At 31.9% G+C, this 72,089-nt stretch overlaps 1 protein-coding gene and 1 long non-coding RNA gene across 3 annotated transcripts; one reads left to right on the top strand and one right to left on the bottom strand.

Annotated features, from left to right (window-relative positions):
* Positions 1 to 12,761: 12,761 nt before the first annotated feature.
* Positions 12,762 to 64,807, bottom strand: LOC126749558 (uncharacterized). Of its 2 annotated transcripts, XM_050459277.1 has the most exons (4): positions 64,000 to 64,807; positions 26,828 to 26,987; positions 26,518 to 26,649; positions 12,762 to 22,358 (listed from the first exon to the last, which is right to left on the bottom strand). In XM_050459277.1, the coding sequence occupies exon 4, from the start codon at positions 22,356 to 22,358 to the stop codon at positions 15,825 to 15,827; it is 6,534 nt and encodes a 2,177-aa protein (XP_050315234.1). In that variant the 5' UTR covers positions 26,518 to 26,649; positions 26,828 to 26,987; positions 64,000 to 64,807; the 3' UTR covers positions 12,762 to 15,824. The 2 variants fall into 2 exon arrangements, with proteins under 2 accessions (XP_050315234.1, XP_050315233.1); XM_050459276.1 differs by lacking the exon at positions 64,000 to 64,807 and having other exon boundaries at positions 26,828 to 27,041.
* Positions 59,996 to 60,948, top strand: LOC126749561 (uncharacterized). Its single transcript, XR_007665137.1, has 3 exons — positions 59,996 to 60,279; positions 60,339 to 60,649; positions 60,783 to 60,948. It is a non-coding gene; the product is annotated as an uncharacterized LOC126749561 (long non-coding RNA).
* Positions 64,808 to 72,089: the final 7,282 nt, after the last annotated feature.

Below are 72,089 nucleotides of genomic sequence, written 5' to 3'. Positions count from 1 at the left end.
CGTGACTTTAAAATATAATTTGTCAATTATCTGTCAAAATTTATTAATTGTGTCCTAAATAAAGCATAAATACCAAATTTGAACCCAATCGGACTCATAGCAAAAAAGTTACAATAGTCACGTGACCCGGAAGTCAAATGTCAAATATCTGTGAAAAATTAATAATTGCATCCTAACTAAACCCCAAATACCAAATTTCAATCAAATCAGACCAATAGTTAAAAAGTTACGGTAGTCACGTGACCTTAAAACATAGTCATGTCAAATATCTGTAAAAATTTATTAATCTTATCCGAAATAGGTACTAGGTACCAAATTTCAACCAAATCGCACCAATACCAAAAAAGTTATGATACTCGACTAACCTTAAAAATAAATAATTTCAAAAAATTTTTATTTATATCCCAAAAGCAATGTTTAAGAATTGTTAACATTTATTAATAATAAACTAAATAGTAAAAACTCACCAAATATCTAAATTTTTATTTTAAATTAAATAGATCATTACGACTGACCCGTGTATATATTCGAATAATTTTAATAAAATAATCGGGCAAATTTCATTTCGTCTCACCCCGGTATAAAGACACTGACATTTCAAAAAAACGGCATTTTTCGAAGACGTCAAAATGTTTGCCGAATTTTCCTGGCCGCAATACACAATTTCCCCAATTGATATGCACAGATTCGGAAAGCCCATTCATTTTCTGATTCGGTGCTTCCTTTCCCTGATCGTTTCCGGTTCATTTTCATTCATAATTTTACAAAAAACCCAACCAAGTCCCGGCCACCTGTCACGAGCAAAAAATTTGTATCCACCATGCGTCAAAGTATTGTTCCCACCAGCCATTTCATCAGAGTTTAGGTTGACACCTCCAATTACCTGCAAAAACGCAAAAAAATGGACTTTTTTCATAAAATCGCATTTTTCGGGTACTTGTACTATCGCTGGAACCTTGAAATTTTAGTATGTATTGTAAAACAAAATTTCGGATCCGTTAGATGTTGTTTGATCTCTTCATCATATACAGGGATGCGGCAAATGAATTAAACGCGAAAATTCGAATTGCTCAGAACCTATTAAAGTTAGAAGATTGTAATTTTACACACATAATGAGGTTATTAAAGTATTTAATCCCTGAGAATATAAATGGTCCAGGTGCAACCACTAAAAAGTTATTAAATAAAATGTGATTTTTGGGTCGGACCTTCATGGGTAAAGTTCATTATTGCTCGCCCTGTATGGTTCCCAAAAATTTCGGTTTTATGGCATATGAAAGGTAAAGGATGAAGTTATTTTTTGAAAAAAAAAAATTTCCCAAAATAGGTATCGTTTGGCGGGAAATCCCAAAAAACTGAAAATGCCAGAACTCGTAAAATAAATTTTTTACAAAAAAAAGCTCCAAGTATGTCAAATCTCTTATAAAATGAAGTCTTTTCGCCGAAACACTTTTTTTATAAAAATTTTTTTTTAGCCTCTGGAGAAGTTTGAATTTTTTTTTTAGTCACTTTTGTTCGCTTATAACAACTCACCCTGTATACCGATCGGGCCCAAAAAGTATACAGACACGTAAGCCCCAAGAGCCCATATATCCTGAAAATTTCAACTCGATTGAACGCTTTAAAATTGAGATCTCGTGAGCAACTCGATTTTTACCAATTTTTTTACGAATTTTTGACTTTGAGACAGTACCGCTCCGTTTGGTGGTACCGGAAAAAAAATTCGTTTACGGATCCATCATTCCCAATGTATTGAGAGACCCTATGCCAAATTTCATCGTTTCGCTAGCCATACAGCCAAAGATATGAATTTTTATTTCCAAAAAAACACGATTTTTCGGGCCCGAGGTGGCGTGCATAATATAGTCGCAGACGCTCCTATATAACAAGTATAGTCGCTTCGCTCCTATACTTTTGGTCCGTGGGGACCAGTTTGGAACCTTTAGGTCTTGTTTGTGAAGAGCCATATAGGAATTCTTAAAAAAAATCCAAAAATATTAGGTGTACTTAAGTCTGGTCAGTCACTGGGCCAACGTTTATTTGCCAAGGAAAAAGAGGACCAGTTGTTGGGGTATCATGCTTCAAAGAACCATAATGTGTTATATAGTCGCGTTGTATGTCAATATAATGTGTTATATGTGAAATATCTGTCAACGTATATTAATTGCATCCTTAATAAACTCTAAATAGCAAATTTCAACCCAATCGGGTCAATAGCAAAAGAGTTACGGTGTCACGTGACCTGAACCTCAATTTTTAATTATCTGTCAAAATTTTTTATTTGCATCCTAAATAAACTCCAAATACCAAATTTCATCCCAATCGGACCAATAGCAAAAAAGTTGTTAATTACATAACAAAGTTTCATTAGATCCTTTGAACATGCCAAGTCCCTGCTGTGTTCCCGGATGTAAATCTAATTACAAAAGTAGTTTAAAAGCAGGGGAGGCAAGTATTTCTGTTTTTGGCTTCCACAAAGATGAACAACTTAAAATTAAAAGACTAAAAGCCATACCTAGAGATAATTGGGCTCCTACTCAATATTCTGTGGTTTGTGCCAAGCATTTTGATCAGAATGATATTATCCGTGAAGATGATTATCTTTTACCTGATGGCACACTCACTAAGATTAGAGTTAAACCAAGATTAGTTTGCTCAGCAGCAGCTCAATAGCAGTGCCTCAAATTTTTCCAAATTTACCTGCATATTTAACACAAAAAGTGCCACTTCCTAGAGAAAGTCCAGACGAAAGAAATAGTGAATAACAAAAAAGTAATGAACTTGCCAATGAAGCCTTTGGGCAACTTGATTTCATAACAAATTTTGAAGAGCTTCTGAGCTACTATTCCTAAAAAATTCTAATATCTGACCTGTAGAATGTAAAATTTTTGGGGATACAAAACCATATTTCTATACTTTAAACTTGAATGATGCTTGTATAAATATCATTAATCAAATATCAATAGATAGCGACCTACATGTTAAAATATTTTTAAAAAACAATGAGATGACCTAAATTGGATTTTACCTTTCAAATTGAAATTAAGTAGGTGGTCTCAACTCGAAAATCTAATAACTAGGTATAGGTCTTCTGATTATTGTGAGCTTAGTAAACCATAACCTTCATCTCTAGAGAAGTTTCATCACTTCATTGACTAAAATTCAGATTTCTTAAAACAGGCGTTAAATTTATTGACGAGTTCTGATTCACACAACTTAGAGGATGAAAAAGATAGTGCAATTAGTAATCGAGTAATACTTTTAATAGATCAAATAACTTTACTTATTTTAAAGCAAAAACGTTATGGCCCATCAACTATAGTAATGTCTTTTATGTTATATATTATATCACCTTGCGCACATGAATTGCTTAGAGATTATTTTAATCTACCCACCAAGAAGTACCTACAGTACCTTTCTTCTAGCTTTGAAGTCACCAAATTCTGACTTAAAACCGACCAAAAACTAACGACACCACTTATTATTTAAACATTGGATCCACTTCTTTAGCACCGACTGAGAAAGTTGTTGATTTTTCAATTGATTAAATTTATATAAATAAAAGACTACACTATAGGGGAAAAAAGACTAATAATGCATTATTAACGGCGTCTATACATATTTGGAACAATAAATCAATTAAATAAATAAAATATTCTCATGTGTAAATAAAACAAAATCAAAATCGAACGTCCATCTCGACAGAGCCACGCTTTCAAAGCGTAAACGGATCCGAATCTCTCGCGTTGCGCGACGTTGCAACTGTTATTACGCAGCTTGAGTAAAGGCGGCTGTAGACATTATATTGACAGGGAGCACGGACTATTATTGTGGTTGCTGCCAACCGACATATACTGCGTTCTCGATTTGGTTTGCTGAAATGATTGGACGTAGCCTATATGTATTTTATCAGTTTTATATAAATATGTAACTTATATTGTGCAAATATGTATGAGAAAAAACAATAACTTTGCTAAATAAGACTGATAAAAATCTCATAACTTCATTCAAGTTTACATATATCTTGCCTGTGTGAACTTTTGTGTACCGAGAATGATTACACAGTGTGATTTGTTTTCATCCTGGTCAACAATTCAAGGGCTGTGGGACCCATTAGTTGTAAACTAGGAGGAATTGCATGTTTTAACTGCTGATTAGTATACCACACAACCAGGAATAAATAAGCTAAATGAAGTATGTTCGGATTCTGCAGAGTTCATGAAATGTGTTTGATGGGGCTCAGACCATGTACTTAAGGACATCCATCAAGAAATCATTGAGATTCTACCATATTGATAAAATTGGGAAACCAGGATGAACTGCCTGTCTTTACTGTTGATTAGACTACACAACCAGAAATAAATAAGTTACATGAAGTATGTTAGGATTCCCCAGAGATCATGAAATGTGTTTGATGGAGTAGGTGCAATCATATGAGGAAGGAAATAAAAATTAAAAGTAAACAGGAATATAACAACTAAACTGTGACACAAACTGTAGACAATTAACTTTTTTGTTGTCGAACGGAGCAATATTTCAATGAAGTTTCACTTAATACTGGATTTTTTCACCAGAAGTTGGATGCATTTATAATTTATATACTTAATGTTATTTGAATGAAATATACATATGTAATTATATATACTTTATTTGTTTCAAATCTTGAATAGGCAAAAAGGCACGAGAATTTTTCAACTGGACCTAAAAACCCTATTGTTGGGTAGAAAATAAAACTTATTTCATGTTTATATTCCATAACCTGTTTATTGTTTTATCAACTTTTGTCATACAGTTATTTACTTTTAATAATTAAAGATAAAATGATCTATAATAAAGGTTGAGTTTTATTCAAGATTCCATTCCTTAAGGCATAAACCAAATTTGCTCTATATTACTTTGCAGTCATTAGCATACAGTTATTATCCATTTTATACATATCTTTAATTTTCATCAAAATGTCTATAATAAATAGTTTACATTTCAAAACATACAATTAAAATTTACACTTTTTAGGCAAACAATCTTTACTCTCATATAAAGCAGATATTATTGGAACAGTTTTCTAAGAGCTACTGTTTATATGTGGCGATCAGTTTAAATTTGTACACTTAATCCAAAATATTTCATAGACAGTATTTATAATACATCTTTTATAATTAAGCAAAAGAATAAGGCAGTTCTTAAGTGTGTAAGAATATTCAGGTATAAATACTGTCTATGAAATATTTTGCATTAAGTGTACAAATTTAAACTGATCTCCACTTATAAACAGTAGCTCTTAGAAAACTGTCTCAATAATATCTGTTAAATCAATGTTTTTAATTTATTTAGAAAGTCTTTTAAGATATGTACTTAGGTCAATAATAAGTTACAATGTCTTGAAGAACAGCAAACATATCTGGTTGTCAAATTGGTATGCTAGCTGAAAAAGAGGACAACAAAAATCCGAGGACTAACCCTTGAAGCACACTTACAATTATCTTTTAGTTTCTCATAATGCTCTCGGTCAAATAAATATGTTAAATCATTTATAATATTTTTGTTAGATTAGCTATTTTACAATTTTATTTTCCAGTAGAAAAAGAACATGAATACTTACCCAATTCTCTTAAATATTCCTAGTTTATGTGTTTCGATGAGATCACTCATCATTATCAGACTCTAACCCCACATAGCTGTAATGTTTACATGAAAACCCAGTAAGTTTATAGGTTTTTCTGCCCTTCTAACCCAACCCAACCCGCTATATTATTTCAATCTTTTAGGTAGGAAAAATAAACACAGTTAAATAATTAAGTAAAATCATCTTTATTTCATAAACTTATGTTACACTTACACATCACTTTATGTGATAGAAAAGAGAGATTTAACAAAAACAGCTGTTCTTACACCTAATTTAAACATAAACATAATTTGTTAATGCCATATACACAAAGGTGCTCACATATGTCGCAGAGAAAATCTTTACACTTCTTAATATTCTTATTAATCAAAGGATTTAAAGCCTAAAAGTTTTATATTATAATTACATATATGAGAAATCATCATTTAGAAATTCTTGTATTGAGAAAAAACATTTTTTCAAAAGATATTGTTTTATAGTAAATTTATATTGCAGTAAAAAACTTGGTAGGTAACAGTTTAATGGTAGCAGGGAGAGCATTATAGAGTTTGGGAGCAAAGAAGGAAACCCCACACTTAACCTTGTGTATCCTATAAAAATTTGTATATATATGTTCTCTATTTCTCGTAAAATGAAAATTGTACAATTTTGTGTGTGGAGTAATCACTAATATGATGTTTAATATGTACTAAACTATATGATATATAAATACTTCTCTGTAAGGGAACTATCTTTGGTATCTAAATAATATAGAATATAGAACAACAACAATAAGATAAAAAAAAGTCTCTCCAGTTTTGGACTGGCTTTTTCTGCTTCTTTTCACCACCATCTTCCACCTTATCATCAACTCAACACTTGAAACATCTAGCTGCCAGAATCTGCATTCCTCCCCTTCGATAGTGCCACAACTGGATGCTATCTACTGCTTCGATTATCCTCTTAGATGTTTTAAAGCCTGGCATCTCGCTGACCTGAGCATTCAGACTAAGTGGCCTGCTGCCAGTCATGAGCAAAACCATTAAGATACCCTTGCATGGATGCTAATTGTTAGACCATACAGATATCTATTTGTTATTCATATTTGACTAGGGACACATAACTGTAGTTGAATTTCCTTACTCTTTTAAGGTTACACACCTCTTGGGTGAAAACTGATTATATGCTTATATGCAAGGTGTAATATAACATTTACAGCGTTTAGTTAAGCGGAAATTTGCCAATCTTTCACATTTTGGGCCTTATTCTAACTAATAAGTTCAATATTTTCTCCTTTTTGGTCTTGTTATTTATTTACATAATACATGTAGAGGTTAGGTTGTCATTGAAGCTCCTCATATTACATTAAGGCCTACCTTTAACGCTTGCGTTTTCTTCACAATTCAAATAATAACACTGATCCACAGTCCACAGTTAGATTTTGTGTTAAAATAAATAAATAGTAATTAAACTTTCACTCCCGCACCCAAAATGCCATGTATGAGTCCTTCCGTCGCATGAAAACACGGTAAATTCTAAAACTTTACAACTTTGTCGAATGATCACAGGTAAAGGAAGGCGACTTGGTAAAAGATATGCACATAATCGGATTCTCCAGAGTCTCTAGAATTATTCCATACCGATTTCGGGAAATTCTGAGCTAAATTAAGTATTTTATCAACGAAAATAAGAAGCAAGACCGAGACGATTCATTCACGTTGACGTCATGTCACTGATGTCATCAAAACTGCGGTAAAAGTCTGCATTAAAATCGCCCGTAAACGTCAAAATCGACCATTTTCAGACGATGTTTTAGGGTATAAAAAAAGGTTTTTACCTTATGATTTGTACATGGAAAAATAGTATAAAGCCTTAGGAACAGTTTAACATCAATTCTGGACCGATTCCAATTGGTTTTAGTAGTTAAATTTCGATTATAAAAAGGGTCTCATTTTAAGCGGACACGGGCGAACAGCGCAGGTTTCATTGCCTGGGTGACGTGCTTGTTGGGTGCTAGACCACCCGAATTATTGTACCTTGAGAGCCGGTACCGGGGGGGTACCAATATTCAGCTGACCGATTTTTTGGACTTTTTATGGAAAATTGCATTTTCTTGAAAAATGGTGATATTTGAAACAAAACGGTATTTAGTGCATTATAGCCAGATAAATTCCGCGTGTCTGAAGGCATAAATGGTCTTTCTACGTTGCATAGGTATTCCAGTATTAACCGTCAAAGTTAAAAAAAGGTGTAGAGCAAAAACTACTCTACGTAGATGACTGTAGAGTATATAAAAAAAAAGCTCTTAAAAAGTATTATAAATGTTGAAAGTTTCAAATCTCCAAGTGCTACCCTTAAAAAGTTATTAAATAAAATGTGATTTTTTTTTGTCAATTTTTCGGACCTTCATGGAGAAAATTTATTATTGCTCGCCCTGTATGGTTCACAAAAATTTTGTTTATATGGCATTTGAAAGACAAAAGATGAAGCTTTTTTTTGGTATTTTTTTTTTTTTTTTAATAAGTTTCGTTTGGCGGCAAATTCAAAAAAACTGAAAATGCCAGAACTCGTTAAAAAAATTTTTTTGAAAAAAAAGCTCTAAATATGTTATTTCTCTCATAAAACTAAGTCTTTTCGCCGAAAAACTTTTTTTATAAAAATTATCTTTTAGCCTCTGGACCGTTTTGAATTTTTTTTTTACTCAATTTTGATCGCTTATAATAAATCACCCTGTATACGGATCTCGCCCAAAAAGTATACAGATAAGAATCACCCAAGAACCCTTATATCCTGAAAATTTCAGCTCGATTGAAAGCTTTAAACTTGAGATCTCGTGAGCAACTCGATTTGTACCCATTTTTTTACGAATTTTTGACTTCAACTCGGTACCGCTCTCTTTGTGGGTACCGAAAAAAAAAACTGTTTACGGATCCATCATTCTCAATGTATTGGGAGGCCACATGCCAAATTTCATCGTTTCACTAGCCATACAGCCAAAGATATGAATTTTTATTTCCCAAAAAACACGCTTTTTCGGGCCCGGGCTCGCGTGCATAATATAGTCGCTGACGCTCCTATATAACAAGTATAGTCGCTTCGCTCCTATACTTTTGGTCCGTGGGGACCAGTTTGGAACCTTTAGGTCTTGTCTGTGAATGGCTATAAAGGAATTCTTAAAAAAAAACAAAAATTATCAAGTGTATTTAGGTCTGGTCAGCCGGGGGGCCAACGTTTATATGCCAAGGAAAGAGAGGACCAGTTGTTGGGGTATCATGCTTCAAAGAACCATAATTTGTTATATAGTCGCGTTGTATGTCAATATAATGTGTTATATGTCAAATATCTGTCAACGTTTATTATTTGCATCCTAAATTAACTCTTAATACCAAATTTCAACCCAATCGGATCAATAGCAAAAAAGTTACGGTGTCACGTGACCTGGACCTCAAATGTCAAAAATCTACCAACATTTATTAATTGCATCCTAAATCAACCCCAAATACCAAATTTCAACCCAATGGGATCAATAGCAAAAGAGTTACGGTGTCACGTGACCTGGACCTCAAAAGTCAAAAATCTATCAAAGTTTATTAATTGCATCCTAAATCAACCCCAAATACCAAATTTCAATCCAATCGGATCAATAGCAAAAAAGTTACGGTGTCACGTGACCTGGACCTCAAAAGTCAAAAATCTATCAAAGTTTATTAATTGCATCCTAAATCAACCCCAAATACCAAATTTCAATCCAATCGGATCAATAGCAAAAAAGTTACGGTGTCACGTGACCTGGACCTCAAAAGTCAAAAATCTATCAAAATTTATTAATTGCATCCTAAATCAACCCCAAATGCCAAATTTCGACCCAATCGGATCAATAGCAAAAGAGTTATAAAAGTCACGTGACTTTAAAATTCACAATTTTGGAAATTAATCAATTTTATCTTAGAAAATATGAAAATGAATTTATTTAAAAATGCCCTTAAACTTTAAAACACCCTATATAATAATTTTACCATTATTATACATAATTTTTTTCTTATAAATGCCCTAAAACCTTAAAACACCCTGTATATTATTACAACTATTATTATTATTATAATTATTGTATTCCTTACAAATGCCCTAAACCTTAAAACCCCCAGTATAATTCTATTACTATACTTTTATTATCCTCATAAATGTCCCTAAACATCAAGGCCCTCTGTATATTAACAACATTAATAATTTATAACATCAAGAATTAATTAGTAAAATATCGCCAAAATATCAAGAATGAATTATTATTAAAATAGTCCGTGACGTCACGAGACGAACACGATGAAGTTTTAATCATTGCCAGACTCGCCATCCTTCTCCCACGGAACAAACTACTTCAACTCATTACTTTGTGCAGAAACGAACTAGGTTCGATTCATATTCAGCGTCACCTCTTTATCCTTATTCCACCCATGGCCCTTGAAAGTGTAAATTTATGTAAACAACAGAACGCGGCGAATTTTCCTGACTTAATAAAGACGATTCGATAAAAAATATGCCCATATTCAAAAAATTTAAAGTTTCAGCATATCGACACTACCAATTCCTGATCATTTCGACCCATTTTTAGCCTCTAATTTTCAAATTTAAAAAGTCGGTCCCGGCCAAATTTAGCAGCGGCCGCCATTTACTCGACAACGTTATCCGATCAGATGATCGATGCAGAACGCGTCCGTACGCTTTAACGACGGGTGCTAGACCACCCGAATTATTGTACCTTGTGAGCCACGCCCGGGGGGGTACCAATATTCAGCTGACCGATTATTTGGACTTTTTATGGAAAATTGCATTTTCTCAAAAAATGGTGATATTTGAAACAAAACGGTATTTAGTGGATTATAGCCAGATAAATTCCGCGTGTCTGAAGGCAAAAATGGTCTTCGTACGTTACATAGGTATGCCAGTATTAAGCGTCAAAGTTAAAAAAAGGTGTAGAGCAAAAACTACTCTACGTAGATGACTGTAGATTACATCAGAAAAAAGCCCTTAAAAAGTATTATAAATGTTGAAAGTTTGAAATTTCCAAGTGCCACCCTTAAAAAGTTATTAAATAAAATGTGATTTTTTTTTGTCAATTTTTCGGACCTTCATGGAGAAAATTTATTATTGCTCGCCCTGTATGGTTCACAAAAATTTTGTTTATATGGCATTTGAAAGATAAAAGATGAACCTATTTTTTGAAATTTTTTTTTTTTCGGAAATAAGTTTCGTTTGGTAGTAAATTCAAAAAAACTAAAAATTCCAGAACTCGTTAAAAAAATTTTTTTGAAAAAAAAGCTCTAAATATGTTATTTCTCTCATGAAACTAAGTCTTTTCGCCAAAAAACTTATTTCATAAAAATTTTCTTTTAGCCTCTGGATCATTTTGAACTTTTTTTTTACTCAACTTTGATCGCTTATAATAAATCACCCTGTATACGGATCTGGCTCAAAAAGTATACAGATATGAACCACCAAAGACCCCTTATGTCCTAAAAATTTCAGGTCGATTAAAGGCTTTAAATTTGAGTTATCGCGTCTGACTCGATTTTGATCCGATTTTTTACCATTTTTTGACTTCAACTCGCAACTGTTTCCGTCGCGGGTGTCGGAAAAAAAAATTGTTTACGGATCCATCATTCCCAATGTATTGAGAGGCCACATGCCAAATTTCATCGTTTCACTAGCCATACAGCCAAAGTTATGAATTTTTTTATCCCAAAAAACGCGGTCGCGCGAGGTCTAGGTGACGTGCATAATATAGTCGCTGACGCTCCTATATAACAAGTATAGTCGCTTCGCTCCTATACTTTTGGTCCGTGGGGACCAGTTTGGAACCTTTAGGTCTTGTCTGTGAATGGCTATAAAGGAATTCTTAAAAAAAATCAAAAATGATCATGTGTACTCAAGTCTGGTCAGTTGGGGGGGGCCAACGTTTATATGCTAAAGAAAGAGAGGACCAGTTGTTGGGGTATCATGCTTCAAAGAACCATAATGTGTTATATAGTCGCGTTGTATGTCAATATAGTGTGTTATATGTCAAATATAATAAACAATAATTAAGTTACTTAGTAAAAAAAGTTTTGCAGAAATAACCATATTTTTTACTTGAATAAAAGTGTCAATATTGCAGAGTGACCGAATTTATGGATACATATAAAGAGACATGCGCATAATTAAAAAAATAAACAATATGTTTAGACCAAAAAAGTTATAAGAAATGAAAATGTTCAGAAAAGTAGCTTTTATATTTCAAGAATTAAATCTTAGGTCTGACTGATAGAATAAATAACGATACTTTTATTATAATAGTTGAATAATTTTTTGCAACTTTCTTAAAATTATTTTTTAATTTAGTTCTAAAAAGTTGTCTGACCAAAAAACATTTTTTGAGTAAAAACTTACTTAATTGTCCTCGGATTTCAGTCAAAGTTTTCGGCTAGTGACAGGTGTTTTAACCGGTCACTGGCACTTAAGAAGCCATCTCCATACTATCGGTATTGCGGACAACCCGGAATGCCGATGGTGCTGTGAGGAGGATGAAACCGTTGACCATGTAGTCGGGGAGTGCCCAGCACTCACGCGCGCCAGGTTCAAATACTTGGGTAACACTTTCAGTGTACCGAGCGACTTTAAGTCCTTCAAACCTTATCGGTTTCTCTAAGGCCGTTGGGCTCTGGTAACCCCCGGTGGGGCATGACGGGTCCCTCAGGAGACCTATATGCACAACTGCCTTGGCAGCCCACTGTTTCGTCAATTCATTCAATTCATTCCAGTAGAAGTTTTGCAGCTTTGGATTATACCATAAAACTTCTTGTTTTTTTTTTTTATAGACCTAGAATGAAAAAATGTAATAAAATATTAACAACACGAAAAGTCCTCACCAATAATTAAATTTTAAGTCATCCAACTTCTTGCCATAAAAGGATGTATCCACTTGTCATTGTCAAGTCCGTTGAATGCGTTTTCTTCAAATTAAAGGCTGCTGATTGATCACGATTAAAATAGAATCTGGAATACAAATGGATCACTAGAAAAAGAAACCATATTATTAGCATCTTATGAGCAACATATTGTTTCGTCCTCATTATGAACTCATCAGTATTGCATATCCAAGAAATTATTCATTTCTCGAAAGCAATAGACAATTGTTGCTGCGGGGCCAACTAGTCAACAGTTGCCAAAATATATTTTTATTTGTTGAAATAAAAATATATTTTAATTCTTTTTTTAGAGAGATATTAAAAATAACAAAAGTATTCCTTTATCAATAGTTACGATTAAGTCTTGACTGTTTTGCATGTCTTGACTAATAATACTCAATTTGTTAATACTCTAGTGCCAAATATTTTCTAGTTTATCTCAATATTGTAAAATTGGTCAACTGGAAAAAAGTGCTACATAAATATGCACGTAATTGTATAAACAATAAAACCGGCAACTTCCAGTAATTTTTGTACTGTTTTGAGGCTTTTAGTACCTTTTATTTTAGCGTTTTTTTAGCTATTTAGGTAGGTACTCATTCATGTATTAGCCTTTGTACTATACTTGAATTCTGCCAATTATTATTGAAACTGTCTTGTAATTTGTTGACCATTATATGTATAATATTATTGTTTATTAAGTATTAACATTATGAGAATATTTTTTAAATTCTGTTTTTAAGTATTTGTTCTATTTTTTTTTGCCCCTTAGATAATACAATATAATATAAGAATAACAACATTTAAAATTAAACAGACTGCAAAATTATAAGATAATTATGCTCATATATTAGGCATGAATATCCTTAATAACATTGACCAACCGGCCAAAAATAAAATTAGTATTTGATGTACCTGATTGGATTATTGTTTTAGCGCAACATAACTTGAACATTGCTTAGCAGCTTATAGTGTGTTTGGGCTTTTTGTACTTTAGCATTTTTAGCTGTTTGAGTACTTTTGTTTAAGCCTTTTATTTACTTAAGTTGCTATTAATGTCAAGTGGTACTGCAGCTAAAGTTATAAGACAATCATAGTTTATCATTATCAAAGCAAATTATGATAACTTTAATTATGATGTTAAAAGTACTTGTTGGCCAGTCATGTATTTAAACGTAAATGTTATTACTATTTTAGAAACTAAAATAAGATTGAAAATCCCTATACTAATACTTTATACATTTATAAGATAATAAAAATGAGTTAAGACGTAATAAAATAGTAAAAAAAAAGAAATATTTTTCTACAATTTCTTGCTCTTGAAATAATGTAATTTGTTGTTTTCTTTAACATTTCAGATTAAATATATTGCAAAATTATAAAATCATTAAACTTGTCTATTCATATTAGACATTAAAATCTTTAATGACATTGACCAACCAGACAAAAATAAAATTAGTATTTGATGTACCTGATTGGATTATTATTTTAGCACAACATAACTTGGACATTTGTTAGCAGCTTATAGTGTGTTCGGGCTTTTGGTACTTTAGCATTTTTAGCTGTTTTAGTACTTTTGTTTAAGCCTTTTATTTACTAAAGTTGCTATTAATGTCAAGTGGTACCGTAGCTAAAGCTATAAGACAATCATAGTTTATAATTATCAAAGCAAATTATGATCACTTCAATTAATTATGATGTTGAAAGTACTTGTTGGTCATATGTAAATTTAAATGTAAACTTCATCTCCATTTTATAAACTTAAATAGGATTGAAAATACCAATACTAATACTGGATACATTTAAAAGATTAATAAAAATTACTTAAAATGTGATAAAATAGTAAAACAGAAATATTTGCCTACAATTTTTTCTTGCCCTTTAAAAAATATATTTTACTATGTTTTCTTTAACATTTCAAATTAAACATATTACAAAATTATAAGAACATTATACTTGTCTATTTATATTAGACATTAAAATCTTTAATGACATTGACCAACCAGACAAAAATAAAATTAGTATTTGATGTACCTGATTGGATTATTATTTTAGCACAACATAACTTGGACATTTGTTAGCAGCTTATAGTGTGTTCGGGCTTTTTGGTACTTTAGCATTTTTAGCTGTTTTAGTACTTTTGTTTAAGCCTTTTATTTACCAAAGTTGCTATTAATGTCAAGTGGTACTGTAGCTAAAACTGTAAGACAATCATAGTTTATCATTATGAAAGAAAAGTATGATAACTTCAATTATGATGTGAAAACTATTTGTTGGTCATATATTATTTAAACGTAATGATTATTACCTTTTTACAAATTTAAATAGGATTTAAAATGCCAAACTGATACTTTATTCATTTATAAGATAATAATAATAAATTAAGTAAGTGTAATTCAGGTAAATGCTTAACTTGTAATTAACTTCTAAATAGGCCTATTTTTCGGGCTCAAAAATTGACTAGGCTTAAAAAACTTTATCTTTTGGTTAACTATTCTGAAATTAAATTATGTTTATATTTATTTACATTACCATTAATAAATAAATAAATTCTTAGTTATTATTACATTATTTTTATGCAGTTATTTTGGTAATTGCTCAACCAAAACAGTATAAAAATAAATTAGTATTCATTGTACCTGATTGGATTAATGTTTTAGCACAACATAACTTGGACATTTTTTAGCAGCTTAGTGTTTTTGGGCTTTTGGTACTTTAGCATTTTTAGCTGTTTTAGTACTTTTGTTTAAGCCTTTTTGTTAACTTAAGTTGCTATTAATGTCAAGTGGTGCTGTAGCTAAAGCTATAAGACAATCATAGTTTATTATCGATACAAATTTCTCGTTTTCAATAAATCATTGTAACAAATACCAAACTGCTATTTTATTTTAATATACCCTTGAAACAGGCATAGATTTTGAAATAATAATATGGTAATTAATTGTCTATACATTCCAATAATTTTATTTACATTTTTTAACTCATTTTTCGATACTAGTATTATTTTTAACAGCTATCATTGGGATTTAAAAGATAAAGTTATTCACATTTAAAAATGTGTTCTTTTTTATGTAGTTCTGTTTAAAGTCTAACTATTTGATTGTCCAAAATAACAATTTAGCAATATATATAAGAAATTAGAAAAGGGATTTTCATTGTGAAAGCGAATAATTAATCACTTATGGCTTATTTTTGGTAATGCAAAACTCTTTTTAAAATTGCTTTGCCCATTTGTAATTTTCTTTACGTTTAATAGGTTGGTCCTAGTATTTTAACAAAATTTAACATTTTTCTAATAGTATTAAATATACATCTTCTAAACTGTTATCAAAACTAGATATTCTACTTATGCGATTATCATCACACTTCCACCACTGATCGTTATAATTAACTATAGATGTATAATGACCAGATCCAATGGTGTTTCCATGATGCCTAACAACACTTTTTACTCTGAATATTTGATCATCTAAAATAACACTTTCAGAAGCAAAATTATAAAATTTAGCATTTATCTTATTCCCTTGAGGGCCAATTCTCTGAAGACATACTACCAAATATTTCTGGCCGGTAACCACTGAGCGTGTTTTCAGATTATTGCCACACTGTGGGCACATTCTATCAGAGTCTTTTAACATTAACATTGAATTAAAGTCAATTAAATTGCCACAGTTTTCAGGAAAATAAAGAAAGTGAGTGTATATTACTTGTCCATCTTCATTGATATTAATATTACAATTTTGACAATTTAAAAGTTCATGAACATTAGCTTTTATAAAAATGCCGAAATCATCTGCATCTAATTTTCTTATTAAAGATTGACAAAACGATTGAGCGTCCATTTGTTGATTTACAGCAAAATTTTCACCATTTCGACCAGACACCAATTGTCGAACTTTTAATGTGGAATTAATTTTGGTGAGCATAATATCATTTAGAGCACTGTTTAGCGCTGTATTTCGCTTTGAAATAGAAACGCGAAATTCAGGCAAACATAAAAATGACTGTATGGTGCTATTTGCATAACATGACACCATATCGTTGTTTAATAAAGCAGGTGGTTTATTAAATAAGTTGAGATTGTTTTCATGATCTGAACTAATATCTATTACCATGTCATTATCTACACTTTGGCAAGTAGAGTCAAATAATGAACTTTGTGTTTGGATTTGCTTGGTATTAAATTTTAGTTCGTTAAAACCTTTTGTGAATGGTTTATTGTTATCAACGTTCTGATTTAGCTGCTTCGGAATAAAACCTTTATTATAAATACTAACCACTAGAGATTTATGGTGACTGTAAACAGTATTATAAATATTGTAACTTAAATTATTAAAATTACTAAAAAGCCAATCAATTTGAGTTTTTGATTTTGTAGTTGATTCGCCAATACTCAATTTGCAACTTAAACTTTTAGATATTAAATAATTTTTTAAACCATTTTCATTTTGATTAATAATATCTTGATTAAAATCACCAATGATTAGTATATCACTTTGTTGATCAATAATGTCTTCAAAACATACTTTAGCTTGTACAATGCTCAATTTTGGAGGAATATAAACTGCTATGACATAAATTTCATTCAAGTAAAATGTGATTGCTTGAAAAACTATACCAGAGAAATCTTTGGTGTATTTTTTCACTGACTTTATTTTTGCTGACACATTTTTTTTCTTGAAACAAATTATGCCAAAGGGTTTACTTACAGGTCGATCGTTACTCAAGTTGGCAAACACTTCAAAATCATTTAATTTTATATTTTTTTTGTTTTTATATAACCAGGTTTCAACAAAAATTAGGAAATGTGCATCTTTAAAAATGGGATTATTTTTTATAAGATTGAGATTTTTTGGTAGACTTTGCACATTTTGGTAAGCAATAATGTATTTGACATTGGAATCATTAAGGTACTGAGTGTTATACTTGGATGTTAAAAGCTTGTTTTCTTGCATATTTACCAGTTCTTTATAAGCAGCATCCTTTTCGGTTGCCGGTTTAGGGGCCTTAAACTTACCAATGATGTAGAGGCCACTTAGCTTTGTGGCCCGACTACAAGCAACATAGGTACTGGTTCTCGTCATTCCCTTACCAATGTGAACAGCTACTTGTTCATAGGTGGCACCTTGACTTTTGTGGATTGTAATTCCTTCACTGATTAAAAGAGGAAACTGAAGACGCTCAACGTGAACATTGCTGCCTTTTTGAACTTTAACAGCTCTTGCAGCTCTTTCTATGGGTGTCCAAGTGGGTGATAAATACATAGACTTCCTAAGGGACTCGTTTCTCTTTCGGCATTCCTTGCCTGACTTGGAATCAAAGAACTCCATCCACACTCTGTATGGAACTTTATTTTGGTCATAGTCTATTTGCCGTAGGATACCTGTTGCACCATTTACTATCCCATCACTGGTATCTATATTCATTGAAATCATGTATTTAGCGTCTACCTGCAATATTAAACTTAACATTAGGCCAAAACTCTCTGATTTTTTTAAACTTTTAGCATGTTCTAAAAATAAATGTTTTAATCGTTCTGAGCAACTTCCTTTGATTACGTCTCTGGCTTGACTTATTGCTCGCTCGGTCTGAAATGTAGAAAGTTTCATTTCATTGAATGCATCTACTTCTCTATTGGTGGCAAATAAATGCATAGTGTCTTCAGGAATCAGGTCAATATTGTCAATTTCCCTGGACTTGATCAACTCTACATCTTCGTCGGTCATTTTACCAAACGCCATATTGTTTAGGGCAACTGCAAAAGACTTGTCTTCTTTTTGCCTCATTATTTCTGTAAGCTCAAAATACCTAAAATGATCCCACAAATAAGTTCCACATAATTCTTTATACGGATTTGTTTTTACTGGACAAAAAATATACATATCCATTACTGGGGGCAATTGACGATTATCGCCGCATAAAATTATTGGAATATTTCCAAAGATGGCGTCAGATTTAAAAATTTGCTGCAATCTACTGTTAATATGGTCAAACAATCTGGCACCAACCATGGAATATTCGTCTATAATAATTAATTTTAAGTCACATAAATTACAATAAATAGTATTAACGGTGTCATGGTGTAATGGAATTAATTGTTCACCATACTGAGCGATAGGTAATGATAATGCGGAATGTAAGGTTATACCTCCGATATTAAATGCCGCTTTACCTGTAGGCGCACAAAGTAAAACTTTTAAACTTTCGGGATTATTACCTGGTATTGAATTGAAATGGCGTAATAACGACTGAGTTATTGCTGTAATCAGGTGACTTTTGCCTGTACCTGCTGGACCACTAAGTGTGCAGTAGAAAGGTTCCCCTTCAATTAGACTGTCTTGCACAACATTAAGGAACTGATACTGCTTGTGATTCAGTTTGCTTATGAGGGCTTCATACTCTGAATCGCTTATCTGATGAGGCGTTGGGAAAGCGATATGTTTTACTGGCGCTTCGTCGTCTTTCTTATCGATGATGTGATTGAATGGATCATAAATGGGGTTGTCTAGTCCATAAGGCATAAACTCATCATCGATTTCTCCACCGAATCCACCATCGTCTAATTGATTTGATCGGTCTTCGGCAAGTTTCAGTGCTTCGTCGATTACCTGTTCATCTAAGACATTGAACTTTTGTCGATTTGTAACAATTTCTTGGTATCGATCTTTGTATATGGTCTGTTGATCAATGTTATCATTTTCAACTTCATCCACTTCATTTCTCCATGGGATGTATAACATTATTTGTTCCCTATAATAGTTAAGAGGGTCTTGCTGAAGTCCATAACTACGATAGGCTAAAATTTTAGCATGACCCCTTTTAACTAAAACGCCACTTCCATCTTTTAAGGGTAAACCGTTAGCCTTTGTTTCTGCCTGTTTCTTAAAGAAATCATAATAGGCCGCAAACTCTGCTAAACATATGTTTTCCATTTCATCAGGCCGCTGTTCATAATGTTCTATAAGACCATCACAATAAATATTGGGATCGTCATTGTCCATTTCTTTAAGTTGTGCTAATGGTTTCAACATTTTTGTCCTTTCCCTGATTGGATTTGTATGGATGTATACATAGGAGGTACAGGTGTCGTGCATCGGTAGTTGTAACACACAGTAGGCGGCTTCCTGGGCACTTACTTCGCTCGCATTTAAGAAAGCTGCTGCAAGAGATTTAAGTTTGCCCTTAACATCTAAATTACCTTTTTTAATTTCTTCCATAGTCTTCATTAAAATATCAGATACACCTCTTTGAGACTTATTGATATAGTTGACTATGTAGGTACAACAACCATATGGCTCAAAAACTAATTGAATGTCCATGTTGCTCTTCATCATGGAGAACATTTCAGCATTAAAGTTGTTAATAAATCCATCTTTTGGCTGCCTTTCTAAAAATAAAGTAGTTTTAAATATGTTGTGCTGTATAACATTAAGATACTCATCCTTAGACATACCAAGGTCAGCCAAAAAGTTTTCGAATGACAAATCTGGTTTATCTTTAAGCCTACGCATTATCATCAAAAACTTTTCAGACATGGCCTTACGTAAATCCGCTTCCTTGGTTTTGTCAATTTTTATTGGCGTTAGAATTACCGATTTATCCATTGGCAGGAATGGGATACCATACCTGCAAACTTTGTGTCCCCGCACTTCTTTTTGACACGATTTAGAATGATGATGCGTATTAAACTGAATTATATCACGGACACTTTCTAAATCACTATTACAAGTAATATACCGGTTCGCGAATTCGGCACACTCTTTGAAACTTTCTGGTGTTTCTTGGAATTTTGGAGCATTAGATAACCACAATAACCCGTGAACATGAGGAGACCCACGATGTTGAAATTCTATGCGGTAATAATGATGCTCTATGGGATTTTGTTTAAAGGGTCCATTTTGACTCTTCATATGCTTGAATAGCAGTTTGAACCGATAATCAAAGTATCTGGCACAAGTTATCGGATCTGTTCTAATTAAGCGAGTTTTTTCTAAGTAGGGCATACTCGCAGCCTCCTCTAAAGTAACGTCTTTTTGATCAATAACTTGTGCTAATACCTTGATTAATTCGGGCCATGCGGTTTCGGCTGCTGAAACGGTAAAGAACAGTGTAGGGATTCCAAATTGACGAATCATACACAGTAATTTTGTCTTTTCGTGTTTCCAATAAGCAGGTGAACCTGCAATTTTACCAAGAAAATGGAATCCCATGTCACTTCGAATCAGCTGGTCTAGAAAATTTGCTTGTTTTACTTGTCCAGCTGTATATTTTCCATCCTCATTCCTCTTTTTCCTGAGACATGTTGCAATTGCACTGGATAATTGGATTAGTTGACGTTTTTTAAAGGTATACAACAGATAGTCTGTCCTTGCAAATCGCCTGTCTTTGTGCTGGAGTAGTATTTTCGTCTGGTCAGAATAGGAGAATTTTGTAAGAAATTGCTTAGCATGTCCACAGAAAAGTGTAGGAAATGAGAGTTCATCGCTAAACTGGTCAAGCATCAAATGTATTGGCGTTTTACCTTCTCCTGGGGCAAAACAGATATTTTCTAGGTTACATTTGTCAAGCAAAGTTTCTTGGCCTCCAGGATTTAAGGGCTCTTCTTCTTCATCTAAGAATTCATCTAAATTGTATATGGTGTTTTTTTCAATTGAAGATTCTGCTTGAATATTTTTATCGTCATTCTTAGATTCTAGGGGCACTTCCATTGTTTCGAAAAACGCATTATCGAACAATTCTTCAAAGTTTTCACTACACACTGTTTTAGAATTCACGTCCACCACTTTTGAGCCTTCATTTAAGATCTGTGTAGAGGATTCTACTTGAGATCGTATATAGTCATTAATATTTTTTTCCCAATCATCTGATTGCTTTATACCTTCTTGTATGTAAAGAGGTTGTTGACACAAAAATCTTGCTGCTTTTAAAACAACTGCGGGCCGTATGGTTTCCAGGAGATAATCATTTTTATAGTTCATTTTTCTCTTGAGCTTAACCTGAATAGTTTGTGTCTCCTCTACATTTCTAGGCAATAATTTGGTCGAAGTATCTATATTTATAGGGACATTGACTATTTGGCCAGTTATGTAACACTGTCGTGCATATCCTACCTGCCGGATTTGCATGAAAGGTAACCTGGCCGACACCATCCTTTCTTCAAGGATAGTCAGATCTTTTAGCTCAACTGGTATAGGGTGAACAATATTGTGATTGCCGGACCAGAACTTTGGCAATTGTCCTTTATAAATATTTGATGAGCAAGACTTGCAGAAGAAAACCCCATCATCATTGCAAATTTGTGTAGTGAATTGGTTTCCAAATTTGTTTTTTAGCACTTGTAGATCTATTTTTTTACATGAAGTGGGAAACCATAATCGCAAACAACAACTGCATACAATGGTGGGGCCTTCTCTTAAAGCTAGTTCAAACTTTGTTGGGCAATTGGTTCTAGTATGTTCCGCCTCCTTTTCATTATTCTCAATTTCATCTGTATGGGATAGCTTTTTAAAAGAATCAATAACTTTTTGTTTTTTCTGAGTTACAGTTTTTGATGACAATGCATCATTGTCATCAATAACCGTTAATGATTTTCGCTTATTAGACTCAATTACAGTTTTATTAAAATTTACCTTTCTTGTACTATCCTCTGGAATCTTATCTTTGGGCAACTTTTGTTGCAAATGTACTTCCTTACCTAAGGTTTCTAAATTTTTGTCATTGGTGCCACTCTCTTTTTTTGCCAGCTTCTTGGATAAATATTTTTCTTTTTTCTGGAGGCTCTTTGTCTTAGCAGACTTTTTACTCATTTTTGGCATCTGAAAAATCAACTTCCTTTACAATACAATACAAATAAATATATTACTGTTTATATATATACATATGTTTCTTTGCAACTAAAAAATAATATATTTGTAACATCATAGTTTTAATTTTGCACCTAGACGACTCAATGTCTGTATGGGCAACACATACATGCTCTAATATTGTAAAAATAAATAACGTACATGGTTACCTAGACAGAAACTAAGCAATCAATAATTACAAAAACAGAACTTATATTGTATTATATGTACCTACACAGATACATATCACATTTTCAAATAAAAACATCCCACATTTTTTACTAAAATTTTTAATTTGGTTTATGCTTCTAACTGTTACAGGTACAATATTTACAACTTGGAGCCAAATAAATGAAAGATTTTAAATTTAATATTTTATGACTAACTGGTAATACTAAGTATCTATTTACATTTTGCAGTGTTTGATAAAAATGATCTATTTCTTTTTTCTCTTTTTTATGAATAAATATGCAAGTTGATAAAATAAATTATTTTTGAACATTGAAAATTTGTTCATTATATAACAGATTGGTTGTATAAAATTTACTTTTTTTATTTATTACTTTTGGAATGTAGTTTTAGACAATTTGTAGAGGTCTTAATGTAGTTTATAGGTTCCTCGCCATACCACTATTCCATAACCCAATATAGATTCTACCAAGGATTTATAAATTAAAATTGACAAGTTAGAATTTAAGATCTTCCTTAAAATATAAAACTTATATACTAATTTCCTAACTTTAGATGCTACATTATTTATGTGATGTGTCCATTTAAGATTTTGATCTATAATAACACCACAAGATATTTTGTTTGATCACAAGATTTTATTACATCACTATCACTCAATCATAATCAAAAGGTGGTCTACTAATCATTTTTGAGGAAAAAGCTACATACTGTGTTTTTTGAAGGTTCAGCGACAATTTAAAATGGTCTAGCTAATGTTTGACTTTATTAAATCCTAATTTAACCCTTTCTTTCTGTTCTAGTTTTGTCCCTACATTTATAAAATAATTATTGCAGAAGTTTATCATTTATGTCTTACTTTTAAATTCTGTATCATCATCTTTCGTAATTTTAATTTGCTTATTACTCTTTATTTTTCATGCGGTTTATTGTTTCATATATTTTTTCATATTGTTGCCGTTTTCTGTAATTTCTTTTTTGTACTAATTATATTTAACTTTCTTAATTAATGTGTTGCGGCTATTTTGGTAGGCTTTATATTCTGGCTCAAGTAAGGGATTTGGATTTTTCAATAATCTCTTCTTTAGATTATCTCTGTGCTTTATTGAGGTAATTACTCCATTTGTAATCCATGGCTGGGCTTTTTTGTTGTTTTTTTTTCATTTTTGACAACCACCTTAGAATGTTCTATGGAATTCAGTAAATGGAATACAAAAGCCTCTGTTGCCTGTTTAGGATCATTAGATTGAAAGACTTGAGCCCAGCTGTCATCAGAGGAAAGTTTCTGTTTTAAAATATCATAATCAATTTTATATTGGATTTTTGTTCTGGGTTTTTGCAAGAATTGCGTTTAGTTACAATCATGATTGGGTAATGGTCAGTAATATAGGTGTCTAAAATAAATGACTCAAAACAGAGCTGTTGTATTCTACTTTTAATAAAAAGATGGTCAATGCATGTTCCTGTATCATATCGTGTGGCATTATTAATATAGAATGTATAGCCAAACCTTGCTAAAAAGCAAAGGTATTCATGAACAGTTGCTTAATTTACTGCTTTAAGATTTATATTAATATCTCCTGTAAGAATTTCAATCATATTGCTTGACCTGCAAATATTCAGATAAATCCCCAACAAAAAACTAATCATTTACCTTAGGTGATTTTTAAATTGCAGATATACCAAAAGAGTATTCACAAAACTCAAATGTGATTCTAATTAACATTACCTTTGATTTTTTCAATTTATTATGAGTAACTTCTGGATTTAATGTGGATCTGATCAGAATCCTATCATATCCATTAAAGACTCCCTGATTATAGTAGGTGTCATACCCTGCAATTTTGTACAGATCCCAAGAATTTAACTTAAAGTATTCAGGCAATATGAATATATCACAGTATGTTAGCTTACCCCATTGAAACAGTAATAACAACTTATCAAAATTTTCCTTGGCACTTCTTATATTTAACTGAACAACATTTATTAACTAATTCATGCAATGGCTCCAACTCCACTAGCCGTCCCACTCTACCTTCAGTCAGATTGTCAAGTTCATTTACTATTACTTCTTGATCTGTTTGTACCATTAAGGTCCATAATCAATTTTATTTCTTAAATGTTTTAAATGATATTGGCATGTGGGACAATTAGTGTTATTGGCTGCATGATGTGATATCATATTTAGTTGCAACATTTTTGTTTGCTTCAACACAGTTTTAAAATTTCTTAAAATTGCTGGAACAATTTGTAGCTTCGTATTCTTCACTATATTCTATGTGTTTTCTTGTGAAAGAACCCTTGACACTTAAAACACCTTAGTTATATTTTGGTAATTGACAATTTATCCAGAAAATTTAACAAGATATTCATTGAAAAGTTGTCAATACATAATACAGAACAAACTATATCACTTTTATCAAAAATGGTTGTATGCATATGTTCTATAAGAATTTCAAAATGTTCTTATTTTAGATTTTATAGCTTATTTAGAATTGTTGTAGTATGACTTATAATATAGGAATTACAATATTTGTGAATAGAAGTTTAAATGTTATATAAAAATAAAAGCAGTACTCTTATTTATACATTGGCTAAAATTAGGCTCTAAATAAATAAAAAACAATCTTAATTAGCAGTAATGTTAAATGGAAATATATTAAATTGCTGCATTATAATTTAACTATTATAATCCAATGAATAAAGTGGTAGTGGTAAACTGGATAAATGAAATAAAGTATCTGGGCTTTATAATTAATAATGAATAATTAAGAATGATCTTTAAATAAGATGCAAAAAGATTGTAAATATTTTTTTGTCAAGAATTATTAAATATCTAAAATCTAAAATCTGGGTGTATCTGTAAATATTCTTAAATATCTGTCTGTATCTAGATGTAGATAATACTAAAGTGAAGCCAATACACTCTTAATATACATTCTTTTAAATAGAAATTGTACTTTTCAGTCATAAATTTTATTTTCGGGCTGAAAAAGGGATTAGTGCCCACACAATTTAACCAATATATAATGCCAAGAGCCGGAATTTATTTGTAGGCTACTTAAAGTTCAATTAATTTTCACCTTGTAAGAATAAATAAAACATCAATAATAATCTCATAATTTAATTTTTTTTTAGTTATAAATGATTTTAGTTATTAAGGTGCTACATTTTTAATTTCTTGTGTTCATCTTCATGATATTATAATTTACTACTTAATATTGCCTAATAACAATATTTTTTAACAATAAAATAAATAAAAATATCATTAGGACTGTTTTTATTTTAAAAATTTAAATAGTTGTAATATATATTTATTCAAAAATAAAAAAAAAAAATTATTAATATTTAGGCATATGATTAATAAAGGCACTTTTTAAAGATGTCAATATTTCCATAGGAATAACTAGAAAATTAAATCCCATTAAGATCATAGTAGACATAAATTGGCATCATTGTCATAAAAAATACTTGAAAAAAACACAAAAATATAAATACTCCAAAGAATCTAATTGGAATAGACTCAAAATAAATAATATGAGAATAAAATGCATTAGTTAAAAAATTATTTTAATTAAATGTAAGCAGATAGTTAATTTTTGCTTTAGAAAAAACTTTCTAGAAAGTTTCTTTCTAGGAAGTTACTTTAAAAAATACCATTTAAATAAAAGGATATTTATATATGTATATATTCTTCTTAATTTGTTTCATACAATAACAGTTATTTTCTTTCCTCTTTATGTATTTAAAAATTAATTTACATATCTGAGTGGTATACACTTTATAAAATACTTTTACTTTAGATCTCTTAAGACACCCTAAGTAAAAATCATATCTAAAACATACACATCTTTTCCATGTGTAATCACATATTTATACGATGAATAAATTTTAAAACTGAGAAATATAATATTGATAATACATAAATTTAAATAAAACTTACCTTTGATTTTGTAAAATGGAACTATAGAAGACAAATATGTACTATATGGTGCAATGAGTCAAATTTTTCCAAAAACTTTGCTTGCTTGCTTGTTTTGTCAATATATGAGTCCAATAATTATTGCTTGAGATCCTAGAAACAATAGAAAATTAACTTATAGCTAAAAATTGTTGATATTGCTCAAAATTAGCACAAAAGAAATATTAAGAAATTCCAGGCAATTTTATAACTCATATGTCCAGATTTATAATATAAATAGATTTTAAGATTACTGTATTCATAATATGCTTAAATTAACATAAAAACTTACCTTTGATTTTGTAAAATGGAACTATGAAAAACCAAATAATACAATAGAATTCAATGATCCAAATTTGTCCAAAATTTTTGCTTGCTGGCTTGGTTTATCACTGTTGCAAAGCAAAATGCAGATCTAATAAGCCTAATAATTATTATTGCTAACCTAAAAACTATAATAAATTGATAATTAACACTCAAATAAATTAATAACTAAAAACTGTTTATAACACACGAATATTCCTCAAAATTAGCATAAAAGAAATTTCCGCGGAAATTTTACTCTTTGATGCAAAAACGGAATATAAAATGGAGGTTTATTTAACCTGGATACGCCGGTTGCCGACCGATGCTCTTTTGTTTTTGTTAATTATAAATCACAGCTAACTTTGTACGTGAAGTTTTAAGGCGCTTCCCGATGTAATGCGATTATTCGCAACGGCGACATTTAACCATCGTCGCCACTGACGATATTTTTGTTTTGGATTTTTTTATTGTGATGATCATAAGATTTGATGATTAAGTTTTTGGATCCATAATTATTTAAATTAAATAACTGCGAAATAAGTAATTAAATATAATATTTAAATGAAGGATTTATTTATTTGAAAGGAATATTTTTATCAATTTTTAAATATTATATAAAAATTAATCATAAATGATAAAAAAGCCAAGAAAAAAAACTTTATTTTATTTTTTTCTATAATCTATAGAAATCTATAATTTTTTAAATAAAGAACTTAAAGTAAAAGTTTTTAAATCGTTTTAGGGAAAATGGATTTAGGACTATACAGGCTAATATTAAATGCCACAAATCAATGCGATCAGCCGAATTTCCGCATCGATACTCTAAAGTCACGCAGCAGATTAGCGCTTAGGGTCAAGCGCTAACGTATCCATCGATTAAATAACATGGAGCACGGACTATAATTTAATCGCTGGCAACCGACATATGCCGCGTTCTCGATTTTGGTCGCTGAAACTCGAACGGACGCTAGCATGCATACCTATATGTATTTTATCAGTTTTATATAAATATATATATTTATCTTATAGTGTGGAAATATGTATGAAAAAAAGAATGACTTATAAAATAAGACTGATAAAAATCGCATAACTTCATTCAAGTTTATATATATTTTGCTTGTGTGGCCTTTTGTGTATCTAGAATGATTACAAAGTATGATTTGTTTTCATCCTGGTCAACAATTCAACAGCTATGGGACCCATTAGTTGTAAACTAGGAGGAATTGCATGTTTTAACTGCTGATTAGTATACCACACAACCAGGAATAAATAAGCTAATTGAAGTATGTTAGGATTCCGCAGAGATCATGAAATGTGTTTGATGGGGCTCAGACCATATACTTAAGGACATCCATCAAGAAATCATTGAGATTCTACCATATTGATGAAATTGGGAAACCAGGAAGAACTGCCTGTCTTTACTGTTGATTAGACTACACAGCCAGAAATAAATAAGCTACATGAAGTATGTTAGGATTCCCCAGAGATTATGAAATGTGTTTGATGGAGTAGGTGCAGTCATATGAGGAAGGAAATAAAAATAAGAAGTAAACAGGAATATAACAACTGAACTGTGACACAAACTGTAGACAATCAACTTTTTTGTTGTGGAACGGAGCAATATTTCAATGAAGTTTCACTTAATACTGGATTTTTTCACCAGAAGTTGGATGCATTTATAATTTATATACTTAATGTTATTTGAATGAAATATACATATGTAATTATATATACTTTATTTGTTTCAAATCTTGAATAGGCAAAAAGGCACGAGAATCTTTCAATTGGAGCTAAAAACCCTATTGTTGGGTAGAAAATAAAACTTATTTCATGTTTATATTTCATAACCTGTTTATTGTTTTATCAACTTTTGTCATACAGTTATTTACTTTTAATAATTAAAGAGAAAAATGATCTATAATAAAGGTTGAGTTTTATTCAAGATTCCATTCCTGAAGGCATAAACCAAATTTGCTTTATATTACTTTGCAGTCATTAGCATACAGTTATTATCCATTTTATACATATCTTTAATTTTCATCAAAATGTCTATAATAAATAGTTTACATTTCAAAACATACAATTAAAATTTACACTTTTTAGGCAAACAATCTTTACTCTCATATAAAGCAGATATTATTGGAACAGTTTTCTAAGAGCTACTGTTTATATGTGGCGATCAGTTTAAATTTGTACATACACTTAATCTGAAATATTTCATGAACAGTATTTATACCTGAATATTCTTACATACTTAACTTAAGAACTGCTTTATTCTTTTGCTTAATTATAATACATCTTGTTAAATCAATGTTTTTAATTTATTTAGAAAGTCTTTTAAAATATGTACTTAGGTCATTAAAAAGTTACAATGTCTTGCAGAACAGCAAAGATATCTGATTGTCAAATTGGTATGCTAGCTGAAAAAGAGGACAACAAAAATCCGAGGACTAACCCTTGCAGCATACTTACAATGATCTTTTAGTTTCTCATAATGCTCTCGGTCAAATAAATATGTCAAATCATTTATAATATTTTTGTTACATTAGCTATTTTACAATTTTATTTTCCTGTAGAAAAAGAACATGAATACTTACCCAATTCTCTTAAATATTCCTAGTTTATGTGTTTCGATGAGATCACTCATCATTATCAGACTCTAACCCCACATAGCTGTAATGTTTACATGAAAACCCAGTAAGTTTATAGGTTTTTCTGCCCTTCTAACCCAACCCAACCCGCTATATTATTTCAATCTTTTAATGTAAACCCAGTAAGTTTATAGGTTTTTCTGCCCTTCTAACCCAACCCAACCCGCTATATTATTTCAATCTTTAAGGTAGGAAAAATAAATGGTGAACACAGTTAAATAATTAAAGTAAAATCATCTTTATTTCATGAACTTATGTAAGTACATATCACATTTTACAAAAACAGCTGTTCTTACACCTAATTTAAACATAAACATAATTTGTTAATGCCATATACACAAAGGTGCTCACATATGTCGCAGAGAAAATCTTTACACTTCTTAATATTATTATTAATCAAAGGATTTAAAGCCTAAAAGTTTTATATTATAATTACATATATGAGAAATCATCATTTAGAAATTCTTGTATTGAGAAAAAACATTTTTTCAATAGATATTGTTTTATAGTAAATTTATATTGCAGTAAAAAACTTGGTAGGTAACAGTTTAATGGTAGCAGGGAGAGCATTATAGAGTTTGGGAGCATAGAAGGAAACCCAACACTTAACCTTGTGTATCCTTTAAAAATTTGTATATATATGTTCTCTATTTCTCGTAAAATGAAAATTGTACAATTTTGTGTGTGGAGTAATCACTAATATGATGTTTAATATGTACTAAACTATATGATATATAAATACTTCTCTGTAAGGAAACTATCTTTGGTATCTAAATAATATAGAATATAGAACAACAACAATAAGATAAAAAAAAGTCTCTCCAGTTTTGGACTGGCTTTTTCTGCTTCTTTTCACCACCATCTTCCACCTTATCATCAACTCAACACTTGAAACATCTAGCTGCCAGAATCTGCATTCCTCCCCTTCGATAGTGCCACAACTGGATGTTATCTACTGCTTCGATTATCCTCTTAGATGTTTTAAAGCCTGGCATCTCGCTGACCTGAGCATTCAGACTAAGTGGCCTGCTGCCAGTCATGAGCAAAACCATTAAGATACCCTTGCATGGATGTTAATTGTTAGACCATACAGATATCTATTTGTTATTCATATTTGACTAGGGACACATAACTGTAGTTGAATTTCCTTACTCTTTTAAGGTTACACACCTCTTGGGTGAAAACTGATTATATGCTTATATGCAAGGTGTAATATAACATTTACAGCGTTAAGTTAAGCGGAAATTTGCCAATCTTTCACATTTTGGGCCTTATTCTAACTAATAAGTTCAATATTTTCTCCTTTTTGGTCTTGTTATTTATTTACATAATACATGTAGAGGTTAGGTTGTCATTGAAGCTCCTCATATTACATTAAGGCCTACCTTTAACGCTTGCGTTTTTTTCACAATTCAAATAATAACAATGATCCACAGTCCACAGTTAGATTTTGTGTTAAAATAAATAAATAGTAATTAAACTTTCACTCCCGCACCCAAAATGCCATGTATGAGTCCTTCCGTCGCATGAAAACACGGTAAATTCTAAAACTTTACAACTTTGTCGAATGATCACAGCTAAAGGAAGGCGACTTGGTAAAAGATATGCACATAATCGGATTCTCCAGAGTCTCTAGAATTATTCCATACCGATTTCGGAAAATTCTGACCTAATTTAAGTATTTTATAAATGAAAATAAGAAGCAACACCGAGCCGATTAATTCACGTTGACGTCATGTCACTGATGTCATCAAAACTGCGGTAAAAGTCGGCATTAAAATCGCCCGTAGACGTCAAAATCGACCATTTTCAGACGATGTTTTAGGGTATAAAAAAAGGTTTTTACCTTATGATTTGTACATGGAAAAATAGTATAAAGCCTTAGGAACAGTTTAACATCAATTCTGGACCGATTCCAATCGGTTTTAGTAGTTAAATTTCGATTATAAAAAGGGTCTTATTTTAAGCGGACACGGGCGAACAGCGCAGGTTTCATTGCCTGGGTGACGTGCTTGTTGGGTGCTAGACCACCCGAATTATTGTACCTTGTGAGCCACGCCCGGGGGGGTACCAATATTCAGCTGACCGATTATTTGGACTTTTTATGGAAAATTGCATTTTCTCAAAAAATGGTGATATTTAAAACAAAACGGTATTTAGTGCATTATAGCCAGATAAATTCCGCGTGTCTGAAAGCAAAAATGGTCCTTCTACGTTGGATAGGTATTCCAGTATTAAGCTTCAAAGTTAAAAAAAGGTGTAGAGCAAAAACTACTCTACGTAGATGACTGTAGAGTATATCAAAAAAAAGCCCTTAAAAAGTGTTATAAATGTTAAAAGTTTGAAATCTCCAAGTTCCACCCTTAAAAAGTTATTAAATAAAATGTGATTTTTTTTTGTCAATTTTTTGGACCTTCATGGGAAAATTTTTTTATTGCTCGCCCTGTATGGTTCACAAAAATTTCGATTATATGGCATTTGAAAGACAAAAGATGAAGCTTTTTTTTGGAATTTTTTTTTTTTTTTTAATAAGTTTCGTTTGGCGGCAAATTCAAAAAAACTGAAAATGCCAGAACTCGTTAAAAAAATTTTTTTGAAAAAAAAGCTCTAAATATGTTATTTCTCTCATAAAACTAAGTCTTTTCGCCGAAAAACTTTTTTTATAAAAATTATCTTTTAGCCTCTGGACCATTTTGAATTTTTTTTTTACTCAACTTTGATCGCTTATAATAAATCACCCTGTATACGGATCTGGCCCAAAAAGTATACAGATAAGAATCACCCAAGAACCCTTATATCCTGAAAATTTCAGCTCGATTGAAAGCTTTAAACTTGAGATCTCGTGAGAAACTCGATTTTTACCCATTATTTTACGAATTTTTGATTTCAACTCGGTACCGCTCTCTTTGTGGGTACCGAAAAAAAAAAACTGTTTACGGATCCATCATTCTCAATGTATTGGGAGGCCACATGCCAAATTTCATCGTTTCACTAGCCATACAGCCAAAGATATGAATTTTTATTTCTCAAAAAACACGCTTTTTCGGACCCGGGCTCGCGCTCATAATATAGTCGCTGACGCTCCTATATAACAAGTATAGTCGCTTCGCTCCTATACTTTTGGTCCGTGGGGACCAGTTTGGAACCTTTAGGTCCTGTCAGTGATGGGCCTTAGAGCATTTCTTAAAAAAAATCACAAATTGTCAGGTGTACTTAAGTCTGGTCAGTCGAAAGTGCCAACGTTTCTATGCCAAGGAAAGAGAGGACCAGTTGTTGGGGTATCATGCTTCAAAGAACCATAATGTGTTATATAGTCGCGTTGTGTGTCAATATAATGTGTTATTATATGTCAAATATCTGTCAACGTATATTAATTGCATCCTTAATAAACTCTAAATAGCAAATTTCAACGCAATCGGATCAATAGCAAAAGAGTTACGGTGTCACGTGACCTGAACCTCAAATTTCAATTATCTGTCAAAATTTATTATTTGCATCCTAAATAAACTCTAAATACCAAATTTCATCCCAATCGGATCAATAGCAAAAAAGTTGTTAATTACATAAAAAATTCATTCGAATCCTTTGAACATGCCAAGTCCCTGCTCTGTTCCTGGATGTAAATCTAATTACAAAAGTGGTTTAAAAGCAGGGGCGGCAAGTATTTTTGGCTTCCCCAAAGATGAACAACTTAAAATTAAATGTTTAAAAGCCATACCTAGAGATAATTGGGCTCCTACTCAATATTCTGTGGTTTGTCCCAAGTATCTTGACCGGAATGATATTATCCGTAAAGATGATTATCTTTTACCTGATGGCACACTCACTAAGATTAGAGTTAAAGCAAAATTAGTTTGCTCTGCAGTGCCTCAAATTTTTCCAAATTTACCTGCATATTTAACAAAAACAGTGCCTCTTCCTAGAGAAAGTCCAGACGAAAGAAATAGTGAACAAAAAAGTAATGAACTTGCCAATGAAGCCTTTGGGCAACTTAATTTCATAAGAAAATTTTAAGATCTTATGAGTAATTATTCCCACAAAATTCTAATATCTGACCTGTGGAATGTAAACATTTTTGGAGATACAAAACTATATTTCTATACTTTAACCTTGAATGATGCTCGTAAAAATATTATTAATCAAATATCAATAGATAGAGACCTATATGTTAAAGTCTTTTTAAAAAAAATGGAGTTGTCCCAAAATGATCTAAAATGGATTTTACCTTTCGAATTGAAATTAAGTAGGTGGGTCTCCACTCAAAAATCTATTAACTAGGTATAATTATATATCTTCTGATTATTGTGAGCTTAAAAAACCATAATCTTCATCTCTAGAAAAGTTTTATCATTCACCAAAATTCATATTTCACACAACTTGGAGGATGAAAAAGATAGTAACATTTGTAATCGAGTAATACTTTTAATAGATCAAATAACTTTACTTATTTTAAAGCAAAAACGTTATTACCCATCAACTATAATAATGACTTTTATATTATATATTATATCACCTTACGCATATGAATTGTTTAAAGATTATTTTAATCTACCCATCAATATATACCTACAGTATCTTTCTTCTAGCTTTGAAGTGTCACCAAATTCTGACTTAAATAAAGCTAATGACACCACTAATTATTTAAACATTGTATCCACTTCTTCGGCACCGACAGAGAAAGTTGTTTTGAAATTTATTAATTGATTAAATTTATATAAGTAAAAAACTACAATATAGGGGGAAAAGTCTAATAATGCATTTATATAATTATTAACGGCGTCTATACATATTTTAAACAATAAATCAATCACATAAATAAAATATTCTCATTTGTAAATAAAGCAAAATCAAAATAGAACGTCTCGGCAGAGTCGCCCTTTCAAAGCGTAAACGGATCTACCAAAACGCATCCGATACGCAGCTTGAGTAAAGGCGTATGAAACAGGCATTATTTTGATTAAATAACATGGAGCGCGGACTATAATGTTATTGTTGACAACCGGCATATGCTGCGTTCTGGATTTCGGTCGCTCAACACGATCGGACGTAGCTTATGTGTATGAAGATGCAAACCTATATGTATTTTAGAAGTTTTATATAAATATGTATACTCAGCTTGTATTGTGGAAATAAGTATGAAAAAAAACCATAACTTTGCTAAATAAGACTGATAAAAATCTCATAACTTCATTCAAGTTTACATATATTTTGCCTGTGTGAACTTTTGTGTACCTAGAATGATTACACAGTATGATTTGTTTTCATCCTGGTCAACAATTCAAGGGCTGTGGGACCCATTAGTTGTAAACCAGGAGGAATTGCATGTTTTAACTGCTGATTAGTATACCACACAACCAGGAATAAATAAGCTAATTGAAGTATGTTAGGATTCCGCAGATATCATGAAATGTGTTTGATGGGGCTCAGACCATGTACTTAAGGACATCCATCAAGAAATCATTGAGATTCTACCATATTGATGAAATTGGGAAACCAGGAAGAACTGCCTGTCTTTACTGTTGATTATACTACACAACCAGAAATAAATAAATTACATGAAGTATGTTAGGATTCCCCAGAGATCATGAAATGTGTTTGATGGAGTAGGTGCAATCATATGAGGAAGGAAATAAAAATTAGAAGTAAACAGGAATCTAACAACTGAACTGTGACACAAACTGTAGACAATCAACTTTTTTGTTGTGGAACGGAGCAACATTTCAATGAAGTTTCACCTAATACTGGATTTTTTCACAATTTATATACTTAATGTTATTTGAATGAAATATACATATGTAATTATATATACTTTATTTGTTTCAAATCTTGAATAGGCAAAAAGGCACGAGAATCTTTCAATTGGAGCTAAAAACCCTATTGTTGGGTAGAAAATAAAACTTATTTCATGTTTATATTCCATAACCTGTTTATTGTTTTATCAACTTTTGTCATACAGTTATTTACTTTTAATAATTAAAGAGAAAAATGATCTATAATAAAGGTTGAGTTTTATTCAAGATTCCATTCCTTAAGGTGTAAACCAAATTTGCTCTATATTACTTGGCAGTCATTAGCATACAGTTATTATCTATTTTATACATATCTTTAATTTTCATCAAAATGTCAATAATAAATAGTTTACATTTCAGAACATACAATTAAAATTTACACTTTTTAGGCAAACAATCTTTACTCTCATATAAAGCAGATATTATTGAGACAGTTTTCTAAGAGCTACTGTTTATAAGTGGCGATCAGTTTAAATTTGTACACTTAATCCAAAATATTTCATAGACAGTATTTATAATACATCTTTTATAATTAAGCAAAAGAATAAGGCAGTTCTTAAGTGTGTAAGAATATTCAGGTATAAATACTGTCTATGAAATATTTTGCATTAAGTGTACAAATTTAAACTGATCGCCACTTATAAACAGTAGCTCTTAGAAAACTGTCTCAATAATATCTGTTAAATCAATGTTTTTAATTTATTTAGAAAGTCTTTTAAGATATGTACTTAGGTCATTAAAAAGTTACAATGTCTTAAAGAACAGCAAACATATCTGGTTGTCAAATTGGTATGCTAGCTGAAAAAGAGGACAACAAAAATCCGAGGACTAACCCTTGAAGCACACTTACAATTATCTTTTAGTTTCTCATAATGCTCTCGGTCAAATAAATATGTTAAATCATTTATAATATTTTTGTTACATTAGCTATTTTACAATTTATACTTACCCTTAGAATACTTACCCAATTCTCTTAAATATTCCAAGTTTATGTGTTTCGATGAGTTCACTCATCATTATCAGACTCTAACCCCACATAGCTGTAATGTTTACATGAAAACCCAGTAAGTTTATAGGTTTTTCTAACCTTCTAACCCAACCCAACCCGCTATATTATTTCAATCTTTTAGGTAGGAAAAATAAATGGTGAACACAGTTAAATAAAATCATCTTTATTTCATGAACTTATGTAAGTACATATCACTTTATGTGATAGAAAAGAGACATTTTACAAAAACAGCTGTTCTTACACCTAATTTAAACATAAACATAATTTGTTAATGCCATATACACAAAGGTGCTCACATATGTCGCAGAGAAAATCTTTACACTTCTTAATATTCTTATTAATCAAAGGATTTAAAGCCTAAAAGTTTTATATTATAATTACATATATGAGAAATCATCATTTAGAAATTCTTGTATTGAGAAAAAACATTTTTTCAATAGATATTGTTTTATATTAAATTTATATAGCAGTAAAAAACTTGGTAGGTAACAGTTTAATGGTAGCAGGGAGAGCATTATAGAGTTTGGGAGCAAAGAAGGAAACCCAACACTTAACCTTGTGTATCCTATAAAAATTTGTAAATATATGTTCTCTATTTCTCGTAAAATGAAAATTGTACAATTTTGTGTGTGGAGTAATCACTAATATGATGTTTAATATGTACTAAACTATATGATATATAAATACTTCTCTGTAAGGAAACTATCTTTGGTATCTAAATAATATAGAATATAGAACAACAACAATAAGATAAAAAAAAGTCTCTCCAGTTTTGGACTGGCTTTTTCTGCTTCTTTTCACCACCATCTTCCACCTTATCATCAACTCAACACTTGAAACATCTAGCTGCCAGAATCTGCATTCCTCCCCTTCGATAGTGCCACAACTGGATGCTATCTACTGCTTCGATTATCCTCTTAGATGTTTTAAAGCCTGGCATCTCGCTGACCTGAGCATTTAGACTAAGTGGCCTGCTGCCAGTCATGAGCAAAACCATTAAGATACCCTTGCATGGACGTTAATTGTTAGACCATACAGATATCTATCTGTTATTCATATTTGACTAGGGACACATAACTGTAGTTGAATTTCCTTACTCTTTTAAGGTTACACACCTCTTGGGTGAAAACTGATAATATGCTTATATGCAAGGTGTAATATAACATTTACAGCGTTTAGTTAAGCGGAAATTTGCCAATCTTTCACATTTTGGGCCTTATTCTAACTAATAAGTTCAATATTTTCTCCTTTTTGGTCTTGTTATTTATTTACATAATACATGTAGAGGTTAGGTTGTCATTGAAGCTCCTCATATTACATTAAGGCCTACCTTTAACGCTTGCGTTTTCTTCACAATTCAAATAATAACAATGATCCACAGTCCAGAGTTAGATTTTGTGTTAAAATAAATCAATAGTAATTAAACTTTCACTCCCGCACCCAAAATGCCATGTATGAGTCCTTCCGTCGCATGAAAACACGGTAAATTCTAAAACTTTACAACTTTGTCGAATGATCACAGGTAAAGGAAGGCGACTTGGTAAAAGATATGCACATAATCGGATTCTCCAGAGTCTCTAGAATTATTCCATACCGATTTCGGGAAATTCTGAGCTAATTTAAGTATTTTATCAACGAAAATAAGAAGCAAGACCGAGACGATTCACTCACGTTGACGTCATGTCACTGATGTCATCAAAACTGCGGTAAAAGTCTGCATTAAAATCGCCCGTAAACGTCAAAATCGACCATTTTCAGACGATGTTTTAGGGTATAAAAAAAGGTTTTTACCTTATGATATGTACATGGAAAAATAGTATAAAGCCTTAGGCACAGTTTAACATCAATTCTGGACCGATTCCAGGTGGTTTTAGTAGTCAAATTTCGATTATAAAAAGGGTCTTATTTTCGAACGGAAACGGTCGAAAAGCGCAGGTTTCATTGCCTGGGTGACGTGCTTGTTGGGTGCTAGACCACTTATGGATTGTACCATGATCATCCGGCACTGGGGGGGTACAGCATTCCACTGGTCCATTTTTGGCACTTTTCATAAAAAATTAAATTTTCTTGGAAAATTGTGATATTTCAAACAAAACGGTATATAGTATATTATAGCCAGATAAATTCCGCGTGTCTGAAGGCAAAAATGGTCTTCCTACGTTACATAGGTATGCCAGTATTAAGCGTCAAAGTTAAAAAAAGGTGTAGAGCAAAAACTACTCTACGTAGATGACTGTAGAGTATATCAAAAAAAAGCTCTTAAAAAGTATTATAAACGTTGAAAGTTTCAAATCTGCAAGTGTCACCCTTAAAAAGTTATTAAATAAAATGTAATTTTTTTTTGTCAATTTTTTTGACCTTCATGGGAACATTTTTTTATTGCTCGCCCTGTATGGTTCGCAAAAATTTCGGTTATATGGCATTTGAAAGATAAAAGATGAAGCTATTTTTTGAAAATTTTCTTTTTCCCGAAATAAGTTTCGTTTGGTGGCAAATTCAAAAAAACTGAAAATGCCAGAACTCGTTAAAAAAATTTTTTTGAAAAAAAAGCTCTAAATATGTTATTTCTCTCATAAAACTAAGTCTTTTCGCCGAAAAACTTTTTTTATAAAAATTATCTTTTAGCCTCTGGACCATTTTGAATTTTTTTTTTACTCAATTTTGATCGCTTATAGTAAATCACCCTGTATACGGATCTGGCCCAAAAAGTATACAGACCTGTAACCCCCAAGAACCCCTATATCCTGAAAATTTCAGCTCGATTGAACGCTTTAAACTTGAGATCTCGTGAGAAACTCGAATTTTACCCATTTTTTTGCGAATTTTTGACTTCAACTCGGCACCGCTCTCTTTGTGGGTACCGAAAAAAAAAATTGTTTACGGATCCATCATTCCCAATGTATTGAGAGGCCACATGCCAAATTTCATCGTTTCACTAGCCATACAGCCAAAGTTATGAATTTTTATATCCCAAAAAACACGATCGCGCGAGGTCTAGGTGACGCTCATAATATAGTCGCTGACGCTCCTATATAACAAGTATAGTCGCTTCGCTCCTATACTTTTGGTCCGTGGGGACCAGTTTAGAACCTTAAGGTCTTGTCTGTGAAGAGTCATAAAGGAATTCTTAAAAAAAACCCAAATTATCCGGTGTACTTAAGTCTGGTCAGTCGGGGGTCCAACGTTTATATGCCAAGGAAAGAAAGGACCAGTTGTTGGGGTATCATGCTTCAAAGAACCATAATGTGTTATATAGTCGCGTTGTATGTCAATATAATGTGTTATATGTCAAATATCAGTCAACGTATATTAATTGCATCTTAAATAAACTCCAAATACCAAATTTTAACCCAATCAAAGCAATAGCAAAAGAGTTACGGTGTCACGTGACTTGGCCCTTAAATGTCAAATATTGGTCAAAATTTATTTATTTCATCCTAAATAAGCTCGAAATACCAAATTTTATACCAATCGGATCAATAGCAAAAAAGTCGACACCGTTTGTCGATTTAAGAAAAATCCATTTAAATATTTATTGTTATGTACATAAAAAAGTTTCATTGGAATGCTTTGGGAGTATTAACAGTCATAGCCGTTTATACTTTTGTACATCTTACAGTTCAATAATTTTTTACCAAAAAGCTTGTAGAGATTTGCAACTATCTAAACTCGGTTTAGATATTTATTATCTATTATAGAAAAAAGTTTTATCCAAATCCTTTGGGAATTTTGGGAGTTAGAGCCTTTTCATTTGTTTAAAATTTGACTTTTTAATTAATTTCACAATGAAACCTTAGTTGGTAGATGTTTAAGACCACCATAAGTCGATTTAGGTATTCATAGTTAATATCTAGACAAAAAATTATTACCTTGGGGATTTTAGGAGATACGGACCTTACATCGATTAAATAACAGCGGGCGTGGACTATAAAAATGGGTAACTGACAACCAACATATGCTACGTTCTCGATTTTGGCTTCATACACATACACATGCATATCTATATGTATTTTATCAGTTTTTGTTTTTATAAATATGTAGATTCAGCTTATAGTGTGGAAATATGTATGAAAAACAAAATGACTTTGCTAAATAAGACTGATAAAAGTGTCATAACTTCATTCAAGTTTATATATATTTTGCCTGGATGGCCTTTGTGTACCTAGAATGATTACATCCTATGATTTGTTTTCATCCTGGTCAACAATTCAAGGGCTGTGGGACCCATTAGTTGTAAACCAGGAGGAATTGCATGTTTTAACTGCTGATTAGTATACCACACAACCAGGAATAAATAAGCTAATTGAAGTATGTTAGGATTCCGCAGAGATCATGAAATGTGTTTGATGGAGTAGGTGCAATCATATGAGGAAGGAAATAAAAATTAGAAGTAAACAGGAATATAACAACTGAACTGTGACACAAACTGTAGACAATCAACTTTTTTGTTGTGGAACGGTGCAACATTTCAATGAAGTTTCACTTAATACTGGATTTTTTCACCAGAAGTTGGATGCATTTATAATTTATATACTTAATGTTATTTGAATGAAATATACATATGTAATTATATATACTTTATTTGTTTCAAATCTTGAATAGGCAAAAAGGCACGAGAATCTTTCAATTGGAGCTAAAAACCCTATTGTTGGGTAGAAAATAAAACTTATTTCATGTTTATATTCCATAACCTGTTTATTGTTTTATCAACTTTTGTCATACAGTTATTTACTTTTAATAATTAAAGAGAAAAATGATCTATAATAAAGGTTGAGTTTTAATCAAGATTCCATTCCTTAAGGCATAAACCAAATTTGCTCTATATTACTTTGCAGTCATTAGCATACAGTTATTATCCATATCTTTAATTTTCATAAAAATGTCTATAATAAATAGTTTACATTTTAAAATATACAATTAAAATTTACACTTGTTAGGCAAACAATTATTACTCTCATATAAAGCAGATACTATTGAGACAGTTTTCTAAGAGCTACTGTTTATAAGTGGCGAGCAGTTTAAATTTGTACATACACTAATCCAAAATATTTCATAAACAGTATTTATACCTGAATATTCTTACATACTTAACTTAAGAACTGCTTTATTCTTTTGCTTAATTATAATACATCTTATTAAATCAATGTTTTTAATTTATTTAGAAAGTCTTTTAAGATATGTACTTAGGTCATTAATAAGTTACAATGTCTTGCAGAACAGCAAACATATCTGGTTGTCAAATTGGTATGCTAGCTGAAAGGGAGGACAACAAAAATCCAAGGACTAACCCTTGAAGCACACTTACAATGATCTTTTAGTTTCTCATAATGCTCTCGGTCAAATAAATATGTTAAATCATTTATAATATTTTTGTTACATTAGCTATTTTACAATTTATACTTACCCTTAGAATACTTACCCAATTCTCTTAAATATTCCAAGTTTATGTGTTTCGATGAGTTCACTCATCATTATCAGACTCTAACCCCACATAGCTGTAATGTTTACATGAAAACCCAGTAAGTTTATAGGTTTTTCTGCCCTTCTAACCCAACCCAACCCGCTATATTATTTCAATCTTTAAGGTAGGAAAAATAAATGGTAAACACAGTTAAATAATTAAGTAAAATCATCTTTATTTCATGAACTTATGTAAGTACATATCACTTTATGTGATAGAAAAGAGACATTTTACAAAAGCAGCTGTTCTTACACCTAATTTAAACATAAACATAATTTGTTAATGCCATATACACAAAGGTGCTCACATATGTCGCAGAGAAAATCTTTACACTTCTTAATATTATTATTAATCAAAGGATTTAAAGCCTAAAAGTTTTATATTATAATTACATATATGAGAAATCATCATTTAGAAATTCTTGTATTGAGAAAAAACATTTTTTCAATAGATATTGTTTTATAGTAAATTTATATTGCAGTAAAAAACTTGGTAGGTAACAGTTTAATGGTAGCAGGGAGAGCATTATAGAGTTTGGGAGCAAAGAAGGAAACCCAACACTTAACCTTGTGTATCCTATAAAAATTTGTATATATATGTTCTCTATTTCTCGTAAAATGAAAATTGTACAATTTTGTGTGTGGAGTAATCACTAATATGATGTTTAATATGTACTAAACTATATGATATATAAATACTTCTCTGTAAGGAAACTATCTTTGGTATCTAAATAATATAGAATATAGAACAACAACAATAAGATAAAAAAAAGTCTCTCCAGTTTTGGACTGGCTTTTTCTGCTTCTTTTCACCACCATCTTCCACCTTATCATCAACTCAACACTTGAAACATCTAGCTGCCAGAATCTGCATTCCTCCCCTTCGATAGTGCCACAACTGGATGCTATCTACTGCTTCGATTATCCTCTTAGATGTTTTAAAGCCTGGCATCTCGCTGACCTGAGCATTCAGACTAAGTGGCCTGCTGCCAGTCATGAGCAAAACCATTAAGATACCCTTGCATGGGCGTTAATTGTTAGTCCATACAGATATCTATTTGTTATTCATATTTGACTAGGGACACATAACTGTAGTTGAATTTCCTTACTCTTTTAAGGTTACACACCTCTTGGGTGAAAACTGATTATATGCTTATATGCAAGGTGTAATATAACATTTACAGCGTTTAGTTAAGCGGAAATTTGCCAATCTTTCACATTTTGGACCTTATTCTAACTAATAAGTTCAATATTTTCTCCTTTTTGGTCTTGTTATTTATTTACATAATACATGTAGAGGTTAGGTTGTCATTGAAGCTCCTCATATTACATTAAGGCCTACCTTTAACGCTTGCGTTTTCTTCACAATTCAAATAATAACAATGATCCACAGTCCAGAGTTAGATTTTGTGTTAAAATAAATAAATAGTAATTAAACTTTCACTCCCGCACCCAAAATGCCATGTATGAGTCCTTCCGTCGCATGAAAACACGGTAAATTCTAAAACTTTACAACTTTGTCGAATGATCACAGCTAAAGGAAGGCGACTTGGTAAAAGATATGCACATAATCGGATTCTCCAGAGTCTCTAGAATTATTCCATACCGATTTCGGGAAATTCTGAGCTAATTTAAGTATTTTATCAACGAAAATAAAAAGCAAGACCGAGACGATTCGTTCACGTTGACGTCATGTCACTGATGTCATCAAAACTGCGGTAAAAGTCTGCATTAAAATCGCCCGTAAACGTCAAAATCGACCATTTTCAGACGATGTTTTAGGGTATAAAAAAAGGTTTTTACCTTATGATTTGTACATGGAAAAATAGTATAAAGCCTTAGGAACAGTTTAACATCAATTCTGGACCGATTCCAATCGGTTTTAGTAGTTAAATTTCGATTATAAAAAGGGTCTTATTTTAAGCGGACACGGGCGAACAGCGCAGGTTTCATTGCCTGGGTGACGTGCTTGTTGAGTGCTAGACCACCCAGATTATTGTACCTTGAGAGCCGGTACCGGGGGGGTACCAATATTCAGCTGACCGATTTTTTGGACTTTTTATGGAAAATTGCATTTTCTTGAAAAATGGTGATATTTGAAACAAAACAGTATTTAGTGGATTATAGCCAGATAAATTCCGCGTGTCTGAAGGTAAAAATGGTCTTCGTACGTTACATAGGTATGCCAGTATTAAGCGTCAAAGTTAAAAAAAGGTGTAGAGCAAAAACTACTCTACGTAGATGACTGTAGACTGCATCAGAAAAAAGCCCTTAAAAAGTATTATAAATGTTGAAAGTTTGAAATTTCCAAGTGCCACCCTTAAAAAGTTATTAAATAAAATGTGATTTTTTTTTGTCAATTTTTCGGACCTTCATGGAGAAAATTTATTATTGCTCGCCCTGTATGGTTCACAAAAATTTTGTTTATATGGCATTTGAAAGACAAAAGATGAAGCTTTTTTTTGGTATTTTTTTTTTTTTTTTAATAAGTTTCGTTTGGCGGCAAATTCAAAAAAACTGAAAATGCCAGAACTCGTTAAAAAAATTTTTTTGAAAAAAAAGCTCTAAATATGTTATTTCTCTCATAAAACTAAGTCTTTTCGCCGAAAAACTTTTTTTATAAAAATTATCTTTTAGCCTCTGGACCGTTTTGAATTTTTTTTTTACTCAATTTTGATCGCTTATAATACATCACCCTGTATACGGATCTCGCCCAAAAAGTATACAGATAAGAATCACCCAAGAACCCTTATATCCTGAAAATTTCAGCTCGATTGAAAGCTTTAAACTTGAGATCTCGTGAGCAACTCGATTTGTACCCATTTTTTTACGAATTTTTGACTTCAACTCGGTACCGCTCTCTTTGTGGGTACCGAAAAAAAAAACTGTTTACGGATCCATCATTCTCAATGTATTGGGAGGCCACATGCCAAATTTCATCGTTTCACTAGCCATACAGCCAAAGATATGAATTTTTATTTCCCAAAAAACACGCTTTTTCGGACCCGGGCTCGCGTGCATAATATAGTCGCTGACGCTCCTATATAACAAGTATAGTCGCTTCGCTCCTATACTTTTGGTCCGTGGGGACCAGTTTGGAACCTTTAAGTCTTGTTTGTGAAGAGCCATATAGAATTTCTTAAAAAAATAAAAAAATATCAGGTGTACTTAAGTCTGGTCAGTCAGGGGGCCAAAGTTTATATGCCAAGGAAAAAGAGGACCAGTTGTTGGGGTATCATGCTTCAAAGAACCATAATGTGTTATATAGTCGCGTTGTATGTCAATATAATGTGTTATATGTGAAATATCTCTCAACGTATATTTATTGCATCCTAAATAAATTCTAAATACAAAATTTCAACCAAATCGGATCAATAGCAAAAGAGTTACGATGTCACGTGACCTAGTCCTCAAATGTCAATTATCTGTCCAAATTTATTAATTGCATCCTAAATCAACCCCAAATACCAAATTTCCTCCCAATCGGATCAATAGCAAAAAAGTTGTTAATTACATAAAAAAGTTTCATTCGAATCATTTGAACATGCCAAGTCTCTGCTCTGTTCCCGGATGTAAATCTAATTACAAAAGTAGTTTAAAAGCAGGGGAGGCAAGTCGTTCTGTTTTTGGCTTCCCCAAAGATGAACAACTTAAAATTAAATGGCTAAAAGCCATACGTAGAGATAATTGGGCTCAATATTCTGTGGTTTGTGCTAAGCATTTTGACCGGAACTATATTATCCGTGAAGATGATTAACTTTTAGTTGATGGCACACTCACTAAGATTAGAGTTAAAGCAAGATTAGTTTGCTCAGCAGTGCCTCAAATTTTTCCAAATTTACCTGCATATTTAACACAAAAAGTGCCACTTCCTAGAGAAAGTCCAGACGAAAGAAATAGTGAACAACAAAAAAGTAATGAACTTGCCAATGAAGCCTTTGGGCAACTTGATTTCATAACAAATTTTGAAGAGCTTCTGAGTTACTATTCCTAAAAAATTCTAATATCTGACCTGTGGAATGTAAAAATTTTTGGGGATACAAAACTATATTTCTATACTTTCAACTTGAATGATGCTTGTATAAATATCATTAATCAAATATCAATAGATAGCGACCTACATGTTAAAATATTTTTAAAAAACAATGAGATGACCTAAATTGGATTTTACCTTTCAAATTGAAATTAAGTAGGTGGTCTCAACTCGAAAATCTCATAACTAGGTATAGGTCTTCTGATTATTGTGAGCTTAGTAAACCATAACCTTCATTTCTAGAGAAGTTTCATCACTTCATTGACTAAAATTCAGATTTCTTAAAACAGGCGTTAAATTTATTGACGAGTTCTGATTCACACAACTTAGAGGATGAAAAAGATAGTGACATTAGCAATCGAGTAATACTTTTAATAGATCAAATACCTTTACTTATTTTAAAGCAAAAACGTTATGGCCCATCAACTATAGTAATGTCTTTTATGTTATATATTATATCACCTTGCGCACATGAATTGCTTAGAGATTATTTTAATCTACCCACCAAGAAGTACCTACAGTATCTTTCTTCTAGCTTTGAAGTCACCAAATTCTGACTTAAAACCGACCAAAAACTAACAACACCATTAATTATTTAAACATTGTATCCACTTCTTTAGCACTGACTGAGAAAGTTGTTGATTTTTCAATTGATTAAATTTATATAAATAAAAGACTACACTATAGGGGAAAAAAGACTAATAATTCATTATTAACGGCGTCTATACATATTTGGAACAATAAATCAATCAAATAAATAAAATATTCTCATGTGTAAATAAAACAAAATCAAAATCGAACGTCCATCTCGACAGAGCCACGCTTTCAAAGCGTAAACGGATCCGAATCTCTCGCGTTGCGCGACGTTGCAACTGTTATTACGTAGCTTGAGTAAAGTCGGCTGTAGACATTATATTGACAGGGAGCACGGACTATTATTGTGGTTGCTGCCAACCGACATATACTGCGTTCTCGATTTGGTTTGCTGAAATGATTGGACTTAGTCTATATGTATTTTATCAGTTTTATATAAATATGTAACTTATATTGTGCAAATATGTATGAGAAAAAACAATTACTTTTCTAAATAAGACTGATAAAAATCTCATAACTTCATTCAAGTTTACATATATCTTGCCTGTGTGAACTTTTGTGTACCTAGAATGATTACACAGTATGATTTGTTTTCATCCTGGTCAACAATTCAAGGGCTGTGGGACCCATTAGTTGTAAACCAGGAGGAATTGCATGTTTTAACTGCTGATTAGTATACCACACAACCAGAAATAAATAAGCTAATTGAAGTATGTTAGGATTCCGCAGAGATCATGAAATGTGTTTGATGGGGCTCAAACCATGTACTTAAGGACATCCATCAAGAAATCATTGAGATTCTACCATATTGATGAAATTGGGAAACCAGGAAGAACTGCCTGTCTTTACTGCTGATTCGACTACACAACCAGAAATAAATAAGTTACATGAAGTATGTTAGGATTCCCCAGAGATCATGAAATGTGTTTGATGGAGTAGGTGCAATCATATGTGGAAGGAAATAAAAATTAGAAGTAAACAGGAATCTAATAACTGAACTGTGACACAAACTGTAGACAATAAACTTCTTTGTTGTGGAACGGAGCAATATTTCAATGAAGTTTCACTTAATACTGGATTTTTTCACCAGAAGTTGGATGCATTTATAATTTATATACTTAATGTTATTTGAATGAAATATACATATGTAATTATATATATTTTATTTGTTTCAAACCTTGAATAGGCAAAAAGGCACGAGAATCTTTCAATTGGAGCTAAAAACCCTATGGTTGGGTAGAAAATAAAACTTATTTCATGTTTATATTCCATAACCCGTTAATTGTTTCATCAACTTTTGTCATACAGTTATTTACTTTCAATAATTAAAGAGAAAAATGATCTATAATAAAGGTTGAGTTTTATTCAAGATTCCATTCCTGAAGGCATAAACCAAATTTGCTTTATATTACTTTGCAGTCATTAGCATACAGTTATTATCCATATCTTTAATTTTCATAAAAATGTCTATAATAAATAGTTTACATTTCAAAACATACAATTAAAATTTACACTTTTTAGGCAAACAATCTTTACTCTCATATAAAGCAGATATTGGGACAGTTTTCTAAGAGCTACTGTTTATATGTGGCGATCAGTTTAAATTTGTACACTTAATGCAAAATATTTCATAGGCAGTATTTATAATACATCTTTTATAATTAAGCAAAAGAATAAGGCAGTTCTTAAGTGTGTAAGAATATTCAGGTATAAATACTGTCTATGAAATATTTTGCATTAAGTGTACAAATTTAAACTGATCGCCACTTATAAACAGTAGCTCTTAGAAAACTGTCTCAATAATATCTGTTAAATCAATGTTTTTAATTTATTTAGAAAGTCTTTTAAGATATGTACTTAGGTCATTAATAAGTTACAATGTCTTGCAGAACAGCAAACATATCTGGTTGTCAAATTGGTATGCTAGCTGAAAAAGAGGACAACAAAAATCCGAGGACTAACCCTTGAAGCACACTTACAATGATCTTTTAGTTTCTCATAATGCTCTCGGTCAAATAAATATGTTAAATCATTTATAATATTTTTGTTACATTAGCTATTTTACAATTTATACTTACCCTTAGAATACTTACCCAATTCTCTTAAATATTTCAAGTTTATGTGTTTCGATGAGTTCACTCATCATTATCAGACTCTAACCCCACATAGCTGTAATGTTTACATGAAAACCCAGTAAGTTTATAGGTTTTTCTGCCCTTCTAACCCAACCCAACCCGCTATATTATTTCAATCTTTAAGGTAGGAAAAATAAATAATGAACACAGTTAAATAATTAAGTAAAATCATCTTTATTTCATGAACTTATGTTACACTTACATATCACTTTATGTGATAGAAAAGAGACATTTTACAAAAACAGCTGTTCTTACACCTAATTTAAACATAAACATAATTTGTTAATGCCATATACACAAAGGTGCTCACATATGTCGCAGAGAAAATCTTTACACTTCTTAATATTATTATTAATCAAAGGATTTAAAGCCTAAAAGTTTTAGATTATAATTACATATATGAGAAATCATCATTTAGAAATTCTTGTATTGAGAAAAAACATTTTTTCAATAGATATTGTTTTATAGTAAATTTATATTGCAATAAAATACTTGGTAGGTAACAGTTTAATGGTAGCAAGGAGAGCATTATAGAGTTTGGGACCATAGAAAGAAACCCAACACTTAACCTTGTGTATCCTATAAAAATTTGTATATATATGTTCTCTATTTCTCGTAAAATGAAAATTGTACAATTTTGTGTGTGGAGTAATCACTAATATGATGTTTAATATGTACTAAACTATATGATATATAAATACTTCTCTGTAAGGAAACTATCTTTGGTATCTAAATAATATAGAATATAGAACAACAACAATAAGATAAAAAAAAGTCTCTCCAGTTTTGGACTGGCTTTTTCTGCTTCTTTTCACCACCATCTTCCACCTTATCATCAACTCAACACTTAAAACATCTAGCTGCCAGAATCTGCATTCCTCCCCTTCGATAGTGCCACAACTGGATGCTATCTACTGCTTCGATTATCCTCTTAGATGTTTTAAAGCCTGGCATCTCGCTGACCTGAGCATTCAGACTAAGTGGCCTGCTGCCAGTCATGAGCAAAACCATTAAGATACCCTTGCATGGGCGTTAATTGTTAGACCATACAGATATCTATTTGTTATTCATATTTGACTAGGGACACATAACTGTAGTTGAATTTCCTTACTCTTTTAAGGTTACACACCTCTTGGGTGAAAACTGATTATATGCTTATATGCAAGGTGTAATATAACATTTACAGCGTTTAGTTAAGCGGAAATTTGCCAATCTTTCACATTTTGGACCTTATTCTAACTAATAAGTTCAATATTTTCTCCTTTTTGGTCTTGTTATTTATTTACATAATACATGTAGAGGTTAGGTTGTCATTGAAGCTCCTCATATTACATTAAGGCCTACCTTTAACGCTTGCGTTTTCTTCACAATTCAAATAATAACAATGATCCACAGTCCAGAGTTAGATTTTGTGTTAAAATAAATAAATAGTAATTAAACTTTCACTCCCGCACCCAAAATGCCATGTATGAGTCCTTCCGTCGCATGAAAACACGGTAAATTCTAAAACTTTACAACTTTGTCGAATGATCACAGCTAAAGGAAGGCGACTTGGTAAAAGATATGCACATAATCGGATTCTCCAGAGTCTCTAGAATTATTCCATACCGATTTCGGGAAATTCTGAGCTAATTTAAGTATTTTATCAACGAAAATAAAAAGCAAGACCGAGACGATTCGTTCACGTTGACGTCATGTCACTGATGTCATCAAAACTGCGGTAAAAGTCTGCATTAAAATCGCCCGTAAACGTCAAAATCGACCATTTTCAGACGATGTTTTAGGGTATAAAAAAAGGTTTTTACCTTATGATTTGTACATGGAAAAATAGTATAAAGCCTTAGGAACAGTTTAACATCAATTCTGGACCGATTCCAATCGGTTTTAGTAATTAAATTTCGATTATAAAAAGGGTCTTATTTTAAGCGGACACGGGCGAACAGCGCAGGTTTCATTGCCTGGGTGACGTGCTTGTTGAGTGCTAGACCACCCGGATTATTGTACCTTGAGAGCCGGTACCGGGGGGGTACCAATATTCAGCTGACCGATTTTTTGGACTTTTTATGGAAAATTGCATTTTCTTGAAAAATGGTGATATTTGAAACAAAACAGTATTTAGTGGATTATAGCCAGATAAATTCCGCGTGTCTGAAGGTAAAAATGGTCTTCGTACGTTACATAGGTATGCCAGTATTAAGCGTCAAAGTTAAAAAAAGGTGTAGAGCAAAAACTACTCTACGTAGATGACTGTAGACTGCATCAGAAAAAAGCCCTTAAAAAGTATTAAAAATGTTGAAAGTTTGAAATTTCCAAGTGCCACCCTTAAAAAGTTATTAAATAAAATGTGATTTTTTTTTGTCAATTTTTCGGACCTTCATGGAGAAAATTTATTATTGCTCGCCCTGTATGGTTCACAAAAATTTTGTTTATATGGCATTTGAAAGACAAAAGATGAAGCTTTTTTTTGGTATTTGTTTTTTTTTTTTAATAAGTTTCGTTTGGCGGCAAATTCAAAAAAACTGAAAATGCCAGAACTCGTTAAAAAAATTTTTTTGAAAAAAAAGCTCTAAATATGTTATTTCTCTCATAAAACTAAGTCTTTTCGCCGAAAAACTTTTTTTATAAAAATTATCTTTTAGCCTCTGGACCGTTTTGAATTTTTTTTTTACTCAATTTTGATCGCTTATAATAAATCACCCTGTATACGGATCTCGCCCAAAAAGTATACAGATAAGAATCACCCAAGAACCCTTATATCCTGAAAATTTCAGCTCGATTGAAAGCTTTAAACTTGAGATCTCGTGAGCAACTCGATTTGTACCCATTTTTTTACGAATTTTTGACTTCAACTCGGTACCGCTCTCTTTGTGGGTACCGAAAAAAAAAACTGTTTACGGATCCATCATTCTCAATGTATTGGGAGGCCACATGCCAAATTTCATCGTTTCACTAGCCATACAGCCAAAGATATGAATTTTTATTTCCCAAAAAACACGCTTTTTCGGACCCGGGCTCGCGTGCATAATATAGTCGCTGACGCTCCTATATAACAAGTATAGTCGCTTCGCTCCTATACTTTTGGTCCGTGGGGACCAGTTTGGAACCTTTAAGTCTTGTTTGTGAAGAGCCATATAGAATTTCTTAAAAAAATAAAAAAATATCAGGTGTACTTAAGTCTGGTCAGTCAGGGGGCCAAAGTTTATATGCCAAGGAAAAAGAGGACCAGTTGTTGGGGTATCATGCTTCAAAGAACCATAATGTGTTATATAGTCGCGTTGTATGTCAATATAATGTGTTATATGTGAAATATCTCTCAACGTATATTTATTGCATCCTAAATAAATTCTAAATACAAAATTTCAACCAAATCGGATCAATAGCAAAAGAGTTACGATGTCACGTGACCTAGTCCTCAAATGTCAATTATCTGTCCAAATTTATTAATTGCATCCTAAATCAACCCCAAATACCAAATTTCCTCCCAATCGGATCAATAGCAAAAAAGTTGTTAATTACATAAAAAAGTTTCATTCGAATCATTTGAACATGCCAAGTCTCTGCTCTGTTCCCGGATGTAAATCTAATTACAAAAGTAGTTTAAAAGCAGGGGAGGCAAGTCGTTCTGTTTTTGGCTTCCCCAAAGATGAACAACTTAAAATTAAATGGCTAAAAGCCATACGTAGAGATAATTGGGCTCAATATTCTGTGGTTTGTGCTAAGCATTTTGACCGGAACTATATTATCCGTGAAGATGATTAACTTTTAGTTGATGGCACACTCACTAAGATTAGAGTTAAAGCAAGATTAGTTTGCTCAGCAGTGCCTCAAATTTTTCCAAATTTACCTGCATATTTAACACAAAAAGTGCCACTTCCTAGAGAAAGTCCAGACGAAAGAAATAGTGAACAACAAAAAAGTAATGAACTTGCCAATGAAGCCTTTGGGCAACTTGATTTCATAACAAATTTTGAAGAGCTTCTGAGTTACTATTCCTAAAAAATTCTAATATCTGACCTGTGGAATGTAAAAATTTTTGGGGATACAAAACTATATTTCTATACTTTCAACTTGAATGATGCTTGTATAAATATCATTAATCAAATATCAATAGATAGCGACCTACATGTTAAAATATTTTTAAAAAACAATGAGATGACCTAAATTGGATTTTACCTTTCAAATTGAAATTAAGTAGGTGGTCTCAACTCGAAAATCTCATAACTAGGTATAGGTCTTCTGATTATTGTGAGCTTAGTAAACCATAACCTTCATTTCTAGAGAAGTTTCATCACTTCATTGACTAAAATTCAGATTTCTTAAAACAGGCGTTAAATTTATTGACGAGTTCTGATTCACACAACTTAGAGGATGAAAAAGATAGTGACATTAGCAATCGAGTAATACTTTTAATAGATCAAATACCTTTACTTATTTTAAAGCAAAAACGTTATGGCCCATCAACTATAGTAATGTCTTTTATGTTATATATTATATCACCTTGCGCACATGAATTGCTTAGAGATTATTTTAATCTACCCACCAAGAAGTACCTACAGTATCTTTCTTCTAGCTTTGAAGTCACCAAATTCTGACTTAAAACCGACCAAAAACTAACAACACCATTAATTATTTAAACATTGTATCCACTTCTTTAGCACTGACTGAGAAAGTTGTTGATTTTTCAATTGATTAAATTTATATAAATAAAAGACTACACTATAGGGGAAAAAAGACTAATAATTCATTATTAACGGCGTCTATACATATTTGGAACAATAAATCAATCAAATAAATAAAATATTCTCATGTGTAAATAAAACAAAATCAAAATCGAACGTCCATCTCGACAGAGCCACGCTTTCAAAGCGTAAACGGATCCGAATCTCTCGCGTTGCGCGACGTTGCAACTGTTATTACGTAGCTTGAGTAAAGTCGGCTGTAGACATTATATTGACAGGGAGCACGGACTATTATTGTGGTTGCTGCCAACCGACATATACTGCGTTCTCGATTTGGTTTGCTGAAATGATTGGACTTAGTCTATATGTATTTTATCAGTTTTATATAAATATGTAACTTATATTGTGCAAATATGTATGAGAAAAAACAATTACTTTTCTAAATAAGACTGATAAAAATCTCATAACTTCATTCAAGTTTACATATATCTTGCCTGTGTGAACTTTTGTGTACCTAGAATGATTACACAGTATGATTTGTTTTCATCCTGGTCAACAATTCAAGGGCTGTGGGACCCATTAGTTGTAAACCAGGAGGAATTGCATGTTTTAACTGCTGATTAGTATACCACACAACCAGAAATAAATAAGCTAATTGAAGTATGTTAGGATTCCGCAGAGATCATGAAATGTGTTTGATGGGGCTCAAACCATGTACTTAAGGACATCCATCAAGAAATCATTGAGATTCTACCATATTGATGAAATTGGGAAACCAGGAAGAACTGCCTGTCTTTACTGCTGATTCGACTACACAACCAGAAATAAATAAGTTACATGAAGTATGTTAGGATTCCCCAGAGATCATGAAATGTGTTTGATGGAGTAGGTGCAATCATATGTGGAAGGAAATAAAAATTAGAAGTAAACAGGAATCTAATAACTGAACTGTGACACAAACTGTAGACAATAAACTTCTTTGTTGTGGAACGGAGCAATATTTCAATGAAGTTTCACTTAATACTGGATTTTTTCACCAGAAGTTGGATGCATTTATAATTTATATACTTAATGTTATTTGAATGAAATATACATATGTAATTATATATATTTTATTTGTTTCAAACCTTGAATAGGCAAAAAGGCACGAGAATCTTTCAATTGGAGCTAAAAACCCTATGGTTGGGTAGAAAATAAAACTTATTTCATGTTTATATTCCATAACCCGTTAATTGTTTCATCAACTTTTGTCATACAGTTATTTACTTTCAATAATTAAAGAGAAAAATGATCTATAATAAAGGTTGAGTTTTATTCAAGATTCCATTCCTGAAGGCATAAACCAAATTTGCTTTATATTACTTTGCAGTCATTAGCATACAGTTATTATCCATATCTTTAATTTTCATAAAAATGTCTATAATAAATAGTTTACATTTCAAAACATACAATTAAAATTTACACTTTTTAGGCAAACAATCTTTACTCTCATATAAAGCAGATATTGGGACAGTTTTCTAAGAGCTACTGTTTATATGTGGCGATCAGTTTAAATTTGTACACTTAATGCAAAATATTTCATAGGCAGTATTTATAATACATCTTTTATAATTAAGCAAAAGAATAAGGCAGTTCTTAAGTGTGTAAGAATATTCAGGTATAAATACTGTCTATGAAATATTTTGCATTAAGTGTACAAATTTAAACTGATCGCCACTTATAAACAGTAGCTCTTAGAAAACTGTCTCAATAATATCTGTTAAATCAATGTTTTTAATTTATTTAGAAAGTCTTTTAAGATATGTACTTAGGTCATTAATAAGTTACAATGTCTTGCAGAACAGCAAACATATCTGGTTGTCAAATTGGTATGCTAGCTGAAAAAGAGGACAACAAAAATCCGAGGACTAACCCTTGAAGCACACTTACAATGATCTTTTAGTTTCTCATAATGCTCTCGGTCAAATAAATATGTTAAATCATTTATAATATTTTTGTTACATTAGCTATTTTACAATTTATACTTACCCTTAGAATACTTACCCAATTCTCTTAAATATTTCAAGTTTATGTGTTTCGATGAGTTCACTCATCATTATCAGACTCTAACCCCACATAGCTGTAATGTTTACATGAAAACCCAGTAAGTTTATAGGTTTTTCTGCCCTTCTAACCCAACCCAACCCGCTATATTATTTCAATCTTTAAGGTAGGAAAAATAAATAATGAACACAGTTAAATAATTAAGTAAAATCATCTTTATTTCATGAACTTATGTTACACTTACATATCACTTTATGTGATAGAAAAGAGACATTTTACAAAAACAGCTGTTCTTACACCTAATTTAAACATAAACATAATTTGTTAATGCCATATACACAAAGGTGCTCACATATGTCGCAGAGAAAATCTTTACACTTCTTAATATTATTATTAATCAAAGGATTTAAAGCCTAAAAGTTTTAGATTATAATTACATATATGAGAAATCATCATTTAGAAATTCTTGTATTGAGAAAAAACATTTTTTCAATAGATATTGTTTTATAGTAAATTTATATTGCAATAAAATACTTGGTAGGTAACAGTTTAATGGTAGCAAGGAGAGCATTATAGAGTTTGGGACCATAGAAAGAAACCCAACACTTAACCTTGTGTATCCTATAAAAATTTGTATATATATGTTCTCTATTTCTCGTAAAATGAAAATTGTACAATTTTGTGTGTGGAGTAATCACTAATATGATGTTTAATATGTACTAAACTATATGATATATAAATACTTCTCTGTAAGGAAACTATCTTTGGTATCTAAATAATATAGAATATAGAACAACAACAATAAGATAAAAAAAAGTCTCTCCAGTTTTGGACTGGCTTTTTCTGCTTCTTTTCACCACCATCTTCCACCTTATCATCAACTCAACACTTAAAACATCTAGCTGCCAGAATCTGCATTCCTCCCCTTCGATAGTGCCACAACTGGATGCTATCTACTGCTTCGATTATCCTCTTAGATGTTTTAAAGCCTGGCATCTCGCTGACCTGAGCATTCAGACTAAGTGGCCTGCTGCCAGTCATGAGCAAAACCATTAAGATACCCTTGCATGGGCGTTAATTGTTAGACCATACAGATATCTATTTGTTATTCATATTTGACTAGGGACACATAACTGTAGTTGAATTTCCTTACTCTTTTAAGGTTACACACCTCTTGGGTGAAAACTGATTATATGCTTATATGCAAGGTGTAATATAACATTTACAGCGTTTAGTTAAGCGGAAATTTGCCAATCTTTCACATTTTGGACCTTATTCTAACTAATAAGTTCAATATTTTCTCCTTTTTGGTCTTGTTATTTATTTACATAATACATGTAGAGGTTAGGTTGTCATTGAAGCTCCTCATATTACATTAAGGCCTACCTTTAACGCTTGCGTTTTCTTCACAATTCAAATAATAACAATGATCCACAGTCCAGAGTTAGATTTTGTGTTAAAATAAATAAATAGTAATTAAACTTTCACTCCCGCACCCAAAATGCCATGTATGAGTCCTTCCGTCGCATGAAAACACGGTAAATTCTAAAACTTTACAACTTTGTCGAATGATCACAGCTAAAGGAAGGCGACTTGGTAAAAGATATGCACATAATCGGATTCTCCAGAGTCTCTAGAATTATTCCATACCGATTTCGGGAAATTCTGAGCTAATTTAAGTATTTTATCAACGAAAATAAAAAGCAAGACCGAGACGATTCGTTCACGTTGACGTCATGTCACTGATGTCATCAAAACTGCGGTAAAAGTCTGCATTAAAATCGCCCGTAAACGTCAAAATCGACCATTTTCAGACGATGTTTTAGGGTATAAAAAAAGGTTTTTACCTTATGATTTGTACATGGAAAAATAGTATAAAGCCTTAGGAACAGTTTAACATCAATTCTGGACCGATTCCAATCGGTTTTAGTAATTAAATTTCGATTATAAAAAGGGTCTTATTTTAAGCGGACACGGGCGAACAGCGCAGGTTTCATTGCCTGGGTGACGTGCTTGTTGAGTGCTAGACCACCCGGATTATTGTACCTTGAGAGCCGGTACCGGGGGGGGTACCAATATTCAGCTGACCGATTTTTTGGACTTTTTATGGAAAATTGCATTTTCTTGAAAAATGGTGATATTTGAAACAAAACAGTATTTAGTGGATTATAGCCAGATAAATTCCGCGTGTCTGAAGGTAAAAATGGTCTTCGTACGTTACATAGGTATGCCAGTATTAAGCGTAAAAGTTAAAAAAAGGTGTAGAGCAAAAACTACTCTACGTAGATGACTGTAGACTGCATCAGAAAAAAGCCCTTAAAAAGTATTAAAAATGTTGAAAGTTTGAAATTTCCAAGTGCCACCCTTAAAAAGTTATTAAATAAAATGTGATTTTTTTTTGTCAATTTTTCGGACCTTCATGGAGAAAATTTATTATTGCTCGCCCTGTATGGTTCACAAAAATTTTGTTTATATGGCATTTGAAAGACAAAAGATGAAGCTTTTTTTTGGTATTTGTTTTTTTTTTTTAATAAGTTTCGTTTGGCGGCAAATTCAAAAAAACTGAAAATGCCAGAACTCGTTAAAAAAATTTTTTTGAAAAAAAAGCTCTAAATATGTTATTTCTCTCATAAAACTAAGTCTTTTCGCCGAAAAACTTTTTTTATAAAAATTATCTTTTAGCCTCTGGACCGTTTTGAATTTTTTTTTTACTCAATTTTGATCGCTTATAATAAATCACCCTGTATACGGATCTCGCCCAAAAAGTATACAGATAAGAATCACCCAAGAACCCTTATATCCTGAAAATTTCAGCTCGATTGAAAGCTTTAAACTTGAGATCTCGTGAGCAACTCGATTTGTACCCATTTTTTTACGAATTTTTGACTTCAACTCGGTACCGCTCTCTTTGTGGGTACCGAAAAAAAAAACTGTTTACGGATCCATCATTCTCAATGTATTGGGAGGCCACATGCCAAATTTCATCGTTTCACTAGCCATACAGCCAAAGATATGAATTTTTATTTCCCAAAAAACACGCTTTTTCGGACCCGGGCTCGCGTGCATAATATAGTCGCTGACGCTCCTATATAACAAGTACGAGCTTCGCTCGTACTTTGATCAGTTGGGACCAGTAGAAAAGCTTTTGGTCAGAGGATACTAATTCAAAAAAGAATTAAATTTATTAGAGATTGTTTAACAGGTGCTGCCCCGGCAACGCTGTGAGCTTAACGACCATTTGTTTTTACGGTTTTTGGGGTATCATGCTTCTAAGAATCATGATGTGATAAGAGCTCCGCTCTACTCTTTTCATTCAGCCGTCTTCCTTCAAAGATTGCCGATCCAAGAGACAAGCAACTCGTTAAACAGCTGCTCTGAAGATTTTGAATGAGCCATCTGTGTAGATCCTCGAGCAATGAGTTGTGTATTCTCACTATTCACCTTTTCTCTAAATTCTTCCCTTGAAAACCAACCGATGTATTTCATTATAATCTCCTCTTATTCTAGGTCCAATACACCATAATTTGCACTATTTTATTGTTATCATTAGCTTTATCATTAGTTTTCCTGCATTCTATTGAGAGCTTTGGTGTTTCTTATTTTTTCGATTCAGGATATGTGTAGGTAGTGTTCTCTTATACATTTCGATAGCTTTAATGCATTTTTCAAGCAAAAAATTGAGAGTCAAATGCAGTCATACAGGAGGATGAAGGTTGGTGAAAACTTCTAGGTCTAGGTCACACCTGATAAAGATATTTTTTATTGCGATGAGAGTAAGTACGCTGAAATAAATAATAAGACTCTAGCACACACTTATGCATAATATATCAACCCTTTGTAAAAATTCAATAATTTTACCTAAATAAAACAAATTTTTGGCAAATCATGTTTCATAAAAGCCTGCATTGAAATATTTCAAACTGGTTTTGCCATATATCTTTTCTAATATCCTTTACTTTATATTGGCCTTTATATTAAGGTCAATACAATGAAATATGCAAATGATAATCAGAAACGGAATAAGGAATACAATAAACCATTAACGGATTGAATCGGAGCTACAGAAGCCGAGATATTAATGAAACATTGGAAAAAACAAAAGAAAACATGTTTTTTCCCACTATATCACTTTTTTTTTCTTAAAATGGCTATTGACTAATTTTAATGTAAGCCCTAAACAGATAATTTCTAGTAAAAAAAACCAAAGAAAAACATTTTGTTCGAAAATCGACAGGGAAGGATTAAAAAAGGTTATAACCGATTTGACTCTAAAATGAACAGAAAACCTATTTATTTGCATTTTTCAATTCTCGAAGAAAGTCCGTGTTCAAGATGAAATTTTTTTCAAAATATGCTCCCAATTCAATTTTTTTATTGGTTCAAGATCATTTAAAAAATAGTAAAAAAGCTTATTGACAAATTTTTTTCCAATTTATGGGAGTGCCACAATAGAAAAGGAAAAGATTAGACCGTATAATAATCTGTGTATTGGGGTTGGATAAAAGAATTTTCACGTCGACTGTTCTATTTTCCATTTTCATTTTGAAAGTCAATTAGGTAAATGGAAAGATGAATAGAAGCTAAAATTAAGCTAGTAAAATAAACCATTGAAATAAAATAACCGTCACTTGCTTTAACAACCCCTGCAATGAAATTTATCTACTAAACTTACCCTATGTCGCCCAAACCCTAAATTGAAAAAAACAATTAGAACTAGGTATATGAATTTTCCGGCAAAATATTAAATTATATAATTTATCAAACCGACCGTGAAAAAATAAATTTTAGTGCGCCCATGACATGCCAAGCTCAAACAGCAATGCTCAATGACATCTGAATTTGACAAGCCAGTTAAATTCAGATGTCAATGTCAACCCAACAAAACAATAACTTGAGAAATTATTATTTTTTAACTAATATTTATTGGAAAACTTCAACACAAATTATTTGCTAAATAAAACTGATGAAAATCTCATAACTTCATTCAAGTTCACATATAATTTGGCTGTGTGGCCTTTGTTTTGTGTACCTAGAATGATTACAAGGTATGATTTGTTTTCATCCTGGTCAACAATTTAACAGCTATGGGACCCATTTGTTGTAGGAGAAGAATTGCATGTTTTAACTGCTGATTAGACTACACAACCAGAAATAAATAAGCTAAATGAAGTATGTTAGGATACCCCAGAGATCATGAAATGTGTTTGATAGGGCTCAGACCATGCACTTAAGGACATCCATCAAGAAATCATTGAGATTCTACCATATTGATGAAATTGGGAAACCAGGAAGAACTGCCTGTCTTTACTGTTGGTTAGAGTACGCAGCCAGAAATAAATAAGCTACAGGAAGTATGTTAGGATTCCCCAGAGATCATGGAATGTGTTTGAAGGGATATGAATCAGCTTTTTTGTTGTGAGTAAAACGGAGCAATATTTTAATAAAGTTTTACTTATTACTGGATTGTTTCACCAGAAGATAATTTATATACTTTGTGTTGTCTCAATGAAATATGCATATCTAATTATATATACTTTATTTGTTTCAGATCTTGAATAGGCAAAATGGCACGAGAATCTTCCAACTGGACCCAAAGTCTCTATTTTTGGTTAGAAAATAAAACTTATTTAATGTTTATGTTCCATGACCTGTTTATTGTTTTATTAAATTTTGTCATACAGTTATTTAGTTTTAATAATTAAAGAGAAAGTTGTTGTTGTTTTTTTTTTGAAGATTCCATTCTTTAAGGCATAAACCACATTATGCTCTTCTCTGCAGTCCATATGATTGTTATCCATTTCATACACATGTTTAATTTTCATCAAAATTTCATATAATAAATAGTTTTGACAATCTACCCTCATATAAAGCAGATATTATTGGAACAGTTTTCTATGAGCTACTGTTTATATGTGGCGATCAGTTTAAATTTGTACATACACTTAATCAGAAATATTTCATAGACAGTATTTATACCTGAATGTTCTTACATACTTAACTAAAGGAGTGCTTTATTCTTTTGCTTAATCATAATATATCTTGTTTAATCAATGTTTTTAATTTATTTAGAAAGTCATTTCAGATATGTACTTAGGTCATTCATAAGTTACAATGCCTTGCAGAAAAGCAAACATATCTGGTTTCTAAATTGGTACACTGGCTGAAAGGGAGGACAAGAGAACTCCAAAGACTAACCCTTTCAGCACACTTACAAGTATCTTTTAGTTTCTCATAATGCTCTGGGTCAATTAAATATTTATTTATTCATTTATTTAATCAATATACGGGAAACCCCATTTTAGAAAAGATTTGGTTACAATATTAAATAAAGTAAAAGATGTATAATTAACATAATAAAAGTACTTTCACTAACATAATAAGACAGTATTCAAAACATATACACAAGAAATTAACACAATAAGAAAACAATAAATTAAAATATTTGACCCAGTTGACCAATAAATCCAGAGAGTGAGCTTGCAAATGGATCAAGTTCAGGGTGAGAGTTGAAATAGGCAAGACTAGGACAGATTGGAGAATGTAAAGAATAGTTGGAGTGACAGATTGGTAAAGCAAACAGTTCATGTCTCCTTAGGGTGCGTGCAGGGACCTTTAAATGAAAGCTGTTGATGAGAGCAGGGCAATCAATAAGCCCATGAATAACCTTATACATAAAGCTGAGGTCACTTTGAATCCTTCTAGATTCCAACGATTGAAGTCCCAATATTGCCTCCATGTCAAGTAGGTTATCCTGCATATTCAACTTGTAGGAACAGTACTGGGTAAACCTCTTTTGGACTCTTTCAGGTTGCATTTTGTGACAATTATAAAAAGGAGACCAAATGATCGAGGCATACTCTAAATGACTTCTAACCAATAAACAATAAAGTATCTTCAAAGTAGATATAGACATGTCACGACAAGTTCCTAAAACAAAACCTAACATCTGAGAGGCCTTCCCCTCCACAAGATCACAGTGTTCCCCAAATTTGAGCTGAGTATCAAAGACTACTCCTAAATCCTTTATTGAGTCAACAGAACTAAGTACTATGTCATCAATAGTGTATATATTAATCATTTTATTTTTAAGTCTAGAGAATCCAATTGAGTAGCACTTATTTACATTTAAAGAGAGATCATTCATATTAGCCCACTTTATAAAAAAATATGTTAAATCATTTATAATATTTTCACTAGATTAGCTATTTTACAGTTTTATTTTCCAGTAGAAGAAGAACATGAATACTCACACAATTCTCTTAAATATTCCAAGTTAAAGGAAAAAACATTCAATATTATTTAAATCTTTTTTTTTTTTGTAAGTAGAAGTCCATTGTTGAAGTGGAGTGGCTATAATATAGTGGGTTGGGAAGACTTTTCTCGACAAATGAAAATGCCAATCTTTTGTCAAGAGGTATGCATTTTGATGAGTTGATGTTTGTTGCATCATCATCAGACTCTAACACTACATAGCTGTAATGTTTACATGAAAAACCAGGAAGTTTTTCTGCCCTTCCCAACCCGCTATATTTTAGGTAGGTAAAATAAATGGTGGCCACAGTTAAATAATTAAGTAAAATCATCTTTATTTCAGAAACACTTATGTTACACTTACACATCACTTTATCTGATAGAAAAGAGAGATTTAACAAAAATAGCTGTTCTTTCACCTAATTTAAACATAAACACAATTTATTCATGCCATATACACAAAGGAGCTCACATATGTCACAGAGAAAATCTTTACACTTCTTAATATTATTAATAATCAAAGGATTTAAAGCCTAAAAGTTTTATATTATAATTACATATATGAGAAATCATCGTTTAGAAATTCTTGTATTGAGAAAAAACATTTTTTCAATAAATATTGTTTTATAGTAAATTTAAATTGCAGTAAAAAACTTGGCAGTTTAATGGTAGCAGGGAGAGCATTATAGAGTTTGGGACCATAGAAAGAAACCCCACACATACCCTTGTGTATCCTATAAAGATCTGTATATATATATGTTCTCTATTTCTCGTAAAATGATCATGTACATTTTTGTTTGTGGAGTAATCGCTAATATGTTATTTAATATGTACCAAACTGTGTAATATATAAATACTTCTCTGTAAGGAAACTATCTTTGGTACTGAAGTAATAAAGAATATTAAACAACAATAAAGAACAGATAAAAAAAAGTCTCTCTAGTTTTAGATTGGTTTTTTCTGCTTCTTTTCACTATCTTCCACCTTATCATGAATTCAATACTTGAAACATCTTGCTGCTAGAATCTGCATTCCTCCCCATTGATAGTGCCACAACTGGATGCTATCTACTGCTTCGATTATCCTCTTAGATTTTTAAAGCCTGCCATCTTGCTGACCAGAGCATTCAGACTAATGTGTGACAGTCAGAAGCAAAAACATTAAGATACCCTTGTATGGGCGCTCATTGTTAGATCATACAGATATCTATTTGTTATTCATATTTTACTAGGGACACATAACTGTAGTTGAATTTTCTTACTTTTTTAAGGTTACACGCCTCTTGCTTGAAACGCAAAAAACTGATTATATACTTATATGCAAGGTGTAATATAACATTTACAACGTTTAGTTAAGCGCAAATTTGCCAATCTTCAACATTTTGGACCTTATTCCAACTTATAAGTTCAATATTTTTTCCTTTTTGGTATTATTATTTATTTACATAGTACATGACACTCATGACAGAGGTTAGGTTGTCATTGCATTAAAGCTCACATTACATTAAGGCTTACCTTTAACGCTTGCGTTTTCTTTACAACTTATTCAAATAATAACAATGATCCACAGTTAGATTTTGTGGTAAAATAAATAAATAGTCCACATTAAACCTCCACTCCCGCACCCAAAATGCCATGTATGAGTCCTTTTGTCACATGAAAACACTGTCACAAGAATTATCACGGCTAAAAGAACTTGATTTGATAGAAGATATGCACATAATCGGATTCTACAGAGTCTCTTGAATAATTTCACACCAATTTCAGGAAATTCTGAGCTAATTTAAGCATTTTATCAATAAAAATAAGAAGCAAGTCCGAGCCGATACATCCACGTTGACGTTGACTGCTCACGTTGACGTCATGTCATGTTGTCAAAACCGCCGTAAAACTCGGCATCAAAATCGCGGGTAGACGTCAAAATCGACCATTTTCAGACGATGATTTCGGGTATAAGAAAAGGTTTTTACCTTATGATTTGTACATGGAAAAATAGTATAAAGCCTTAGGAACAGTTTAACATCAATTCTGGACCGATTCCAATCAGTTTTAGTAGTCAAATTTCGATTATAAAAAGGGTCTTATTTTAAGTGGAAACGGGCGAAAATCGCCGGTTTCGCTGCCATGGAGACGCGCACTTGTTGGGTGCTAGACCACATTAGTTTTTATACCCTGATCATCGGGCCCGTAGGGGTACCAATATTCAGCTGACCGATATTTTGGGACCTTTCATGGAAAATTGCATTTTCTTGGAAAATGGTGATATTTGAAACAAAACGGATTTAGTGGATTATAGCCAGATAAATTCCGCGTGTTTGAGGGCAAAAATGGTCTTCGTAGGTGGCATAGCCATTGCGGTATTAGGCCTCAAAGTCAAAAAATAGTGTAGAGCAAAAACTGCTCTACGTAGATGATTGTAGAGTGTGTCAAAAAATTGCTTTTAAAAGGTTCTTTAAATGCTCCAATTGAATGAAACCTCTAAGTGCCTCCACTAAAAAGTTATTAATATTTGAAAAAAAAAAGTGTGAAAAAGGCTATTTTCAACTGAGGGCTTCTCACCCTGTATAAACGATAGCCTTAAACTTAATACACCGTTTTATTCGGAAAGAACGCAGGTTCAATTAATCCAAATAAATTTTTTTAAAATTTTGCACCATAAAAATTTCACAGAGAAAAAACTAAAAAAAGTCAATTTTTTAAGGTTTTTTTGGTTTTTCTCCTAAACAAAAAATTTTTTTAAAAAAAGTCCTAAATAAAAATTGTAGCTCTCGATAAGGCGCACACATCTTCTGTGAGTCACTGTTTCCGGAAAGATACCGTTAAACCGTCAGAGGGGCTAGAATATCACAAATGTTTGAAACTTTGAGCGTTAAAAAAAAATACTTCCCGTGTGCTGAGAATTACCAAAAAGTATACAGTCCATCTAGAGATGAGGTCTAATCGACCCGTTAAATTTCATAAAATTCAAACAACCGTTGCGACCTGTATCGAAACACGTGGAAAAAATCGAGCAAAAATTTTTTTTTGAGTTTTAAGGCTTCCCCCTCCTAAACAAAAAAACAAATGAAAAATTGTAGATAATAGAGTTGTAGCCTCATATATCTAAATTATAAAAATATAAAAATCACTTCTCTACCCTAATTAGAAAAAAAGTTATAAGCACTTTTGTCCGCCGAGTCCCGAGGTCGTGCGAAAACTCCCCAAAAGTAGCGGCCCTCCATAAGAGCTACGCTCTTATAACAAGTATAGTCGCTTCGCTCCTATACTTTTGGTCCGTGGGGACCAGTTTGGAACCTTTAGGTCTTATTTGTGAAGAGCAATATAGGAATTCTTAAAAAAATCCAAAAATATCAGGTGTACTTAAGTCTGGTCAGTCAGGGGGCCAACGTTTATATGCCAAGGAAAAAGAGGACCAGTTGTTGGGGTATCATGCTTCAAAGAACCATAATGTGTTATATAGTCGCGTTGTATGTCAATATAATGTGTTATATGTGAAATATCTGTCAACGTATATTTATTGCATCCTAAATAAATTCTAAATACCAAATTTCAACCAAATCGGATCAATAGCAAAAGAGTTACGATGTCACGTGACCTAGACCTCAAATGTCAATTATCTGTCCAAATTTATTAATTGCATCCTAAATAAACCCCAAATACCAAATTTCATCCCAATCGGATCAATAGCAAAAAAGTTGTTAATTACATAAAAAAGTTTCATTCGAATCCTTTGAACATGCCAAGTCCCTGCTCTGTTCCTGGATGTAAATCTAATTACAAAAGTAGTTTAAAAGCAGGGGAGGCAAGTCGTTCTGTTTTTGGCTTCCCCAAAGATGAACAACTTAAAATTAAATGGCTAAAAGCCATACCTAGAGATAATTGGGCTCCTACTCAATATTCTGTGGTTTGTGCCAAGCATTTTGATCAGAATGATATTATCCGTGAAAATGATTATCTTTTACCTGATGGCACACTCACTCAGATTAGAGTTAAAGTAAGATTAGTTTGCTCAGCAGTGCCTCAAAATTTTCCAAATTTACCTGCATATTTAACACAAAAAGTGCCACTTCCTAGAGAAAGTCCAGACGAAAGAAATAGTGAACAACAAAAAAGTAATGAACTTGCCAATGAAGCCTTTGGGCAACTTGATTTCATAACAAATTTTTAAGAGCTTATGAGTTATTATTCCCAAAAAATTGTAATATCTGACTTGTGGAATGTAAAAATTTTTGAAGATGAGTTGTCTCAAAACGACCTAAAATGGATTTTACCTTTCCAATTCCATTCCATTCCATTCATTTCCATTCCACTAATTATTTAAACATTAGATCCACTTCTTTAGCACCGTCTGAGAAAGTTCTTAATTTATTAATTGATTAAATTTATATAAGTAAAAGACTACAATATAGGGGGAAAAGTCTAATAATGCATTTATATAATTATTAACGGCGTCTATACATATTTTAAACAATAAATCAATCAGATAAATAAAATATTCTCATTTGTAAATAAAGCAAAATCAAAATTGAACGTCTCGGCAGAGTCGCCCTTTCAAAGCGTAAACGGATCTACCAAAACGCATCCGATACGCAGCTTGAGTAAAGGCGTGTGAAACAGGCATAATATTGATTAAATAACATGGAGCGCGGACTATAATGTTATTGATGACAACCGGCAAATGCTGCGTTCTCGATTTCGGTCGCTCAACACGATCCAAAAAAAACCATAACTTTGCTAAATAAGACTGATAAAAATCTCATAACTTCATTCAAGTTTACATATATCTTGCCTGTGTGAACTTTTGTGTACCTAGAATGATTACACAGTATGATTTGTTTTCACCCTGGTCAACAATTCAAGGGCTGTGGGACCCATTAGTTGTAAACTAGGAGGAATTGCATGTTTTAACTACTGATTAGTATACCACACAACCAGGAATAAATAAGCTAATTGAAGTATGTTAGGATTCCGCAGAGTTCATGAAATGTGTTTGATGGGGCTCAGACCATGTACTTAAGGACATCCATCAAAAAATCATTGAGATTCTACCATATTGATGAAATTGGGAAACCAGGAAGAACTGCCTGTCTTTACTGTTGATTAGACTACACAACCAGAAATAAATAAGCTACATGAAGTATGTTAGGATTCCCCAGAGCTCATGAAATGTGTTTGATGGAGTAGGTGCAATCATATGAGGAAGGAAATAAAAATTAGAAGTAAACAGGAATATAACAACTGAACTGTGACACAAACTGTAGACAATTAACTTTTTTGTTGTCGAACGGAGCAATATTTCAATCAAGTTTCACTTAATACTGGATTTTTTCACCAGAAGTTGGATGCATTTATAATTTATATACTTAATGTTATTTGAATGAAATATACATATGTAATTATATATACTTTATTTGTTTCAAATCTTGAATAGGCAAAAAGGCACGAGAATCTTTCAATTGGAGCTAAAAACCCTATTGTTGGGTAGAAAATAAAACTTATTTCATGTTTATATTCCATAACCTGTTTATTGTTTTATCAACTTTTGTCATACAGTTATTTACTTTCAATAATTAAAGAGAAAAATGATCTATAATAAAGGTTGAGTTTTATTCAAGATTCCATTCCTGAAGGCATAAACCAAATTTGCTTTATATTACTTTGCAGTCATTAGCATACAGTTATTATCCATTTTATACATATCTTTGATTTTCATCAAAATGTCTATAATAAATAATTTACATTTCAAAACATACAATTAAAATTTACACTTTTTAGGCAAACAATCTTTACTCTCATATAAAGCAGATATTATTGAGACAGTTTTCTAAGAGCTACTGTTTATAAGTGGCGATCAGTTTAAATTTGTACACCTAATCCAAAATATTTCATAGACAGTATTTATAATACATCTTTTATAATTAAGCAAAAGAATAAGGCAGTTCTTAAGTGTGTAAGAATATTCAGGTATAAATACTGTCTATGAAATATTTTGCATTAAGTGTACAAATTTAAACTGATCGCCACTTATAAACAGTAGCTCTTAGAAAACTGTCTCAATAATATCTGTTAAATCAATGTTTTTAATTTATTTAGAAAGTCTTTTAAGATATGTACTTAGGTCATTAAAAAGTTACAATGTCTTGAAGAACAGCAAACATATCTGGTTGTCAAATTGGTATGCTAGCTGAAAAAGAGGACAACAAAAATCCGAGGACTAACCCTTGAAGCACACTTACAATTATCTTTTAGTTTCTCATAATGCTCTCGGTCAAATAAATATGTTAAATCATTTATAATATTTTTGTTACATTAGCTATTTTACAATTTATACTTACCCTTAGAATACTTACCCAATTCTCTTAAATATTCCAAGTTTATGTGTTTCGATGAGTTCACTCATCATTATCAGACTCTAACCCCACATAGCTGTAATGTTTACATGAAAACCCAGTAAGTTTATAGGTTTTTCTGCCCTTCTAACCCAACCCGCTATATTATTTCAATCTTTTAGGTAGGAAAAATAAACACAATTAAATAATTAAGTAAAATCATCTTTATTTCATGAACTTATGTTACACTTACATATCACTTTATGTGATAGAAAAGAGAGATTTAACAAAAACAGCTGTTCTTACACCTAATTTAAACATAAACATATACACAAAGGTGCTCACATATGTCGCAGAGAAAATCTTTACACTTCTTAATATTATTATTAATCAAAGGATTTAAAGCCTAAAAGTTTTATATTATAATTACATATATGAGAAATCATCATTTAGAAATTCTTGTATTGAGAAAAAACATTTTTTCAATAGATATTGTTTTAAAGTAAATTTATATTGCAGTAAAAAACTTGGTAGGTAACAGTTTAATGGTAGCAGGGAGAGCATTATAGAGTTTGGGAGCAAAGAAGGAAACCCAACACTTAACCTTGTGTATCCTATAAAAATTTGTATATATATGTTCTCTATTTCTCGTAAAATGAAAATTGTACAATTTTGTGTGTGGAGTAATCACTAATATGATGTTTAATATGTACTAAACTATATGATATATAAATACTTCTCTGTAAGGAAACTATCTTTGGTATCTAAATAATATAGAATATAGAACAACAACAATAAGATAAAAAAAAGTCTCTCCAGTTTTGGACTGGCTTTTTCTGCTTCTTTTCACCACCATCTTCCACCTTATCATCAACTCAACACTTGAAACATCTAGCTGCCAGAATCTGTATTCCTCCCCTTCGATAGTGCCACAACTGGATGCTATCTACTGCTTCGATTATCCTCTTAGATGTTTTAAAGCCTGGCATCTCGCTGACCTGAGCATTCAGACTAAGTGGCCTGCTGCCAGTCATGAGCAAAACCATTAAGATACCCTTGCATGGACGCTAATTGTTAAACCATACAGATATCTATTTGTTATTCATATTTGACTAGGGACACATAACTGTAGTTGAATTTCCTTACTCTTTTAAGGTTACACACCTCTTGGGTGAAAACTGATTATATGCTTATATGCAAGGTGTAATATAACATTTACAGCGTTTAGTTAAGCGGAAATTTGCCAATCTTTCACATTTTGGGCCTTATTCTAACTAATAAGTTCAATATTTTCTCCTTTTTGGTCTTGTTATTTATTTACATAATACATGTAGAGGTTAGGTTGTCATTGAAGCTCCTCATATTACATTAAGGCCTACCTTTAACGCTTGCGTTTTCTTCACAATTCAAATAATAACAATGATCCACAGTCCAGAGTTAGATTTTGTGTTAAAATAAATAAATAGTAATTAAACTTTCACTCCCGCACCCAAAATGCCATGTATGAGTCCTTCCGTCGCATGAAAACACGGTAAACTCTAAAACTTTACAACTTTGTCGAATGATCACAGCTAAAGAAAGGCGACTTGGTAAAAGATATGCACATAATCGGATTCTCCAGAGTCTCTAGAATTATTCCATACCGATTTCGGAAAATTCTGACCTAATTTAAGTATTTTATAAATGAAAATAAGAAGCAACACCGAGCCGATTCATTCACGTTGACGTCATGTCACTGATGTCATCAAAACTGCGGTAAAAGTCGGCATTAAAATCGCCCGTAGACGTCAAAATCGACCATTTTCAGACGATGTTTTAGGGTATAAAAAAAGGTTTTTACCTTATGATTTGTACATGGAAAAATAGTATAAAGCCTTAGGAACAGTTTAACATCAATTCTGGACCGATTCCAATCGGTTTTAGTAGTTAAATTTTGATTATAAAAAGGGTCTTATTTTAAGCGGACACGGGCGAACAGCGCAGGTTTCATTGCCTGGGTGACGTGCTTGTTGAGTGCTAGACCACCCGGATTATTGTACCTTGAGAGCCGGTACCGGGGGGGTACCAATATTCAGCTGACCGATTTTTTGGACTTTTTATGGAAAATTGCATTTTCTTGAAAAATGGTGATATTTGAAACAAAACGGTATTTAGTGGATTATAGCCAGATAAATTCCGCGTGTCTGAAGGCAAAAATGGTCTTCGTACGTTACATAGGTATGCCAGTATTAAGCGTCAAAGTTAAAAAAAGGTGTAGAGCAAAAACTACTCTACGTAGATGACTGTAGACTGCATCAGAAAAAAGCCCTTAAAAAGTATTATAAATGTTGAAAGTTTGAAATTTCCAAGTGCCACCCTTAAAAAGTTATTAAATAAAATGTGATTTTTTTTTGTCAATTTTTCGGACCTTCATGGAGAAAATTTATTATTGCTCGCCCTGTATGGTTCACAAAAATTTTGTTTATATGGCATTTGAAAGACAAAAGATGAAGCTTTTTTTTGGTATTTTTTTTTTTTTTTTAAAAAGTTCCGTTTGGCGGCAAATTCAAAAAAACTGAAAATGCCAGAACTCGTTAAAAAAATTTTTTAGAAAAAAAGGCTCTAAATATGTTGTTTCTCTCATAAAACTAAGTCTTTTCGCCGAAAAACTTTTTTTATAAAAATTATCTTTTAGCCTCTGGAACATTTTGAATTTTTTTTTTACTGAACTTTGATCGCTTATAATAAATCACCCTGTATACGGATATGGCCCAAAAAGTATACAGCTCTTAAGCTCCCACCGACCCTTATGTCCTAAAAATTTCAAGTCATTTAAGGGCTTTAAAATTGAGTTCTAGCGAGAGAAAGGAATTTGACCGGCTTTTTTACCATTTTTTGACTTCAACTCGCAACCGCTTCCGTCGCGGGTGTCGGAAAAAAAAACTGTTTACATATCCATTATTCCCAATGTATTAAGAGGCCACATACCAAATTTCATCGTTTCACTAGCCATACAGCCAAAGTTATGAATTTTTATATCCCAAAAAACACGATCGCGCGAGGTCTAGGTGACGCTCATAATATAGTCGCTGACGCTCCTATATAACAAGTATAGTCGCTTCGCTCCTATACTTTGGGTCCGTGGGGACCAGTTTGGAACCTTTAGGTCTTGTTTGTGAAGAGCCATATAGAATTTCTTTAAAAAATCAAAAAATATCAGGTGTACTTAAGTCTGGTCAGTCAGGGGGCCAAAGTTTATATGCCAAGGAAAAAGAGGACCAGTTGTTGGGGTATCAT

Source organism: Anthonomus grandis, unplaced genomic scaffold (genome assembly GCF_022605725.1).
Source record: "Anthonomus grandis grandis unplaced genomic scaffold, icAntGran1.3 ctg00000308.1, whole genome shotgun sequence".
In the NCBI taxonomy this organism is placed as follows: domain Eukaryota; kingdom Metazoa; phylum Arthropoda; class Insecta; order Coleoptera; family Curculionidae; genus Anthonomus; species Anthonomus grandis.
This window is presented reverse-complemented; position numbering and strand designations above follow the sequence as displayed.

What these genes read in the sequence shown, in the direction of transcription:
- LOC126749558 (XM_050459277.1), bottom strand. Translation starts at nt 22,358, where the DNA reads ATGCCAAAAATGAGTAAAAAGTCTGCTAAGACAAAGAGCCTCCAGAAA.